Source organism: Mustela nivalis (genome assembly GCF_964662115.1).
Source record: "Mustela nivalis genome assembly, chromosome: 1".
In the NCBI taxonomy this organism is placed as follows: domain Eukaryota; kingdom Metazoa; phylum Chordata; class Mammalia; order Carnivora; family Mustelidae; genus Mustela; species Mustela nivalis.
Window position 1 is genome coordinate 158792568 of NC_139020.1, and position 72089 is coordinate 158864656.

Consider the following 72089-nt stretch of genomic DNA (forward strand, 5'->3'; position numbering starts at 1 on the left):
TCTCCTGCCTGGTCCCCTCCCCCAGTGCCCCCCAAAGCACCATCTAACTCCCAGGCCCCATCTGTACCCCGCCCCACCGAAGTACCCCATATTCTCTGCCTCTCCCTGATATGCACTCCCTCACCAGCCAACTCTCCCTGACCAAGCGGGGTCTCTGAATTTGGACATTGGCCTTGGGAGAACCTGACCCAGAGGGCCAAAGAGAGACATCAGGAGTGCTGTCTGCCTCCCCTTTCTCCCGGGACCTGCAGGGCCGAGACCCCGCTTAGCTTACTGTACTTCAAACCTGGGCTCTGCACCCCTGCCTGCCTGCTGCAGGCAGGTCTGGCCGCCCCCCTGCAGAAGGGGGTGGGCAGAAAAGCTACTTCCCTCCGGGCCCACAGCTTCCACATCAAACCTGTCCTCATTAAGAACCGCCGTGTGTGCCAGGGTGACATCTTTATTCGTGCGCCCGGAGACTTCAAAGCCTTCAGGAGATCTCCTCGGTGGATTAGACATGAAAAATGTCGGAGATGAGATGAAGCAAAGAAGCAGACGGCCGCTCTGGACGTTAATTAGGCAGTGGGTGGGGGCCCACAGGACGGGACATGTAACCAGGGCTCCTCTGCCTCCAGCCCAGGGTTGGGGGTGCCAAGGGCGGGCTCATCTAGGGCAGGGAGTTTCAGCCTGCTGCAGGCTCTCTAAGCCACGATCCCAGCCGCCTCTATGCCAGGGCCCCTTCCCCATGGGAGAATTCACTCTACAATAACCTTGACCAAGCAGGTCCCCTACTGATGCACAAATGTGGATTGAGTCTTGCCCAGGCAGGTCCAGGAGGAAGGGCCCAGGTCACTCCCAAGGAGCTCACAGTCTGGGGGAGCAAGAAGGAGCAGTCCCAAGCCCTGGCATTAAGCTCTCCGGGAGAGGCAGGTACAGGAGGTCACTGGGAGCTGGGATGCCAGGTAGAGGGGACAACAGACGAAAGCTGTTCTCTCACTGGAGTGTCACCAGCGGGATCCAAACTGAGTCGGACCAGGACGAGCAAGCCATGGGTCATCTTCAGTAAGGGGCAGTGTGGGTCCTGAGGATGCTGTGATGGCACGGCAGGGAGCTGGATTTGAAGCAGAGGTCCAAAGGCTGGGGTGCAGTCAGGACGTGGCCGTGGTCCTAGAGGAGGATGCAGACCGGAAACAAGGAGCAGCCATAGGCATACAGAGAGGGCAAACGGGTGGGAACCAGCAGATAAGGGGGCCCTACTGATATCCAGATTCCCAGCCCTGGGACCAGGCAGAAGCTGGGCCATCCCCAGGTGAAGACAGGTGTGGGGAGGACGCCGAGCCTGGTCTGGGGCTGCTGGCTTTGAAGTGTTCCAGAATACCTGCTGAGATGGTCAGAGCTGGGGGAGCTTTGGGACCAGAGCTCAGGGGAGGCACGGGAAAGAGTGGACGGCCCATCAGCTGCACACTAGATGTACACGCTGTGGGGCAATGCAGGCTCTTTAGATGTCCTATGTCCAAGGCGACTGTGTCATCCTTGCTGGGTCGAGGCCACCACTGGTGTGGGGGGTGGGGGGGGCGTGGTATGAGCAGCCAAGCCTGGGGGGCAGAGGGCATGGTCTGACCACAGAAAGGAACAAAGTGAAGGGTCTGAAAAAGGATGGCCATCCAGCCCAGGTGCCACAGGGGACCGGAGTTCTGGCAGATCAAGGGTACAATCTGCTTTAAAGGCCAAGGAGTAGACGGTGCTCCCATGGTCCCATGGACCTTGCCCAACGCCCAGGAAAGGCGGATGCTCAGACCAGGAAGTAGGATTCTGGCTGGCTCCATGGGTGCTTCCCAAAACATTTCCAGATGGGATGGGAAGAGAAAACCTCAAGCTCAGAGGACAATTGAGAAAGAAATTTTTTTTTTGAGCTTTCTTGTCCCTGCTAGAGGAGGGTAGAGAAAAGTTTCATAAATTAGCTTTCTTTCCCCGACTCGGGTGGGAAGGGGAAAATGGAGCTATTGATTGGTGCATTTCGAGTGTCAACTTTGATTTGGTGGGTGTCACCTGGGTGACTAATTGGGAAAAGCTGAGGTCTCTGATCAAGAGGCCGATTCATCGTCTCCTGGCAGAGAACTTGGAATCTGTGCCCGCCATGGAGCTGGGTGCTGCTGCTCCTGGCCAAGTGGCAGCCCCTCAAGGACAGGCTGGCAAAATGTTTGGCTGTGCTACTATGCCCCAGTGCCCCACCTAAAACTCTCCCCTGCTTCCCTCCTCCCACCTCCAAAGGTAAATGACCCTGCTTTTCTTGTCAAGGGCCAGGCAAAGGGCAGCTCTCTCCAACCCTGGGGGAAGCCTGCCCTGCAGACTGACACCTGGTAAAGCCCCACACTGGGGCTTCACTGAGGGTAAAGCTGCTGTCACCCTCAGTCTGAGCTCTCTGAGAGCCGGGCCTGTGCCAGAGCAGCTGTGGTTCTGCACCGGGTCCCTCATTCTATAAGTGGGTGAGCGGGACCTCGACCTGCCCAGGTTAGGTCTGGTCTCAGGTGAGCTAACGGGTGGGAACTCTGGGTTGACCAGATAGCCCAGGCTTGACCAATAAGAGAGCTGTAACTCCCTGGTCGCCGTGATTGGGTCAGGGGGTGATCACGTGACCCGGGAAGAGCCACTCAGAGGCAGAGTGTCCGACTGAGATTTTGCACATTTGGGGGGAAAAGGAGGTCATTCTTTTAGGACATGATAAGAAGATCATCGGTATTTGAAGCAGATTGGGTTCCCCAGGAAGTGGACTTTCAGAGTTCAGTGAAGGGGCGGTCATTAAAGAGGGTCCTGAGGATCAGGCTCTCAGAAGGCTAGTGAAGACAGCAGGGTGAACAGAGGGAGAAAAAACAGGCTCAGCCACTTCGCGGGGATACCTGGAGCTCAGGTGGTCCCTTCAGGGTTGTCTTGAGTTGGGCTGAGAGAGCCAAGCCTTTTTCTTCTTCCCATCCATCAGCCACCGGGTCTGGGCCACCAAAGGAAAGTATATGACCTTAGGCAAGGCAGTTCTTGGTAGGTGGAGCAAGAGTTGACAAGTGTCTGCTTGACAGCCCTTCCAGCAGACAAAGGGGCAATACGTCCTTCATCAAAGGGGGGAAACTGTGTGCAGTGCATACAGGGTCCGCCAGAGCGGCCATCTTTGTTACCACTAGGGAATGGAAGGAAGGAAGGAAAAAATCAATCCAGGGCAAAGCAGAAGTAAGAAACGGAGCCATGTTGAGACTCAAAGACCTTGTTTGAACCCCTAGTTCCTGAACTGCCTGATCCATCTGAACTTTTTACTTAAGCCAGTTTGAGTTGGGATTCTGTCCCTGGCCAATGAGAGGGGTGGGAACTCAAACCAAGCTTGGTCTAACTAATCATTTTAGGGCTTAACATAGGAAGGAATTGAGATGACAAGGACTGGAGAGCAAGGAGGGATCCAGGGGGTCAGGAAGGAGAACACTGGAGCTTAGGTCAAGGCAGCATAGTCATGCCCGGGCCATGTGAAACAGGGCAGAGTGGGGGCGGGAAAGGGTAAGCATGCCAAGAAAGGAAGCAGGGAACACAGTACTGAAGGGATGTCTGCACGTACCCACCACACCCTCCCAATGCCCAGTGATGCAACACTGAGTGACTCAGACCCTGGCCAATGGCAACCCCACCTTTCCCTGGCCACAGCGTTTGCTGGAAGGGTCACTCTAACAGGACCAATCAGAGTCCAGACACATCAGACCCAAAAGTTCTGCTAGAGTTGAGATCTCTAGCCAAGACCCTCTGTCCACTTTTCCCCCCACCCCACTTCCTTCATGTGGTCATAACCCCATCCCACCACCTCCTCTGTGTATCCTCCTCCTTCAACCCAATTACAAGTGGACTTCTCCTTATTGAAGCCCCAGTCTTGTGCACGCTGGGTCAGACCTTTGGGGCTAGAAGGACCTCCTGGGGGCAGAGCTTGGTCTCCAGCCATCTCTGATGGCTCTGTCACCCCCACCTTCTCAGCAGGCTTGGCACGCCTGAATGTGCATTTGCTTAGGAGTTTCAGAGAGAGGTGTGGGCTCAGAAGGAGGGGGGAGAGGAAAGGGGAAGTTCCATGGCAGGGACACATAAAGGAAAACAAAGCTCAGCTCAAACTGACGATCATGTCCTCCGGGCTCTGTGTAGGATGTCCAGTAACATGGATCAGAATTAAGGGAGAGAGCAAAGAGACAGGGAGGGAGGGAGGGCGGGCGTGCGGCTGCGTTAGCCTTTCCAAAGCGCCCCTCTCTATGCCAGGCTTGCCACTGTATTACCTCCAATGCCCATTCAGCCCCCCTCATGGTAGGTTTTGTTCTTTCCTTCTCAGGAAATGGCTTATCAAAGAGCTCATGGCAACTTCACAGGCTGTTTCCTTCACGGTATAGAATTACAGGACAGGGGTGGTATTTGGAGTAAAGTTATAACAGAAGACAGAGAAAGAAATCTGCAAGAACGATTAAGTGATTCCAAGAATGAGTCTCCACAATTACAGATTATCCCAGCTGGAAAGACTGCAGAGTCACAGACTCAACACCCCATTTCACAGAAGGGCAACTGAGCTCCCCGGTCATCCCCAAGTCCTCAAAGAAATGACAGGACCAAGCTTAAAAAGCCAGGTCCTGGCATAGCCCCCTCCTTGAGCTTCAGTTCCTCCTTCCAGAGAGCGGCGTCCCTTGTTGGGTCAGTGAGGGGGGAGAAAGGTCTGCAGAAGGCCCTTCTGACTGAGCTCTGATCTGCTTTCCTTTTGTTCAACCCCATCGTCTTTTGTAATTAGAAAATAAATTACTTTTTCTGAAAGAAACATGCCTGGTTCTAGCTATGTGGATAAAAGGGATAAGAGGGAGGGAGCTGTCCTAGGCCTGACAGGTGGAGAACCAGCGTCCTATCAGCCGGGCCAGCCAGCTGGGGCCTACAGACAGACCAGAGAGAGCAGGCATGGGGCGGGGGGGGGGGGGGGGGGAGCTGGGAGGGGATGCGGAGAGGGGCAGCTTGGTTAATGCAGACCGCAGACCCTTTGTGTTTGCACACCAGTCCAACAGCCAAGAAAACAGAGCCTCAGCAACTTTGAAAGAGGACTGCCAGGATTAGCACTCCAAAGGGAGAATGGGGGTCTCAAAGCAGCCCTCATTGTGCCCCGCCCCTTTATGTGTGTGAATTGACAGCCTCCCTCCAGATGTGGTTATCTGGCTGGAGTCTGCAAGACCAAGGCTTCCACAGAGGCCAAGCTGGCCTGTGGATCCCACCCTGCCCCCCCAACTTCTCACCCTTCATGCATCCCACCCTACCCAACCACTCAGCCCACCTGCACTCCCACCACAAGACCTTACCCCTGCCACTGGCTGCATGGAGATATTATTACTCCCTGTGACCTCCTCCTGGAGATCTCTGCTCATTAGGTCATTGGCAAACACTCCACTCCACTCCACCTGGATTCCCTTTTCCCTCCCCTGCTGTAGTTTCCTCCGGAGCACACATGACCTTCTAATGTACTACCAACCTCTTCTCTCCTGACTCGTCTACCTCCCTGCCTGGGATGCAGACTCTCAACCCTGACTGACGTGGAGAGGGGGTCATGATGCTGTTGTAGCATGAGGAGTCCAGATTCACTGGCATCCTGGCTGTGCAAAGGCCACAGCCAGCCCTGGAGAGGGACTAGCCTTGTGGGTGTTTGCCTGGAGCTTACTTCCCTGTGTCAGGCCCATCGCCCTCCAGCGCTCGTTGAAAGTCCCCAGCACATGGGGCTGTGAAGCAAAGCACAGACAGGACCCAGTTCTCCTTGGAGGGTACTGTGATGGAGACAGTTGAACCCAGGAGAGATGCCCCAGGGAAAGGAATCTTAGAGGTCAAGAGCCAGGCAGTAAGAGCCAGCCTCAGTCCCTACCTACATGGGGAATCTCCTCCAAGCCAGCTGCGGAGACCTGGATTGTGTCTGAATTAAGGAAACTGTCTTCAACGTTGTTGGCATCCTTACCTGCCCAGGTGCTGGTCTACAGATTGTCCCTTGGCTGATGAGCACCACCTAGTGGAGACCCCTGGGAGGTTACACGCGCCACTTAGCCACACCCCCAGGAGGGCGGGCAGCCACACCCCCAAGAGGGCGGACGGAAGCACAGAAGCCCCGCCTCCTCCCCTCAAGGTAGGACATCTCTGGTGAGATTTATTCTTCAGAGTTCTTCCCTGCTCCAAATCCAGGGGAGGAAATAGAGGTTTTCCACCATATTAGAAGATGGTCAATATCACTTATAATAATATATACACACATGCAATAAATGGCCATTTTTACCTATTAGTTCGTGAATACCAAAAAGTTTGATAATACACTAATGAGGATGCAGGCGAACAGACACGCCACCCGCCATACGGGGCACTCCGGTGATATCTGCCCTCATAACAGAGGCACGTGCCCTGTACCCAGCATCAGCTTCTGGGAAGCTCACCTGTGGCGGTAAAAGGACTTGAACTCGGAGATGGGTGTACACAGAGGGCAGGCAGCCGAAGTCAGAGAAACCATCTCAGGGCCCATCCAAAGGGACTGGCCACGTGAGCCGCAATACATCCATAAAGTGGGGTCCTCCACAGCCATTTTAAAAAGAGGGAAGCATATCTGTATGCGTGACTGTGGAATAACCTGGCAAGAAGGCTATTAAAATAAAAAGGCATGAGGCAGAACACCTGGTATTATGTGCCACTGTTGGGGAGGGGGGATAGGTCTGTGCATCTGTGCAAAATACCTCCAGAAAGATGCTCGTAAAACTGATGAGTTCGCTGCCTCTGAGAACGGGAACCAGCCGTCAAGGGTGGAAGATGCACTATATTCTGACTCTTATTTATACGGCCTTTCCAAGAAAAAAGGTGTAACGGTATAAAATAGTAACAGATGTTTGAGACCCAGGGGAGGAGAGCACAGCAGCAGGAAGCAGCAAGGAGGGCCCAGGGCCTGATTCAGAAGGAGGATGGGCAGTGGTACCCAGCTGCCCAGAGGTGCCTGGGAAGAGAGGGGAGGGAGAAAGGCTTCTACCAGCTGGACCCAAGCCCAGTTAGAAGTAGGTATCCTAGGGGAGCAGCCCTCAGGAGGATCCCTACCAGAGGGAAGCAGATGCAGGTGCCAAGGGATGACCTGGAAGGATCCACAGGGGATGAGATAGAGAGGGGAGTCCAGGGAGAGGATTCCACCTCAGGGACCCCAAGCTATGGCCCTTGCCACACATACTGACCTACTTAAAGCACCTCAAGGGCATCCCATCACTCTTAGGGTAAAGATGAAAACACTTCCCATAGTCTGCAGGGCCCTGTGTAAGAGGCTGGCCCCTCCAATGGCCACAGTCCCAACCCCACCCCACCTCCCTGTGAATATGCCCCAGGTTCACCTCCCTGGAACCTACCAAGTCCCTCCCACCACAGGCTCTCACACAGACCTTTGCCTCTCCATGGGAGGCTTTTCCTCACCCACCATCTTCCCTGCACCATCCCACCTGACTACCTTCTGTTCATCCTTCATGGAAGATCCCCTACCCCGCCTCAGGAATTGGCCTCCCTCATGAGCACTCATCTCTTAAACATTCGCTCGTGCCTCTGATGGCTATTTGTGCAAGCCTCAAACCCATGTCTGCCTCCCCACACACGACCATTTGCTCCAGAAGGCAGGGAGCCCCTGCTTTTATTTTATCTTCTATTCTATGCTACTCAATTCTATTCTATTCTACTCCATTCTATTCTATTCTCCTCCATTCTATTCTATTCTACTCTACACAATTTGATTCTATTCTACTCTACTCAATTCTATTCTATTCTACTCTACTCGATTCTATTCTATTCTATTCTATTTTACTCTACTTGATTCTATTATATTCTATTCTACTCAATTCTATCCTATTCTACTTGACTCAATTCTATTCTATTCTACTTGATTTGATTCAATTCTACTCGCTTTTATTCTATTCTACTTGACTCTATTCTATTCTGTTTCACTCAATTCGATTCAATTCTACTCTATTTGATTCTATTTTATTCTATTCTACTCAATTATATTCTATTCTACTATACTCTATTCTACTATATTCTACTCTACTCAATTCGATTTGATTCGATTCTACTCAATTTGATTCTATTTTATTCTATTCTATTCTACTCAGTTCTATTCTATTCAACTCTACTCAATTCTATTCTATTCTACTCTACTCGATTCAATTCCATTCTACTGTACTCGATTCGATTCGATTCTATTCTACTCGATTCTATTCAATTCTACTCCATTCTATTCTATTCTACTCTACTCAATTCTATTCAATTCTACTCGATTCTGTTTGATTGTATTCTACTCAACACTATTCTATTCTACTCTGTTCTATTCTACTCTACCTGATTCTACCCATATCTATTCTACTCTACTTGATTCTATTTGACTCTATTCTACTTGATTCTATTCTACTCTACTCAGTTCTATTCTACTCTATACTACTCTACTTGATTCTACTCAGTTCTATTCTACTCAATTCTATTCTATTCTACTCGGCTCTATTCTATTCTATTTCACTCTACTCAATTCTATTCTACTCTATTTTATTCTATTCTATTCTACTTGGTTCTATTCTATTCTATTTTACTCTACTTCATTCTATTCAATTCTATTCTAGTCTATTCTACTCAATTCTATTCTATTCTACTCAGTCTATTGGATTCTATTCTATTCTACTTCATTGTATTCTATTTTACTTGATTCTATTCTACTCTATTCAATTCTATTCCATTCCACATGACTCAATTCTATTCTACTTGATTCAATTCTTTTCCACTCAATTCTATTCTATTCTATTCTATTCTACTCGATTCTGTTCTATTGGATTCTGTTTGATTCTATTTGATTCTATTCTATTTTATTCAATTTGATTCGATTCTACTCTGTTCTATTCTATTCTACTCGATTCTGTTCTATTCTACTCTACTAAATTCTATTCAATTCTATTCTACTTGATCCTACTCTACGCCACTCAATTCTATTCTACTCTATTAGATTCTCTTCGATTCTATCCTGTCCTATCCTATTCTATCATAACACTCTTAGAAGCACAAGCCATGAGAGTGCAGCTCACTGAAATTCCACAGTGTACACACCTGTGGAAACATGACCACATTCCAGCAAACTCTCTTGTCACCTCCACCCCACCAAAGGTGACCACCATCCTGACTTCAGATTCATGCTCTCCACTTTTAAACTTTCTCCATGTTTAGACACATAGCATGTGCTCTGTGTGACATAGGATCCAGGTGGCCCATTCCCAGCACCGGGCCAGGGTCCACGGTAAGGATATCCTGTGAGCTGCTTCTGGTCTGGGGTGGCTATGGATAACACCACTCTGCATGCTCTTGTTCAAGTCTTTCAACAAACGTGTGCAGACTCAGGCATCCAATCGCCAGGTGGTGAGATAAAGGTGTGCTCCACTCTAGTAAACAGCAACTGCCATATGGTTTCTGGTGTGGGTGCACCGAGCCACACTCCTGCCCACCCCAGGCAAGAGGGATCCACGTCCTCGGCCACACTGTCCCCTGGGGTCTATCTTCTTCACCATAGCTGTTTGCATGGAGCGCATCAGTTTTTACTCAGCCTTTATCTCCATGCCTGACACCATGGGTAGACATTTAATAAGTATTTGCCAAAGAAAGGAGAGAGGGAAGCAAGGAAGGAAGGAGACAGAACAGGAGAGAGGGAAGGCAGGAGAGAGGGAGGGACGGGAAGGAGGGGCTTTCTCTTAAATTGGTTTGCTTTTGCTTCTGAACCATCAAGCCAGCAGGCTCCACGGAGCCAGCAAGAATGTCCTCAGCCCTGGGGACAACTCCTCAAGCAAAGATCAGAAGTCTAGGACAACATAGGCACTTTGATCTGTCTCTTGCTAAGATGGAAGAATTCCTGAAGGATTGGCAGGAGGTGGACACCTCTGGACCGGCACAACCTCCCCAGGAAGGAGCGAAGTCAGGAAGATGAAGAGAAATGGTCCAGGTGGCACCTCTCAGGCTGGGAACAGAAAGCAGAGAGAATCAAAGGCACTTCTAAAACAACCCTAGCCAGGGAGGTGGGGGCAGCGGGACCCACTCCAGGAGGCCAGGCAGGAGGACTCAGGTCTGCCGGCTAAACCTCTCCTTTGTTTAGGGGGGCACACAGCAAAATCGGAGAGAAGCGTGGCAAAAGGGTACACTATAATTCAGGCTTCCACACCAAGTGGAGAAAGGGAAGGGGGAAGGTAAGGTCAGGGAAGACCAGCTCGCTCAGGTCAACTCCTGCATTCATGCATGCTTGGTGGGGGGAGGGGATGGGTGTGCATGCGTGTGTTTAATTTAAATTTAAACAAAAGAAAGCAAAAATGGCCCTAGTAATATCCACGGAAAAAACATACAGAATATTGTTCAGAGGCTCACGTCTAAGGGCATTAATGAGGTCTGAACTCACTCCTGGAGGCCTGACCTTGGGTTGGGTGCTGTCCCAACGGCTTTCCATGGGCTAATTTGCTTCCTCCTCCCAGCTCTGTGCAGTGCATACTACTCCATCCCTCTCCCGAGATGAGAAAACAGAGGCACACCAGGGAGTCTCAGAAGAAGCATGGGGTGGCCCCCGAGTTCGAGCCACCACAGTCCAGCTCCAGAGTCCACACTCCCAGAGAATCATGAGAAGCTGCAATTAATCAGGACGTTCCCTTTTCCTCACACTTTCATACACCAAATAGTTACAAAACACATCTCATGTGTGCAATATCAGAGGAAATAGCAAAATTCAGTTGTGGTGGGACATTTTAACTGATACTCCTTTATGAAATATTAAGGAAACAAAATAATGAGCAAGGAGGATCCGAGCTCTGTAATTAAGAGGGCAGAATTAATACATAAACATCTATTGTTATGCCTCGCAAGCAAGTTCCGTAAAACAGCTCTGAAACATGATCCTTTGGTCAATCACAGCGCAAATGTCAAAAAAGATGTCTGAACAGATCTTTTAGAACTGACAGTCCTAAGCACAGTAAAATAAAGCTGGCAAGAAATTCTTTCTAAATATAGAAAGAAAATTGGAAATTTAAAACTCCTCTCCTAAATAACATGTAGGTCAAGGAGGAAATCAAGCACACATCAGACTACCTGGAAAACAATGAAAACAGAGCCCCACGTATCAAAACCTCTGGGACAGTCCTCAGCGGCCTCAGAGGCTTCTCCGTGACTTTAAATGCTTTTATGGTCAAAAACCCACTTGCACACACAAAGAGAACATGAACACATGAGGCTTTCAACCCCAGATCTTTCAGAAAAGAACAAACCCAAAGGAAAACAGGAGAAAGGAAATAATAAAGATAAAAGCAAATAAATAAATTAGGGAGCATAGAAGCATGAAAATAATAAATAAATAACGGACCTGGTTCTTTTGAAAAGAAACTAATAAAATAGAAAAATCTCTTATAAATCGAATCAAGGAAAACTCTGTAAATGTGAAGGTCTTCCCACTTCAAATTCAGCACTCTTTAATTTTTTAAAGACAGGCAAGCTATTACAACGAGCAAAAAAAAAAAGAAAGGAACAATCTCCAGTAAGGTCTCAGGGAGGGGAAGCTGCAGAGACACACAACAGATGTTCCTCTATGGTAGAACCTGTGGGATTCGGGACACAAAGGTCCCCAGCCATAGTCAAAGAGCATCCCTGGGGTGCCTGGGTGGCTCAGTGGGTTAAAGCCTCTGCCTTCAGCTCAGGTCATGATCTCAAGATCCTGGGCTCAGGGAGCCTGCTTCCCTTCCTCTCTCTCTGCCTGCCTCTCTGCCTACTTATGATCTCTGTCTGTCGAATAAATAAAACTAAAAAAAAAAAAAAAAAAAAAGAGCATTCCTATCTCAAGTGACATATGTGAGGGTTCTGCAGGGGACTGTCCCTCCAGAGGTCCTGAGTGTGTTGAATGAATGAGGTCGAGTGGCCTCCACGCCCATTTCACAGGTGTGAATCCCAAGCTCAGACAGGCCAAGCGACATCCAAAGGCACCTTTCTAGCATTGGCCCCCTCCGGGCCCCCTAAAAGGGTCTCCCACCCCATCCTCTATTTTTCTGTTCTTAATTTTCTTTCCTGATGAATTTCTTTCTTGGGTTCTTTTTGTATTTCCAAGCAAGGAGGCAGAGGTCTCCATAGACCCAAGCGGACCACCGGCAACTAGAATCACCAACAAACTAGTTCAAAGTCCATGGTCTCCTGGAGCCTCTGAGGCCCCTCCCTGATCTGCAGCTACCCTCCCCCAACACACACACACATCCTCAGCCTTCCTCACAAGGAAACCCAATTGCTTGTTTTATCATCGCTTCAATACAAAGATATTAGGTGGGTTCACAGTTTATACCTCCAAAGTGATCACTTAAAGTAACAAAGTGTAGTTTATTTTAATGGCCAAAGTCACTTTAAAATGATCCCACACACCATTTTCAACTAACAGTCCCATTAATGTAACATTTGTACTTAATGGAGGCCATTTTGGCCAGGGCAGGGTGGGCGGGGGTTAATGAGATGCTGGTATAACAGGAGAATATAACTCAATCTGGTTCAAACAAAACGAAATAAAACCAAAAACAAAACCCAACTGGCTCCCTTGGCTCGGAGCCTGGCAGGACCCAGAGGCTGCAGATCAGGGAGACTGTCACAGACTTCTCTAGCTCCCTACATTCTCAGAGTGCAGCCAGCCACTGCCTCCCCCCACCCCAGCTCCAGACTTCCTGCAGAGGCAAGGTGACACTTGGGTTGACCTTGTTCTCCAAAGGAAAACAGGGAGCCAGTGCCATCCGACAACGGGTTGTCTACAAATCTGGAGACTCGTACAGGTGTCTAGTTTCTCCAAACCCAGATGCAGGCTGAAGGGTTCGGGGTGTCATGATGTCTATCTCTTACAATCAGAGAGTTCAGCAAAGAGAGGACACATCGGGGGAGGAGGACAGGTGGAAAAACCAGCCCAAACACAACAACGGGCTATTCAGACTTCTTCCAGTCACTCTTTCAATATTTCCATTGTGTTTTCACAAGGGAGCAGGCAGAGAAGGGGTGCCTGGGTGCCCTTGTTGTTTAAGCATACTACTCTTGGTTTCTGCTCAGGTCATGATCTCAAGGTCATGAGATCGAGCCCCACACTGGGCCCCATGCTCCGTGGGGAGTCTGCTTGGGATTCTCTCTCTCTCCCTCTCCCTCTGCCCTTCCCCATCCCCCCAAAAGATAAAAAAATAAAATAAAACAAGGAAGAAAGGTGGCAGGGGAGTGGCCGGCTCAACTGTTTTCAAATAACAAGGGAATAACACAGATTTTGCCCATGAATGTGGAGTTTCCATGCATGAACCCGAGGGCCCTTTCTCCAGGCATGATGACCAAGCAGCCTGCAAGGGAGCCTCCTGCTCAGTCCCACACAAGGGTCTCAGCAGACAGAGGAGGCCCTGCATGCCCATGGCCCTCGGCTTCCCCCGGGTCCTTAGCTGTTTGCTGGCGTGCTAGTCTGTGGACAAGGGACAATCAGTGCCAGAGTTGCCAGGCTCCAGGCCCTGCCTCTCCCACACTCCACAGCCTGCGGGACAAGAGGGGCCGTTCTCCCCTTGGTGTTTACATCCAACCCAGGAAGCCGGAAGGAAAGGGCTCTTCACAATGAGACAGGCCCTTTCTCCTGGCAGCAGACGGCGGGTGTGGAGGAGACATCTATTGTCCAGGGAGAGACAGATGGGGAGGCGGGAGCAACGTGAACAACAAATGGAGTGATGGGCTTCGAGCTGATCCATAAACACTCAGATTTCTATCAGCGCTTTTTGAAGAACAATGCAAAGGAAGCAGCAGCAGACTGTGGAGGCCGATTACGCAGGCTCCCGCTCCTGAGTCTTTGCTGGCGGATCTTGGACACCGATTCCATTTCCTTACTGCCTCAGCTGGCTCATCAGTGACATGGGGATAGTAGCTCCCAACAGGGTTGTGATGATTAAGCAATTCTCCAAGGGTCCACAAGTTAGGTAATGAATTATAGACCGCAACTTAACTAACCACATCACCGTTGGGAGCAGAGGGTGGACAGCTTCCCATCCTGGCTCTCAGCCCCTCTCCCACCGCACAGTTCCACACTCCCTCAGAGACGGCTCCCACAGCCTCATTGCTGGAAGAACACATGGTGTGTCTCTTGAGCTCTTCGGGGTTCCTGGGAAGAGACGTATCCAGAAGACCTTGAGGGAGAGAGCTCAGTGCAGTGTCCCATGGAGCCCCCTGTGTCCCAGGCTCCCAATTCCAGGTTCCGACCTCACGGAGAACATGACCCAGACTAACACCATTTCAGAGGCAGCCATGGCTTTGGAAGCCCCAGGTAGTGCTGACAAGTGCAAGCTAAGTCTCCCTGTCACGGGAAAGTCCATGCATGCATGTGAGCAGACGTGCATGTACACACACACACACACACACACAGAGGAAGTATACACAAGACTAAACAGAACTTTCAGGAACATGCTAACCACTCACATCCATCAAGTATTAAATTTACCATCTGCGAAGCTCTCTCGTCTCTGCCTCACCTGAGCCTCACATCACCCTGGAGGTTCTACACCCCCCCCCCAATGCTGAGAAGTGGGTCTCAGCATTCCCTCCCCGTGGCCACTAGAAGTCACAGATGACTCCTGATCTACACCCCCCCCCCACCCCGCACCATGCCTTCCCATCAAGGGGCATTTAATCGTTTCGGAAACATCCTCCCCTGTCCCAGCCCCGGGACACATGCCATCACAAATCCTGCAGTGGTTTTAATCAGGCTGCTCTGCGTGTCTGTCCCCGCCAAGCAGCCATGGGCAAGGCATGTGTCTCCGCCTACAGCACTGGAGGCTCCAAAGAGAGGCAAGTGGCCCAAGGGCTGCTGGAGTCCTGCTGCAAGGGTGGGGAGTTGAGGGCCTCCAGACCAAATGCCGCCTGCCACCTATTTTTGTGCAACTCTTGAGTTAAGAATGGTTTTTACACCAGTATCATGCTGTCTTGGTGACCACAGCTTTGTAATAAAGCTTGAAATCAGGTAACCTGATGCCCCCAGTTTTATTTTTGTTTTTCAACATTTCCTTAGCGATTCGGGGTCTCTTCTGATTCCATACAAATTTCTGGATTATTTGCCCCAGCTCTTTGAGGAATACTGGTGGAATTTTGATCGGAATGGCATTGAAAGTATAGATTGGTCTATGGAAAGAACCAAGATGCTCTTCAACGGACGAATGGATAAGGAAGATGTGGTCCATATACACTATGGAGTATTATGCCTCCATCAGAAAGGACGAATCCCCAACTTTTGCAGCAACATGGATGGGACTGGAAGAGATTATGCTGAGTGAAATCAGTCAAGCAGAGAGAGTCAATTATCATATGGTTTCACTTATTTGCGGAGCATAACAAATAGCATGGAGGACATGGGGAGATAGAGAGGAGAAGGGAGTTGGGGGAAATTGGAAGGGGGGGGTGAATCATGAGAGCCTATGGACTCTGAAAAACAATCTGAGGGGTTTGAAGTGGCGGGGGGGTGGGAGGTTGGGGTACCAGGTGGTGGGTATTATAGAGGGCACGGATTGCATGGAGCACTGGGTGTGGTGAAAAAATAATGAATACTGTTATGCTGAAAATAAATAAATTTAATTAAAAAAAAAAAGAATGGTTTTTACATTTATAAGTAGTTCAGCAAAAAAAATTTTTAAGGGGCACCTGTGTGGCTCAGTGGGTTAAGCCTCTGCCTTCGGCTCAGGTCATGATCCCAGGGTCCTGGGATTGAGCCCCACATCGGGCTCTCTGCTCGGTGGGGAGCCTGCTTCTCCCTCTCTTTCTGTTTGCATGTCTGCCTGTTTGTGATCTCTCTCTCTCTCTCTCTCTCTCTGTCAAATAAAAAATAAAATAAAAATTTTAAGAGGGGGGGCGAGACACCAGGGGGGCTCAGTTGACTGAGCATCCGGCTTTTGGTTTCAGCTCGGGCTGCCATCCCAGGGACGTGGGATGGAGTCCCAGGTCAGGCTCCCTGCTTAGTCTGCTTGTCCCTCTCTTTCCCCTTCTGCTCCTCCTATGACATGTTCTCATGCTTTCTCTCAAATAAATAAATAAAATCTCCATAGGAATGTTTTAAGGGGGCATCTGCGTGGCTCCATCGGTTAAGGTCTGCCTTCGGCCTGGATCATGATCCCAGGGTCCTGGGATCAAGCCCCACATCAGGCTTCCTGCTTGCCAGACCAGGAAGCCTGCTTCTCCCTCTCCTACTCCCCCTCCTTGTGTTCCCTCTCTCACTATTTCTCTCTCTGTCAAATAAATAAATAAAATACTTTTAACAAATGTTTTAAGGATAGTATTTTGTGGCATGAGCAAATTTTATGAAGTTCAAATTTCAGTGTCCATAAATAAAGTTCTATCGCCTGCAGCTGCTTTCTCACTGCCCCAGTGGAGCCCAGCAGCAGCAAGAGGGGCCACATGGCCCCCAAAGCCCAAATTATTTCCTACGTGTCAGGTGGCAGAGCAGCCCTGCCTCTCTCCTCCTTATGTCACCTATGCTACGCCCTGTGAGGCAGAGTGTCTTTGTCTGCCCACTCAGGGCTGGGCTTGGCCAAATGCACGTGAGCAGAGGTGAACATGAGCAGAAGCCCTAACCACACGTGTCAGGCGGGGCTTAGCTCTCTTGTGCACAGGGCAATCAAGACTGGGGAAGCCGCTCCTCAGAGGAGGGGGAGTAGCAGAAAGCAGATGCAGCCCCAGCTTCCCCAGCTTCCATCAGCTAAACCCCTACTGACCCCAGAAGTCTGGGTGAAAAATAGGGTTTGCAGTCAGAGGCCACTGAGTTTGGGGTGGTTTGCTAAACAGCATCTTTGTAGCCATAGCTGACTGGGGCAATCTGTAACAAGAATGAATCATAAAAAAGACTGGTTGTGATGCTGGCTAGTTTTTGAAAGACCTTTGCATTCATTTTATCATGAAATCCCCATTTCCTGGGTAGTGATAACACGAAAGAGCCAATGGCATGGCCCAACCCCTGGGCCTTTGCACTGGCAGTTCCCTGTGTCCCTGCTCTTTCCTAGGGACCAGCAAGAGCACTCCCTGTCCTCCTTGGGGTTTTCGCTTAAATGTCAGTTCTCAGGGAGGCCCTTCCTGTCACTCCGCGTAAATGGAAACCCCCACCCCAGCGGCATTTCCTGCTACCATTCTCTACTTCTTTTAGCCTCTCAGGACTTCTCAACTTCTAAAAGGATTTGCTTTCTTATTTATTTCATTTCTTTCCACTCTTCTCCTTCTAGAATGACAGGGCAGAGGTGAGGACAAGGATATTTGTTTTGTTCACTCCAAACCCAAGACCTTGGTTCTGTTTCTCCTCTCCTTGGCCCCCCAATCCTTTCCCAGCACACTCAGGGCACGTGGCCCTCCCCAGTCTGTCCTACCCTCTTCTGTGACTTCTCAGACCTCCTCTTCCCCTCACTCACTCTGCTTCTGCCACCCCATCCTCTTCACTGGTTCTCAAACAAGCGAGGCACACTCTGCCCCAGGGCCTTTGCACTGGCTGCTGCCTCTACCCAGAACACCTTTCCCCTAGAAGGGCACCTGGCCACTTTACCACCTTCTCGGGGAGGCCCTCTTTGAATGCCTTCATTTAAACTGTAACTTTGTAGGTACTCAAAAAAAACTTATTGAATAAATACAAGGGAGGGAAGGAGATCCAAAGCAAAGGATCAGGACCCAGGAATACTGAAGAGCCGTTAGTCTGCCTTGAAGAAAATAAACACTCCGGAGATGGAATTCGGGAAAGATCATGCCTGAGGCATCTCCGTCCTTCTGGTCTAACAATTTACATTCCCAGGTGGCCTTATCTCCCCACCGCAAACATCCTGAGGCCTCCCCTGTCAGGTCCACCACCTGGGGACTTGGTTGCTCAAGAGCCAAAAGTAGGAAGCTCTGTGGCTTTGCCCGTGGGATGAGTGGCTGAGTGACAGGTCTCACACTGTGCTCAGGCCTGTGGTGTGACTGTGCTGGCAGATAACGCGGGCCCAGGCCTGCCCCAGACTCCTGCCCCAGACTCGGCGTTAAGTGGGAGGTCTTGGGAACCAGAGACAGGGAAGGGCCTTCTGGAACAGGCTACTGTGAAGGATGTGGCGGGTGAGCAGAGCCTTCCCCACAGTCTGTGACGTGTGGTCCTCAGCGCCCCGGCACACCCCTGTGAGAAGAGCGAGTGCTAGGAGGAACAAGGGCCCCAGTCTACCTGGGAAGCCTCCATTTTCTCACCTGTAAGATGGGCATAACAGAGGCTGGAGGGGTATGGCCTCACCAACGTTTAGCAAATGCTGGCTTGCAGCCAGGCACGGCTCTACGTGCTCCCTACTGCCTCACCACCCACCCCCAGCAACTGTGATGGAGGCAGTTATCAGTGCCCTCTGCAGATGAGGAAACTGAGGCTTTACCCCTGGCCTCGGGGGTGGGGATCCCGTCTTACCATCCGATCTTCTCCACTCTACTCCAGACAGCCTTGCCTCTGAAAGCTGAGCGTGCAGAGAAAGTGCTCACTACAGACTGTAAAATCCTCTGCCCCGCGATGGGGTGAAGGCAGGAGGAGAAGTGTGGCCCAGTAACAGATGGAAGGCCAGAGCGGACAGCTGCATTTGCTGAGGACTGCTCCTGGGGCAGCGCCTGGCTCAGCCGGCAGCCCTTGGACGTCTGGATCGATCCCCGAGAAGACAAAGCAGGCATGGTCTCCCCCCAGTCATCTGAGAGTCTCACTGGGTGAGTCACGCAGCCCCCCTGAGCCCCAGTAAGAGGGATTGGCTAACCCAATGTAACCAATTGGCTATACCCACGTCTCTCTCCTCCTGCGCCGGCCGGAGTAGCTGGGTGCCGTGTTCCAGCGTCCTCTGCTTATGGCTGCAGCGAGTGAACACGTGTGAGGAGAGGCGACACCCCCCAACTCAGGACCTGAGGCCCCCTGTGCCACCCTCCACACATTTTCTGCCCACATCTGCCCCTCCGATGTTAACCCCCAAGGGTCAATTGAAGATGGTCGCACCTCCATCAGCCTAGGTCCCTGAGGGATTGTAAGGAGCGGGCACATGTCACCCCATCACAGATACCCTTGACCTCGATCGGAGTGAGAGATACACTTGTGTTCAGCCCCTGAGATTTGTTTTTCTCTGCTATGGCAAACTAGGATCACTGTGATATACCTACATTTCTCATGTTTCAAATGGGGGTAAGCTGTGCGTTTAAAAGTTGTTGAATGGGTTACGTTAAATGTGAGAATGAGCCAGCGTGCAGGGAATACTTGGTAAGCATTTGATTAAATGCTTGATGAGTGTCTGAATGAGTCCATGGGGTGCTTGGGCTGCTGCATTCATCAGGAAGGCTTCGGTCTCTCGGTGGCAAGACGCTGGATGAACAGTTGCTGAAACCTTAAGGACGTTGGTTGTTTACTTAGCGAGTCATCTGGAAGTAGCAGTTCTGGAGCTCCTCCCTTGGCCCAGTCATGTCAGGTGCTTCCTGCCCTTCTGCTCCATGGTTCCCAGTGTGATGGCTCTTCCTTCTCGCCCTTGCCACTGCCTGGTCCCTACAGCTCCAGGCATCACATGCCCCTGCCATGTTCCCACAGAGGAAGCCAAAGGCAGGGGCAAAATAATGCTCTATCCTTGAGAGGCTCTAGTTTTTTCTCTGGGAAGCAGACCTTTTCCCAGAAGCCTCCAGGAGGTGTGCTCTTTCCTCCCATTGACCAGGCATGGGTCACGTGGCCAGCTTACCTGCAGGGGAGCCGGGAAGGTGGAGTGGCTACTGGTGAGCCATTGAGGTATCTGGCAGGGACAAGAAGAATGTGAAACATGGGTCAGAAACCAGAGAATAGTCGCACACAGGAGAGACAGACAACTTAGCCGCCGTGATCCAGGAAAAGCAGCAGCTTTGGGGGAAAGAAGGGCGCAGGAAAGACCGGGATAGACCGGGGGCGGGGGGTGGGGGAAGAGCTCAAAGCCCACATGCACAACCAGACCCAGAGCAGCAGTGGCAGACACTGGTGACCGCAGGCGAACACTGGTGACCCAGAGGACCCTCGCCTTGCACCCCCAGCACGGCACTCAACTATCTTTGGATGTTAGTCTGAACTCTTTCTATTGCAAACAACAGATGCCTGCTGGACCTGGTCTGAACCTCCAGGACAACTGGCCATCTCAGTCACTAAGGAGTGCACCAGAAGACCAGACTAAACTGCAGCCCAGATTCCGGACTTCCCCAGGGCTCAGTCAGTATCTCTCTGTCCCTCTTTTCTGTTTTCCTCCAAGTTGCTCCTACTTGGAAAGATTTTCCCCTGGGGAATGTGGCGAAGGTGACTTCTAGCAGCTCCAAGTTATGTTCCTCAGCAGGAAAGGAACACTTCTGCTGCCCCGTGATTTCAGCAGACATCCTGAAGTTCACTCCAAGTGATCCCTGTGGTCACCCAAGCCACTCTGGGGCGTGGGTGTCCTCAGCGCACAGTTGAGTAACAATCGTCCAGCCAGTCGTTGCAGCCTGGAGCCTGATGGGGGCAGGGATGGCAGAGCAGGGGACAGAGGCTGGCCATGGTGAAGGACTGGCTGGTGCCAGTGGTTAATCACCCAGATTCAGGACAGAGGCACAGGCTACAGGCTGGCAGAACCCACTTGGAGGGTAACTCTCATGTCCCGCCCCCAACTTATCTGGGAGTCCCTGCTGCCATGGGTCACCACAGCCAGCCATCCTTGCTGGGTTGCCTGCAGGGAGGGAAGCCCACTGCCTCCTCCCTGCCTACATGCCACCACTGACATGAGTCATTATTTTCATACCCTCTCTGGCACTGCTGGGTCTCCCTCCCAGCTTGGGCTCTCCTCAGAGCTCCAGCCTTACCTACCTGCCTCCCCAGCACCTGCCCTCATATATCCAGGAGAAATCTCAGACAACATGGGGGACACTCAACCCTGACACCTGACCCCAGTAAACTCCTCCAGCTGTCTCCCCATTTCGGTGAACAGCAGTTCCAACCTCTCAGCTGCTGAGCCCAAAAGTCAGAGACATCTCGTTTCCTCTCACTCACACCCACATCTTGACCCTGGGGGGATCTTGTTGGCAGAGCTCTAGAAATCTTTCTAGAACCCAGCCAGAATTTTCATCCTCTACTCCAGCCACCCTAGCTTGAGTCCCCACCAGCTCTTGCCTAGATGGTTAGAGCAGCCCCCTCTCTGCCCACCCTGCCAACCACAGCCAGAGCGAGCCTTTAACATGTGCATCAGATAACCTCTCTGCTCAATCCTCCCCAGTGTCCCCCCGCCTCATCCCTAAACCCCAGAGGACTTTCAGTGGCTGACAGGGCACTATGCTTTGAACCCCCACCATAACCTCATCCTCCACCACTTTCCCCATCACCCCATTTCACCACACTGGCTTCTATACTTTTTCTCAAATATGCCAAGGATACGGCTGCCTCAGGACCTTCGCACCATCTACCTGATTGCTCTCCCACCAACATCTGTCCTCTGCGCATGGCTGGGGCTCTTTTTTTTGGCACTCAGATCTCTTCTCAAATGTAGATCCCCACCCCTACATCTACTGTGTCCCTTCTCTGACCACCAGAGAGCACATAGAACTTGCTTCCACCTTGTAGAGATATTGAGAAAGGGAAGAGTAGGAGTAAATTGGGGGATAGAGCATGTACCCAAAAGTATACCCAACCAGAGCTTGGAACCACAGCTGAGAGGCACCAGATTGCAGCCACTGGCACAGCAGGAAGAAGTCAGGGACAAATGCCCTGACCTCTGTCCCCGTTCACTCCCAGGTCCAGCTGCTACCTCTGACTGGCCACACCCAACCAGAGAAAGCCCAGCATACAGTCCAAAAAGTGACCAAAGACAAAGACAGAGGAGGATATTTGGAAGGTCAAAGGGGGACTCTGCTACTGAGTAGGGACCCTCCTACTCTCCTACTCTCCTACTGAGTTCACATCCCAGGTCCACCACTTACTAGCTGTGTGAATTTGGGCAAGTTTCTTAAACTCTCTGTGCCTCAGTTTCCTCATCTGTACAATAGGGATCGTAAAAATGCCTATCTCACAGAATCACTTCAAATATTAATGAGCTAAGACAAGTAAATCACTTAGAACAGTGCCTAAACATAGTAAGTTCCATGTAAATGTAGTGTTTTTGAGAAGATTTATTTATTTATTTGAGAGAGTGGTGAGGAGGGGCAGAGGGAGAGAATCCTTGAGCCCAAATCCGCTGAGCCGAATGCAGGGCTCAATCTCAGGACCCTGAGATGGTGACCTGAGCCAAAACCAAGAGTCTGATGCTTTATTGACTGAGCCACCCAGAGGCCCCAATAAAGGTAGCATTTCTTATTCTAGAAGGGGAAAAACCAACATTAAAAGAGGCCACAGCAGATTGGACCCAATGATCCAACATTGTGGTCAGCACCCCTGTTGGGCCTCAGCAGCAACTCCTCTTCCCCCTGCTTTGTCAACCTATGCCTGTGAAGGGAGAAGCCTGACGGTTTTCTGAACAGCCAGAAGGCAGGTAGCCGACTTTCTGGTCCTGGCATTGAGTGGGTTACTGCCACTTTGGGGTCTCAGTTTCCCTATCTGTCTAATGGAGGGCAGCGGGCGGGTACTGTGTACACCTGTGGCCCTATCTTCCTCCTGAAGACATCACTTCCACAATCATTCCCAGGAAGCCTATGGCTGGTCTCCAAGGCAACGGGGCAGCTGAACCTCAGAAGAGTATGTGAGGGAACCACATTGGATCAATACCACTTTGTGGCAATGCTTGGAGATGTCATTCCTGCATCCATGACATCCCCTCCCTGCAGCACAGCAGAGCGACCCCCAGCCAGCTTGCCCACCTACCCTTACTGTCAGCATTCTGACAGCTGCCTGGGACCCAGGATCAGAGATGGATACCTCTCTCCCTTCACCACCCATCTTCCTGGAGCCTCATTCCAGAAAGTCCTGGGAGGGAGGTCATGTGCTTTGCTGACGTTCCCTCAGCTTCTTACCTATCTTCCAAAGCCAAGTCCCTGGGCCTTCCTCTTCACCCGGTGGCCAGTGGGACCAGACACAAGTAGGAGAGGAAGGACAGTAGGCTGAGCTCAGAGGAAGGCTTTCAGACCTGTGGATCCCAGAGGTGAAGCAGCTCCAGGTGGGGAAATGGCAGAAGGAAGGCCTTTAGAAAAATCCTGGCACGCGTTCCACTGTGTCCCTCCCGATATGGCTAATCAATTAGAACATCATTTCTGGCTGGGCCAGCCTCAGAATCCTTCTCAACATAGCACTCCAAGCCACTGCCTCCTGTTGGTTGAAGTGGGTGCTCAAAATGAAACCACATGAGTCGCAGATCATCATCTGGAAGACAGTGAAGAGTGAGGGGAGAGCACAGAGTACTCAGGATCAGAGCAGATGACACCCTGGGGACCAGGGACGTGGGCAGAGGCAGACTGTGGCAGTTGGGATGTGTGCTGCCCAGTTCTGACTCTGGGAAGGAAGTGCTACCCAGCTGGGGGTGAGCGTGGCCAGCAGACACCCTCCAGCTGTCGCTCCTTCAGCCACCTGGTGTGAGACAACCCTCTTCCCAGGGCAGCCCACATCTGACAACCCTTCCCTAGAGAGGCCCAGGCACCTTGGCTGGACACAGGACAGCTCCAGTGGGTGGTATCCAGTCCCAAACACTTGGCAGGGTGACCGAGGCTTTGCGGGGTCTGCACGGCAGTTTGACTTCTGCTCAATTTCTCCCCCTTCCTTGTAAACTACACATGGAAATTGTCTCCACATCTGCTTCTCAAAGACCCAAGCTGGAGGAGATAGGGGACAGGAGCCCAGGTACTGAGGTTCAAGGCCACGGAGAGGAGCTAATGGCCTGGGGTACTTGCATTGGAACAGGGAAAGGGAGAAGGAAATGCTGTGACCTTCCCAAAAGGAGAGGTGGCAAGGAAAATAAAAGGAATCTAGCAGCTGGGCTCAGCCCAGTGGTTTGCCACCCAGCCTTGGGCAAGGTGCCATACCATCTGAGCCTCAGTTTTTCCACCTGTGAAATGGAACATTACCAGGATCAAAAAGGATAAGAAATGTGCTCTGTATATGGGACATATCCTCTTCCAATGAGGGCCTGGAGGTGTTGTCAATGTGTCCAGATCTCCCTTTTGCCTCAAACAGTCAACGAGACATGGAAACATTACCTTCCAGCTCCAGCCTCAGAGACCCCAACGGACCACCTAGCCATTCAGTCAGCAAACACATGTCAGATGCACTGGGCCAGACTCCAGGGATTCCAGGCAAGGTCCCTGCCCTTGGGGGGCTTTCACTCAAGGAGACAGGTAAGGTAACAGAATAAGCAGCCAGGATAACTCAGGCCCCGGCACATGCTATGAAGAAAACAAACCAGGGCAAGGACTCGGGAATGATTGGAGAGGTGAGCCCCATTAGAAAAACTGGCCAGGAAAGACCTTTCTGACATAGTGGCCTTTGAGCTGACACCTGACTACAACCAGAGAGTAATGACATCAAGGGAAACTGAGGCTGGCAACCACCATTTCCCCCAGCCTATAACTCCTGGAGTCCTGGGGCATCCCAGGGCCTGTGCTGCAAACTGAAACCAAGGAAATGAAGAGGCCCAGGTCCCAGGGGTACTCTCAGCAAGTGGGGGCATCAGATGAGCAAACAGATTCTAGCAAGTCAGAGGAGAATTGCTGTAATAAGTAGGGACTCAATAAGAGGCCTGGAAGCCAGTGGGAGCCCAGGTGAAGAAGCATCTCCCCAGCGCCAGGGCAGCGGAGGCTGGTGGTCAGGGAGGGCTTCCTGGAGAAGGTGAGGTTGTGTGCTCTGGAGAACAGAAGAAAGGGCATGTGCAAGAACCTACAGATGACTCCTGTAATAGCAAAATCCTTGGGCTCTTGTGTTCCAGAGGGAATAACCCATTAACCTTCCATTATGGATGGAATTTCATCCCCCCAAATTCCTATGTTGGAGCCCCAACCCCTGATGTGACTATATTTGGACATGGGGCCTATAAGGAGACAATGGAGGCTTATATGGGGTCATAGGGTAGGGTCCTGATCCCATAGGGCTCATGTTCTTACAAGAAGAAACATCGGGAAGCTCACATTCTCTCTCCCTATACACACACACACACATGCATGCACACACACTCACACACCAGGGAAGGCCAGGTGAGCACACAACAAGATGAGAGCCCTCTGCAAGACAGGAAGAGAGCCTCACCAGAAACCCACCATGTTAGCACCCCAATCTGGGACTTCTAGCCTCAGAAGACTGTGGGAGTTGCCCAAGACACCCTCAAGCCACCACCAAGAGGAGGCAACTATTTGCATCTTCATTTTACAGGTGGAAAAAATATAAATAAATAGATATAGAGATATAGATATAGATAGTATATATTATATATATATATATATATATATATATATATATATATATATATTCTCCAAGAAATAAAAAGGTATGGCCCATACACCAGTAAAAAAAGCAAACAATACAAATTGCCTGTGAGAGTGACTGGATGTTAGATTCAACACAAAAAGACTTCCAAGTAGCCATTATAAGTATGTTCACAGAACTAAGGGGAAGCATAAATAAAGAAGTAAAGGAAAGTATGCTGACAATGCTACATCAAATAGATAATATCAATAAAGAAATAGAAATTATTTTAAAAGACCAAATGGAAGTGATGGAGATGAAAATTAGAGTAACTGAAACTTAATCTCACTAAAAGGGCTCAACAGTAAATGGGAACTGGCAGAATAAAGAATTAACAAACTTGAAGATACATCAGTAGAGATTATGCAAAAACAGAGACAAAGAATGAAGAAAAATGAACAGTCTCAACGAAATGTGGCACACCATCAACTGAATCAATATAAATATAATGGCATTGCCAGAATACTAGGAGAGAGAGAAAAGGGCAGAAAAAAAAAGTTGAAAGAATAATAGAGGAACTTCTGAATTCATTGAAAACCAGAAAACCTACACATCCAGGAAGCTCAATGAACTACAAATAGGATAACTGCAAAAAGATTCGCAAAACTATATCATAGTAAAAATGCTGAAAGTCAAAGACAAGAAATCTTGAAATCATCAAGAGAAAGATGACTTTGTCACTTACAAAGAAACTTTAACAAAATTAAAAGCTGACTTCTGAACAGAAACAATGGAGGGATAGTCAGGGGAATAACACACCCCAAGGGCTTGAAGAAAAAAGTGGTCACCAAGAAACCTGTCCAGCCAAGCTATCTTTCTAAAATGCGGTGAAATAAAGACTTTTCAAGATGAACAAAAACCATGAGAATTTGTTACTAGACCTGATTGACAAGAAATATAAGGTGAAAGCAAATAACCTCAGATGATAATTCAAATACACATACACATAGCATTAGTAAGAGTAATTACATAATTACAAAAAATAGTACGCATTTTCTCATAACTGATTTTAAAAGCAATTATATAAAATAGTATGTATATAACATAATATTGGGTCTACGGCATAGAGAAATACAATAATATCATGTGTGATATATGTGTCAATAACAACAACCCTAACACCAAGTCTGACCCTAACCCTAACTTCAAATTACTTTAAATGTAGATGGATTAAACACAGAATGGCAGAATGAAATAAAAACAGGATCCAACAATGTACCGCCAATAAGAGATTCACTCTAACTTTTAGGACACACAGAGGCTGAAAGTGAATGAATGCAGAAAGATATCTCATGCCAATGGACAAAAGGAATCAGGGGTGGCTGTACTTACATCAGACAAAATAGACATTCAGCCAAAACAGGATCTCAATTAAAAAAAAAAAAAAAAGAAAGAAAAAAACCCGGATCTCAATAGACGAAGAATGTCACTGAATAATAATAAATGGGTTACTTCATCAAGAAGATATAACAAATGTAATCATACATGCACTCAACATTGAAGCATCAAGATATATAAAACAAATATTAATAGAGCCAAAAAGGGAAATAGACAGCAATAAAATGATACAATAAGGAATTTCAATACCCCACTTATATCTACCCCATTTCATCAGTGAATAGATCATCCAGACAGAATATCAGTAAGAAAACAGCAGGCTTGAATAACACTATAGACCAAATGGATTTAACAGACATATACAGAATATTCCATTCAACAACAACAGAATACACATTCTTCTCAAACGCACATGGAACATTCTCCAAGACAGATCATATACTGGACCACCAAACAACCTTAACAAATTTTAAAAGATTGAAATAATATCAAATATTTTTTCCGACCACAATGCTATGAAACTAGAAATCAATAACAGGAGGAAAATTGGACTATATGGAAATACAACTATACAGAAATTATACAACACACTCTTGAAAAACCAATGAGTCAAATAAGAAGTCAAAAAGGAAATCAGAAAGCATTTTAAGGCTAATGAAAATGGGGGAAGCCTGGGTGGCTTAGTCGGATAAGCATCTGCCATAGGCTCAGGTCATATTCCCAGGGTCCTGGGATGGAGTCTTGCATCAGGCTCCCTGCTCAGCAGGCAGGTAGCCTGCTTCTCCTTCTGACTGCCACTCCCTCTGCTTGTGCTCTCTCTCTCTCTAACAAATAAATAAATAAATAAATAACTTTTTAAAAAAGACTAATGAAGGGACGCCTGGGTGGCTCAGTTGATTGAGCGGCTGCCTTCAGCTCAGGTCATGATCCCAGGGTCCTGGGATCGAGTCCCACATCTGGCTCCTTGCTCGGCAGGGAGCCTGCTTCTCCCTCTGCTTCTGCCTGCCTCTCTGTCTGCCTGTGCTCGCTTGTGCTCTCTCCCTCTGTCTCTGGCAAATAAATAAATAAAATCTTAAAAAAAAAAAAAAGACTAATGAAAATGGAAACACAACTTACTGAAACTTATGGAATGAGGCAAAAGCAGTTCTAGTGGGGATTTTTATAGTGATAAATGCCTACATTAAAAAAAAATAAGAAAGATCTCAGATAAACAATATTTATAGTTCCAGGAACTAAAAAAAGAAGAACAAACTAAACTCAAATTTAGCAGAGGAAGGAAACAGTAAAAATTAGAGCAGAAGCAAATAAAATAGAGACTAGAAAGACAATAAGAAAGAGCAATGAAACTAAGGTCTCTTTTCTTAAAAAGATAAACAAAATTGACAAACCTTTAAACTAATCGAGAAAAAAAGAAAGAGGGCCTAAATGTATAAAACTATTAATAAAAGAGGATACATTACAACTGATACCACAAGAATACAAAGGATTATAACAGACTATCAACAATTATACATCAACAAATTGGATAACCTAGAAGAAATGGATAAATCCCCAAAGACTTAATAATGAAGAAATAGAAAATATGAACAGACCAATAATGAGTAGGGAGAATGGAGTAGTAATCAGAAACTTACCAAGAAAGAAAAGCCAGGCCCAGATGGCTTCATGAATGAATTCTACAAAACACTTAAATAAGAATTAATGCTTATCCTTTGCACATTCTTACAAAAAATTGAAGACTCATTTTACAAGACCAGCATTCGATATCAAAGCTACACAAGGACACTACAAGGAAAAAAAACTACAAACCAATATCCCTGAAAAACACAGAGGCAAAAATACTCAACAAAAGACTACCAAACTGGAGTACCTGGGTGGCTCAGTCATTAAGCATCTACCCTCACCCTCAGGTCATGATCCCATGGTCCTGGGATCAAGTTCCATATCAGGCTCCCTGCTCAGCCTGCTTCTCCCTCTCCCATTCCCACAGCTTGTGCTCCCTCTCTCACTGTGTCTCTCTCTGTCAAATAAATAAATAAAATCTTTTTTTTTTTTTAACTACCGAACTGAACTCAACAACACATTAAAGATCATACACCAGGATCAAGTGGGATTTATCCCTAGAATACAAGTATATTTCAACATACACAAATCAATAAACATGATTAATCACATTAATAGAATGAAGGATAGGGGTGCCTGGGTGGCTCAGTGGGTTAATGCCTCTGCCTTCGGCTCAGGTCATGATCCTGGGGTTGTGGGACCGAGCCCCGAATCAGGCTCTCTGCTCAGCAGGGAGCCTGCTTCCCCCTCTCTCTCTGCCTGCTCTCTGCCTACTTGTGATCTGTGTCTGTCAAATAAATAAATAAATAATCTTTAAAAAAATAGAATGAAGGATAAAACCATATGATAACATAAACAGATGAACAAAAATAAAAGTATTTGACAAAACTCAACATTGTTTCATGATAAAAATTCAACAGATTAAGTATAGAAGGAATATACTTCAATATAATAAAGGTCATATATGACGAACCCACAGTTAACCTCATACTCAATTGTATAAACCTGAAAGCTTTTGCTTTAAGATTAGGAACAAGAAAAGAGTGCCCACGTTTACCGCTTCCATTCAACATAGAACTGGAAGTCCTAGACAGAGAAATTAGGAAAGAAAAAGAAATAAAAACCATCTAAATCAGAAGGAAGACATTAAAATGTCTCTGTTTGCAGATGAGATGAACTTATATATATAGAAAGCTCTGAAGACTCCACCAAAAGGTGCCAGAACTAACAAATGAATTCAGTAAAGTTGTAGGATACAAAATCAATATACAAAAAATAAGTTGCATGTTTATACACTAAAATAAACTATCCAAAAAAAAGAAAGAAAGAAAAAGAAGTTAACAATCCCATTTACAATAGCATCAAAAAAAAGTAAGATAAATTTAACCAAGAAGGAGAAAGATATTTTCATTGAGACTATATGATTTAATTAAAGAAATTAATTTAAGATGAAAACAAGTGGAACAATATCCTGTGTTCAGGGACTGGAAGAATTGCCATTATTTAAATATCCATATTATTCAAAATTATATACAAATACAATGCAATCCCTATCAAAATTCCAATAGCATTTTTCACAGAATTAGAAAAAACATTCTTAAAATTTGTACAGAACCAAAAGGACTCCAAATTGCCAAACCAATCTTGAAGAAGAATAACAAAACTGAAAGCATCACATTTCCTGATTTCAAACATTTTATTATCATAATAATAATAATAATCAAAATAGTATAGTACTGGGATAAAAATAGACACATAGTCCAATGGAACAGAAAGGGAAACCCAAAAATAAACCCTAGTATGTGTATAGAGTCAATTAATCTTTGGCAAGACCACCAAGGAAAACAACAAGGAAAAGGTAGTCTCTTCGATAAATGGTGTTGGGAAAACTGGATATCCACATGCAAAAGAATGAAATTGGACCCTTACCTCACACCATACACAAAAATTAATTTGAGATGTATTACCTTCTTGACTGTAAGGCCTGAAACTGTAAAGTGCCTGGAAGAACACAGGGGAAAAGCTACTTGACATTGGTCTAGACATTTTTTTTTTCAAATATGATACCAAATGCACAGGCAACATAAGCAAAATAAACAAGTAGGACTATATCAAGCTAAGAAGCTTCTGCACAGCAAAGGAAACCATCAGCATGATGAAAAGACAACCTGTCATAGGGAAGAAAATGTTTACATACCATGTATTTGGTAGGAGATTAATACTCAAAGTGTTTAAGAAATGCATACAACTCAATATTAAAAATACTAACTAATCAGGTTAATAAATGGGCAAAAGGTCTGAAAGGACATTTTTCTGAAGAAGGCATATAAATAGCCAACAGGTACATAAAAATGTGCTCAACATCATCAATCATCAGGGAAATGTAAATCAAAACCACATTGAGATATCACCTGTTACGATGGCAATTTTCAAAAAGACAAGGGATAACAAGTGTTGGGGAAGGGGTAGAGAATAGGGAACTCCTTTACACCATTGGTGGGAATGTAAACTGGTGCAGTCATTATGGAAGTTCCTCAAAAATCTAAAAATAAAACTACCATATAATCCAGCAATCCTGGGTATATATCCAAAGGAAATGAAATAATGATGACAGAGTATCTACACTTTCATCTTCATTGCAACACTGTTCCCAATAGCAAGATACAGAAATATGAAAACTACCCGAGTACCATTGACAGGTGAAGGGATAAAATATGATGTAGACACAAATTACACACACACACACACACACACACAGGAATATTACTCAGCCATTTGCTACAACATGGATGAACCTGGTGAACATTATGTTAAATGAAATAAGCCAGATACAGAAAAAATAGTTCTGTATGATCTCATTTATATATGGAATCTAAAAAAGTAGAACCCATAGAACCAGAGAGTAGAACAGTGACTGCCAAGGACTAGAGGATAGGGGAAATGGGGAGATGTTGGTCAAAGGGTACAAACTTTCAGTTATAAGATGAATAAGTTTATGGTGGTTATAGTTAATAATATTGTATTGAACACTGGAAATCTGCTAAGAAAGCAGATTTTAAGTGTTCTCATCACATATACACATACAAATGGTAATTGTGAGGTAACATGATTGTGATAATTATTTTACAATACATGTATATTAAATCATCACATTGTATACTTCTAAAAAATCACATTGTACTACCTAAATATACACAACATTTTTTGTCAAGTATATCTCAAAAAAGTTCAGGGGGAAAGAAGAAAAATACAAAATATTAAATGTTCTATTAAACTATTAGAGAAATTGAAAGTATAATTAAAAATCTTTCACAAAGTACATTTTAGACCAGATGGCTTTGCCAACAATTTCTCTGAGAAATTTAGATCCAGAGGTGAGAGGAAAGAAAGGTGAGAGGAAAGAAAGGAACACTTCACCACCTGTTTTATGAGCCCATAATACAATCAGTACCAAAACCCAAAAAGACATTATGAGAAAGAAAATATCACTTAAGAAAATAAACGGAAGGGCACCTGGGTGGCTCAGTCAGTTAAGCATCTCCCTTCGGCTCAGGTCATGATCCCAGACTCCTGGGATCAAGTCCCATTCAGGTCCCTCCTGGGATAGAGTCAAGGGATCAAGTCTAGCTCAGGACTGCTGAGCGCGCTCAGCACTCCCTGCTCAGCAGGAAGCCTGCTTCTCCCTCTGCCCCGATGCCCCATCCCACCCTACTCATGTGCTCGCTAGCTCTGTCTCTCTCTCTCTCTCTCTCTCTCAAAAATAAATAAATAAACCTTAAAAAAAAAAGAAATGGAAAAATCCTGAATCAAACACTAGCCAATCAAATCCAGTGACATAACAATTACAGAAACTCAAATTTATTCCAAAATTTGTAGGTTAACATCCAGAAGTCACCATATTAACAGAGTAGAGTAGAAAAGCATATATTTATTTCCAAAGATGGAGAAAAATTGATCACATTTAATATACATTCATTAATTTTTAAATCTTATCAAGGTAAGAACAGAATGTAACTTCCATAATCTGAAAAAGAAAATATATAGAAACATACAGCAAGCATCATATTTAATGATGAAATATTGAACTCTTTCCCCTTTGAGATCAGGAGTCAGTCAAAGGGACTCACTATCATCACTTCTATTCTGGCATTATATCAGTCTAACCAGTGCAGCAAGGCAAGGAAAAGAAAAGATAAGGAATAGAAAAGAACTAAAACTGATATTGAATTAATACAAGGTTAATACATAAAAATCTATTGAATTTCTATAGATGGTAGCAAACAAAATAATTTTTGAAGAGTCACTATGCTAGCATCAATATCAAATATTTACAAATAAAATTAAAGAAAACCTAAATAAAAGAAGGTATATATCACATTCATGGTTGTAAAATATAAATTCTTTCTAATTCCTATATAGCTTCAGTGCAGTCCTAACTATAATCCCAGCAGGTCTTTTGTGGAAATAAGCAAGCTGACTCAAATATTTACACTGAAGAGCAAAAGGCCAGGAATAACCAACACAATCTTGAAAAAGAAGAACAAAATAGAAGAACTTGTTCTATCAGTTATTAGGATGTTATAAAGCTACATTGCTTAAGACAACACAGTTTTGTGCAAGGTTATGTAATCAAATAGACCAACGAAGGAGAAGAGACTCCAGCAACATATAATCAAATGCTCAATTTATTGTTTTAACACAGTAACAGCTCAGAATGGGGTATGGGGGATTATTTTTAATAAATGTGAATAAAATCATTGGTTATCCAAGGTTTTCTATGAGGAAAATATTAAAATGATCCCTGCCTCCTACCATATATAAGAAAACCAGGTCCAAGTGGAATTGTAGATCTAAATGGGAAAGGTAAAACAATAAAGCTTCTGGAAGATCATATAAAGAGAATATGCAATCTCAGAGCCAAAAATATCTTTTTCTAATAAAATACAAGAAAACCTAAACTTAAAGGGAAACACTGACATATCAGAATGCATGGAATACATGTTATATATGTGAATATATATTTTTATATATTATACATGTTATATGAATGTTATTTATATTTTATATAAAAATACACAGGTGGAATACATATTGGGCTATATTAAATTAAAATTAAGAAATTCTAGACATCAAAGACACCCTTTAAAACATTCAAAGGCAAGGGACACCTGGGTGGCTAAGTGGGTTAAGCCTCTGTCTTTGGCTCAGGTCATGATCTCAGGGTCCTGGGATCGAGCCCTGCATTGGGCTCTCTGCTCAGCGGGGAGTCTGTTTCCCCATCTCTTTCTGTTTGCTGCTCTGCCTACTTGTGATCTCTCTCTCTCTGTCAAATAAATAAATAAAATCTTAAAGAAAAAAAGTTCAAAGGCAAGCTACGGAATGGGAGAAGGTATTAGTGACATCTAATAGACAAAGGCTCACATCCAGAGTATGCGAAGAACTCCCATATTTCAATAAGAAAAAGAGAAAACTCAAAAGGAAAATGGGCAAGAGACTTGAACAGGTGCTTCATGAAAGAGAATATCCAAAAGATCAACAAACACATGAAGAGATGCTCAGTGCTTTGGTAATTATGGAAATGCAAATTCAAACCACAATGAGATAGATACATTTACACATCCATGAGGATAGGTTAGAATGTAAAGTTCTGGCAATACTAGTTGTTGGCGCGATGTGAAATAACAGTAATTCTCACATTCTGCTGGCAAATGTGTAAATGGGCACAATTGTTTTGGAATCTGGTTTAGCACTATCTACTGAAGTCAAAGACAAGCATACCGGGTGAGCCAGCAATGCCACTCCAAATTTGCTCCCAAATAGAAATGCATGCGCATGTACAAAAGAGCTCATGGCAGCCCGTGCAAAGTGTCAAGACAGGTGGGAAAATGTTCATAGCCCTGTTATTCATAATAGCTCCAAACTAGAAATGAGCCACATGTCCATGACCAAGAAAAGGGTAATGGAAGCTATAGGGCATTTACAAAGAAATACCACACAGCAAGGAAAATGAACAAACAGCTACACAGCAGGACCGATGAATGTCACAAAGGATGCTAAACGGAAGACGCCAGACAACCTGCATGATTCCATCTGCAGTTTTTAAAAACCAGCAAAATGATGCAAGCATGTTCTAAGGATGTATGCTTCATACAGTGATAAAACTACTTTAGAAAGAGAGAGAGAGAAGAAGTAATTACCATGAAGTCAGGATAGTAGTCATTTGGCAGGAGGACAGAGAATGTAAGGATTAAGAAGGGCATGAAGAGATTTCTGGATCCTTGGAGTGTTCGGTTTTCTGCCCTGACTGGTGGCTCTCTGGGTATTTGCCTTGTGATAACTCACTCCACATGCACATTTCTGTTTGGCACAATTTTTTGTATGTGTTCACAATTCATGATGAAAAAATTATTTTAACTACTCCTGTTGCTTTGGCCCTGATATATTCATATTGACATGGACTCTTAACTCTGGCGCTCTTTAAAGTGCAATGCTAGTGGGTGGCTGTTATTCCTTTTCCAGATAAGGAAACTGAGTCTGAGGCAGGGCAGCAGGGGAGGGCCATGACCATGCCCAGTGGCGGAACAGCAACAGAACATCTAGTCGCATCTGATTTTTTACACAATTAATTTGTTGGGGGGAGAAGGGAGGTGCAAATCACGTTTTCGTAAATTGATTTTATTTCATTTAAAATGCACAGGAGAGCCTTCCACTTCAGGAAACCCCAGAGTGTATTCATTTATTAATTGATTCAGCAAATATTTATCAAGTTCCTATCTTATTCACAGAACTGTGAATCCCATTGAAACTTAAAAGGCTTGCCTTTTAATTTTCTTAATGGTGTCTTTTGATGTATAGAATTTCTTCATTTTTTTTAGAGATTTTATTTATTTATTTGAGAGAGAGAGTGTGTGAGTAAGCATGAGCAGGGGTGAAGGGGCCCAGAGACAGAAGCAGACTCCCTGTTGAGCAGGGAGCCTAACGCGGGACTTAATCCCACATGACCTGAGACAGAGGCAGCCACTTAACTGACTGAGCCACACAGGTGCTCCTAGAATTTCATTTTAATTTCATATATTCCAAAATGTATGCCACATTAATGTATTCTTTACACATGTAAAATGTATTCCATATGTATTTAATGACTTCCAGTATGTCAGTGTTTTCTTTTAAGGTTACATTTACTTTATTATTTAAATTTTCTCATAAAAATATTTTTTTCAGGGGCACCTGGGTGGCTCGGTCATTTGAGCGTCCAAATAACGGTTTTGGCTCAGGTCATGACCTTAGGGTCATGAGATGGAAGATGTAGCCCTGTGTCAGGCTCAGTGCTCATCAGGCAATCTTCTTGAGATTCTCTCCCCCTCTCCCTCTCACTCTGCCCCTGCCCCCTCTCACATTCTCTCTCTCTCTCTCAAATAAATAAATAAATCTTGAAAAAATTTGTTTTTATAGTCTCTTAATTTACTAGTTATACAAGTCTATATTTTCAGATGTTGATACATTTTAACTTTCTATTATTTATTTTTCCTTATTCCAATAGTAGCACATGTTCTGCAAAACCGTAGAGCATCTAGAATAGGGGAAAACAAAAAGAAGAAAGGAAGACCACCTGTATCCCACCCACCAGAGAGAACCATTGTGAACATTTTGCTGTCTCTCTGATAGTTCTTTTCTGTGCATGCATATGTTTTTCTAGCCAAAATGCAATCATTTTAAGTTTCTTTTTAAGTAATTTTTATTTTATTTTAAATACCTAGTTGAAATCATTCCAGGAAAACAGAGAGAAGTATCTCAAATACATGAGCCATCTCTTTCCTGGTTTGGGTGGGAGCACTACAGATGTCAGACACAGATTAGAAACACATCACATTCATATGCCAGGGTGACTGGGTATCCCTTTCCTGGGACACTGTGACCCAGGAGTGACCTTATTGTGTGCCCACCCCCAGATGACCTCCATCATCACTGTCAGCTGAGCACAGCACCGGATCTGTGCAGAGACTCAGGTCCCCATTACTGGAGAGATCCAAGGAACTACATAGAATTACAAGACAACTTGTCTTGTAAGTTGACAGCTCTCTCTGAATCACCTTTGAGATTTCACCAAAATTCTCCTCCAGCCTTTGGATAACATGGTTCTTTGTTGATCCACATTTCATTACCAGAATTTCAGCACATTCTGCTTATAATCCTATGGATATATTCTCCTGTATGAAAGCCTACACTACCAACCCAGGTTACTGGCAGGACCTCAGTACTTTTCAAAGAATAGAAAATTTGGTAAGTTGCACCTACCAGACAGAGATGATGTCTGGCCAGAACATTGTTGTCAGAGTAGTGCTGTTCTTGTCCTCTCCAAAGGCAAGGCACTGGTGGGGGAAAGCAAATACAGGGCATGAGGGAGAGAAGGGGACTGATGACAGATGGCTCCCTGGGACAGTGAGGTCTGTGGATCAGTGATCAATATCAATGATCCAGAACCAAACCAGCACCATCAGAGAGCAAGTTTCAACTATCTGGACAAGAAGGAGGAGGTAGGAGACAGTCAGGTTTCAAGAATTTGATCTAACATCTGGAATCCAGCAATTAAAACTGGGGGTGAGACATAGCCATCAAAGAGATCTTCATAACCCTTTTCAGGAGAAATAGGGCATGTTAAGAACCAAGAATAAGTGACCCGATAACCTTGGGATTAGGTGATCATATCCCACAGTGAATTACATATTAATACCTCCTTTGCCATAATACAAGCTATTTTTATCTTTTCTTAGAGTACCAAGAACAACCTAGGAAAAGTTGGTTATTATGGAACACAATTCCAAAGACACAGTCACTGACTTGGTCAGATGCTAAATGAATTGCATGCAAGGATTAAAATCATCTTATCGAGCAAACAATTTACTTCTTCACTGATTTGTTTATAGTTTACCAACCTTTTTTAAAGAAAGCATCTCAAAAATGTACTGGAAATAGTCAGAGGGACCCAACTGAAGTCCTACTTTTAGGTTGGTAATTAGACCCAGTTTGATGGCTCTTTTATTCTTTTTGGATACCCAGCATCTGAATGTTTTGTTTGTTTGTTTGTTTAGTGTTAGGAGAAATTTCACCAGAAAGAGAATGGGCATCTCCTCAAGACCCTGGGCTTTGAAACCTTGGGAGACCCTCTTTTTAAAGGATGAATGCTTTTGGTAATAAGATCGTTGTATTTTGTCAGCAGCAAATACACATTTAAATATAGGGAAATATGGAAAGTTAGGTACAGCCTGATATTGGATCGTCAAAGAATGGGATAGTGAAGGAAACCTGTTTGTTGGCTTGTTTTGCTGCTTAGCAAGTGAATCATCCTCAGCAATGGACTGAATGTTTTTGTCTCCCACAAATTCATATATCAAAGCCCTAACTCCCCAGTGTGATGGTGTTTGGAAGTGGGGTCTTTGGAGATAATTAGTTCATGAAGGTAGAGGCCCATGCATGGAATTAGCTTTCTTACAAGAAGAGACACAAGAGAGATAATCTCTCACTCCACCATGTGTACACATAGCAAGAAGGTGGACATCTGCAAACCAGGAATAGAGTCCTCACCAGGAACTGAGTCTGCCAGCATCTTGATCTCAAATTCCCAGCCTCCAGTACTGTGAGAAAATAAATGTCTGTTGTTTAAGCCACTCAGTGTATGGTATGTTTGTTACAGCAAACTGGACTGACTAAGACACCCTCTTGAGAGTGACAAATCACTGCCTTATGAGTTTTAGCAAGGACAGAGCCCATCCACTACTTAAAAGCAGTTAAGAACCCAGGATCCTGCTTTCCAACCTCACTCATAGTTAGCAAGTGCACATGACCCAGCATCTGACAGATCAAGATGTACAGATAGGGGCTGGAGGAACAGTCCCAATTTCTTCAGCAGGACTCTGGAAGTGGTATCCAAAGACTTAGCCATGTAAACAATCCTGTGATACTTTTATACTTCTGTGAGATAACCAGTATCCTGTAACAAGCTCTCTTTCTGAGTAAATTAGTTGGAGTTGTTTCCTGAGCTTTCCAACCAAGAAGCCAGATTGCTAGACTATGAAAATAGTAACATGCTATGCAGTAATGAGAACGACACTGTCTTCTAAGATGCTTCATTTAACCTCAATGAACAACCAAGAATTTCTCCGTGAAATCTGTACTTTCTAAAGACCTAGGTATGAATTTGTTTTATCACCTATACAAAATATGATATATAAATCAGATGACATTTATTGGCAGCAAAATTCTCACAAAATTTAAAAATACAAACAAGACTTTTGAAAATAGCCCCATTGAGTTGGCATTCTCCTCTTCTCACTGAAATCTCTCAGAAACAGCAAGAAAATCAAACTGTACCTTGATTAGAACTAGGATTTAGCTAAAACAACAAATCAAAACATGGTGCCTGAGTGGGTCAGTCAGGTGAACATCCTACTCTTGATTTTGGCTAAGGTCATGGTCTCGGGGTCTTGGGATCAAGCAGCAGCAGCCTCCACACTCAGTGCAGAGTCTGCTTGTCCCTCTTCCTCTGCTCCTCCCCCTGCTCACTCTCTCTCTCTCTCCTCTCTTCTCTCTATCTCTTAAATAAATACATGCATACATATGGACATAAAATCTTCAGAAATTAGGTGAAGTAAAAAAAAAAAAAAAGGCAATAAAATTTGAGCAGGGATGTAGGGGAAAACAGTGTTAGAGAAAGTGCCCATGGCTGTAGATACCAGAAAGAGTTGATAAGGTACATGTACCCAAGTAAGAACCAAAATCCTTTAACATAAAACCAAAATCTTTTCTGATGAAGAAAAAAAATGTATTACCTTATGTATTACCTTCTCTGTAATCAGTTTGGCTCCAAAAAACAGTGGGCTGAGCTCCATAAGCAATCCCAGACAGAGGGAGAAGATAGTTGCAACAAGACACCAGTCCATGTGGCCAGGTTAAAAAGAGAGACTTCACCCTATGAACAGACCTACAGGTACTGCACCATCAGGTGGGAATAAGTGGACACTGAAAGCTGCACACACATTAACTACAGCCAGCCTTGGGCACAACCCTGGCTCTCCTCCACTGAACCTGCAATAAACAACTCATCCATAAAAGATTTTCTTATGCAGAAATAAGTAATCAGAAATAATTGAATAACAGATGTGTATAGAGATATAAAATAAATGAAAAGTGAGGAATCTAACAGAAAAATTAATAACAGATGAACATCACTCACCAGAAAACACATCACTTCTGAGCAGGAAACAAATACTGAATTTTACATCACAAAGTACAAAGATTTAATGAAGTCACTACCAACATAAAACAAGACAACAAAGTAGATATAAGAGCTCAACAAAGATACAGCTAGAGAAACAAGACAAATGATGAATGAGCTGGCAGAAGCCAGAAAAGATCAGAAACAGGACAAAAGACTTTAGATGGAGTCCATCTATCATTTATCTGGACCCTCTTCCACACAAATTCTGAAATGTCCACTAAAACCATAGTTCCAAACTTGCCCATAGACTTTATATTTAATATTTTCTTTCCTGAGAACTGTTTCTGTATACATGTACCATGGCTACCAAACTGACTTAATTCCACAGAATTTGTCTTCTACTCAAGTTCTTTTATGTTGAAAGGTTTTTCACCCTCATTATTTCTACATGGCTTCTCACAATTTTCACTACTCTGGTAAATTGTTATGCAATCTTTGAATACACTAGGTATGTGAGTAGGAAGAACAAAACTCTTTTCATTCTCATGGTCTTCCCAGGCTCTCTCATGAGTTGGAGCTTTCTTGGATTGTCATTTCCTTCACACATGTGTGTGAATGTTTTGTGTTTCTTCAACTGATGCCTACAATGCTGGACCTCTCCACACAGGGAATAAAACTAATCCTGATCACTCTTTGTAGCTTTACTCCATGGGATGGCTCTTCATCAAAGTGTCTTGTGTTGGGTCTCAAAGAGGTATCTGCACACTCATGTTCACAGCAGCATTATTCACAATAGCCAAAAAAAGCAAAACAACACAAGACCCACCAAAGGATGAATGAATAAGCCACATGTGGTCTCTTAAAGACAATGCAATGTTTCTCAGCCTTCAAAAGGAAAGAAATTCTGACACATGCTGCACCATGGATGACCCTGAAGGACAAAGGACAAATGCTGTATGATTCCACTTATATAAGGTATCTAGAAGGGTCAGTTTCATGGGAACAGAAAGAATGGTGGTTGTCAGGAGCTGGGGGAGGGGATAGGGAGTTCGTATTTAATCAGGAAAAAGTTTCAGTTAGGAAGATGAGAAAGTTCTGGAGGTGGATGGTGGTGATGGTTCCACAACAGTGCAAATGTACTTAACACTTCTGAGCTGTACCCTTAAAAATGGTTAAAATGATAAAATTTATGTTACATGTATTTTACCACAAATATATTTTTTTAATTTTTTAAATGCCCCAGGGAGAAGCTAATTTTTCTCATGCAAGCAAGGTTCCCAAATATGGATGGTTACCTTGAAAAAAACTTCTTTTGACCCTTGATGATTTATCTCTTTGACCCAACTGGGACTTCTTCCTCAACCTGGTGACAAGATCTCAATAGAGGAAGCCTGTCCCAGAGACAAATGGTGGCAGTGGCTAGATCCAAGCTAGGTTCCAGAGTGCCCACAACCCCTCCCATGATGTACATTCAAATAGGCTCTCTCATATGCTCAGAAACTTCTGGAAGCTCTGTCTAGGAACAGCAGGTGGTTTTTTCCTGAGCTTTGATGTCTCTTCTCTGGGCACAAAGGGTGCAAAGACTTGCCCACTACATTCCCTTAGCACTGTTTCTCCATAAATTGCCGTCTCTTTTTTTCTTTTTTCCAGACTGTGGATGCTTCTAACTTTTTCTATTATAATTGTCCCTACAGGGAGCACACTTGTAGCTACATCTTTACTCACTTAATTATTACTTTGGAATAAATCACTAGAACTGGAATTCTTGGTTCAAAAGGTATGCACATTTTAAAGGTTTTTGATACATATGTCCAAATTGCTCTCCCAGAAATGTTCTGCAAATTTGTATTCAAACCAGCAAGGAATGCAAGTCCCGATTTCCCTACACACCCCCCCAATACCAGGTCTTCTCTTTCTGTTTTCCTCATCTCTTGCCAATTGCTCTGGTTTAAAAAAGAAAAAAAAGTATTTTATTGTGTTTGCATTTGCATTTCTATGATCGCTGGTAATGTTGAGCACTTGTCATATATTTATTAGCCACTTGTGGTTTCATCTTTTGTCCGCGTCCTTTGTCCGTTTTCCCGTCAAGGCGCCCATCTTCTCCTTAATGATTTATAAAAGCTCTAAGTGTACCTGCTTTCCTGAAGCGGAGCCCAGCTGCGCTCGGCACCCTCTCTGGTTGCTATGCAGATGTGCTGGTGGCCCGACCAGTCTCCATGGCCACAGATGCCTGGGTCTCAGTGAGGAGCGGAGTGGGGAGAGCGTTGCCATGGCGATGCTACCCAAGCGGTGCCTGGCTCCCCTCCCACTCGCTGAGCAGCTTTCCGAGGGGCCACCAGCCCAAGCAAAGGCTTTTCAGGCTGCAGGGAAGGAGGCATAAGAAGACTCATGCCCAGAGAGAGGCAGGGACAAGTTTCCTGTCTGTATGGTAAGGCACAGCCATGTGCCTGGCAGGCCTGGTCGCAGAGAGCGGGCCACACAGACTCCAGGAATCAGAAGTTTAGACTATTTCATCCCCAAATATAGAGATGAGTGATAAGATTCAGAAAACAAGGGGTGCCTGGGTGGCTCAATGTGTTGGTTAAACCTCAGGGTCCTGGGATCAAGCCCCGCATCCCGGTCTGTGCTCAGCAGGGAGCCTGCTTCCCCTTCTCGCTCTGCCTCTCTGCCTACTTGTGATCTCTCTTTCTGTCAAATAAATAAATATAATCTTTTATTTAAAAAAAAAGATTCATAGAATAAGCTGCTCATTGCAAAACTTACAAATCGTGTCCCATGGCCAGACTAGACCATCTGTAATGCACTAAATGAATATTTTATATAAACTATTGGAATTATCTTGTTAGGAGCACAATGGTGGCACATTCTGTGTGCAAAGTGTGCTTAAAGTACTGATTTGTTAAAACAACCGTTTAAAATATAGACTAATTTTTTAAACCATTGAGGCATGCCATCATGTTTTGATATGCTAAGATCCTTAAGAAAATAAAGACAAAAACAAACCAAAATCTGGAAGTGCCTCTCTCAACCCTGGAGAGTGCCTGTTCTCCCATTTTATGAGCTGAATCGTGTTCCCCCATGAAATTCATATGTTGAAGTCCTAACACTTAGTACCTCAGAATTTAACTGTACTTGGAGCTAGGTTATTCAGTTGAAATGAGGTCATTAGTGTGGGTTCTATCCAAGGTAACTGGAGTCCTTATAAGAAGAAATTTGAACATAGACATGCTCAGAGGAAAGACCACGTGGAGATAGAGGAAGACGGCCATCTACAAGCCAAAAGGAAAGGTCTCACACAAACCAATCCTCTGACACGTTGATCTTGAACTTCTGGCCTCCAGAACCATGAGCCAATACAGCCTGTAGCCTTTTGTTTTGGTAGCCAACAGAAACTAATACAGCCCATATCATCCATTTCACTTCATCAGTACCACAGGGAGCTGGCATTATGATCAAACCTATTTACAGATGCAGACACAGGGATTCCAGGAATTCAGGGGGGGTGTGGAGAGAGAGACTGGAGTCAGGATTCGAACCTGGGTCAGTTCTCCTTGGACAGCTGTGTTCTCCCCACTGCATACAGGTTCTGAAAAAGACTCTGACACTTTTCCTAGGAGGTGCACCACCCCCTTGCTTATAGTTGGGGAAAGTGAGACAGAGGTTGACATCCTCTGTAAGTTCAGCACTGCTCCATCTCTTTAGAGCAGCTGGAAGGAAAGACTCCCCTCTCCTCAAACACCCCCAGCTCTGGGAAATCCCTTACATGCCTAGAGGAGGGTTACTTGTACCTTTTGCATTCATGGACTCATTCATTCCGTTAACTGAGTCATATTTATTGAGCACATACTATGTCCTGGCACTGGTCTAGGGAGTGAATGAGAAAGACAAATCTTTGCCTTCACATAGCTCACATTCTTGGGGAAACAGATTATCCCCATGTAACATAGTAAAAGAAGATCATTTTAGGGAGTTGTAATGTTAGCATAACACAAGTGATAGGATAGAGAGGGGCTGTGGCAGTGGGTGACTTGAAATAAGGTGGTCGAAGAAGGTGCCATTCGAGCTGGGACCTTAATGATCTGGAGCAGCTAACCATGTGAAAGGTTGGAGGAGGCACAGTCCAGGTGGAAGGGACAGAAGTGACATCCCCAAGGCTGGAGTGGGCTTGGGAGGTCCAAGGCACAGTAAGGAGGGCAGTGTGGCTGGGGCATACTGACAGCCTAGGGGAAAATGGGAGAGGAGGGTGGATCCATCTCAGGTCTCAGGAGCAGTGAGGACCTCCATCTAACCCTACCCTCAAGAGAACATGCTGGGAAGAATCCAGCTACCAGGTCCTTCCCCAACCAGTGCTGTCCACCTCTGGGTTGCCCCGTGGGAGGCAGCAAGAGACATGGAGAAGGACATGAATTTTGGAGACAGAACTAGATTGGAATCTCAGCTTTGAACCACCAAGTTATGTTACCTGGAATATGTCAGTCTGTAGGGGACACTGTCCTGTGCAGCCTAGATCCCAACTTCTGGGCCAAGGTACTCATTTCCCCAGAGGCTAGAGGTGTTGAAGGTGGATGCCTGGTCCCTGGGAATAGTCCTTGGATGGTGACAGCGGCTTTGCTCAAGATCATGCCCCTCCCAGAAAGGAGGGGCAATGGGGGTGGGCATCCCACATCCAGGAACTAGCTCATGAGGGGTCAAAAGTCCTGGCCCCTAATTAGGAGAGAAGGACCACTCTACAGGGTTATCTCCAGCTGGGCCTGGCTGAGACTGCATGGAAGCCACGTCAGCCCTTCTTGCTTCACTCCCCATGATGCTGATCCCGGACCCACTCCCTGATAAATCTCCCGTATCTCATAGTTCATTTCCCAGGAAACCTGACCTTAGACACACTCCATCAATGAGATACAGTTCTTCAGATGTACAGCGGCCATACAGAGTCATAAAGATGAAGAGACAAGGTATGCAAAGCTTCTTTGTATGGTAAGAACATGGTAAGTCTTCAATAAAGATTATTCTGCCTCCCTTCCTGACCCTTACATGTATTTCTATTTCCCATGGGGCTCAAGTCAAAGTCTCACATGCAAAATGTGCTCATTGTGCTCTGGATTGAGTCAATACTCAACACATGACCAATGTGGCATTCATCATGCTTACCAGAAGGCGTAGGAGAAACTGTTCATTGTGCCCAAATATCCACTCTCACCTCTGTCCCATGGAAATAGAACTCTAGACTACTAGGTGGGTACTGGGTTTCCCAGAATAAATATTACATTTCCCAGCATTCCCTGCAGCTAGCTGTGGTCATATACCTAAATGTTAGCTACTGAAGCATAAGCAGAAATGATGTGTGCAACTCTGTGTGTGTTCTTAAAATGAAGGGGCATGCTTTCCTCTTCCTACTGGCTGGAAAGCGGATGTGATGGCTGGAGCTAGAGCAGCCATGTTGAACCACAGAATAACAAAGCAACAATAAAGCTATCACATGTACCCTGAGCTGAATGCTCATTGGCTATGTGCCTCATGGCTTACTGCAGCAAGTATTTACCTCAAAGAGCCTCAATATCTGCTTATGTAAAATGAAAATGAAATTCTAAGTGAAACCATATGTGATGAGTTTTACCCAATTTTACCCAGGGAGAAAAAAAAAGCCCTTAAACTGTAGGGTCTGGGACTGTTAGAAATTCTAAATAAATTATTTCTTAATTAACTAATTGTGTGTCTATTTGCTTTGGGGGTATGGTCTTCCTTTCCTTGGAGTGTTAGAGACCTAGTAGGACCTAGTAGGACCAAAGCCCAACAGGCAAAGAAACAGATCTCCCCTTCTCAAAGGGAACATTGAATTTATGTAAATTAACTGTTAGCCTGGCAGGACTCCAGCAAAGCAAGTCAGAGACCCCATGGCAGTCACCATGTTTATTACTCTGTGATAGTTTGGAATGCCCTCAGAACTTCAGGCTCAGTGGGAAGGAGGTCTGGTCCAGTGCAGGTGATGCAGAAGTTGTATAGCCTCTGGTCATTGAAGAAGAAGAAGTGCTCTCCTGGAGACCTGTATATTTCTATACCTCGTTAGTGGTATAGAAATGAGCATGAGAATGGCAGGGTGGGATAAGATGGACACGGGCCTGGATGGAGGAAAGGGTCTTTGGGAAATGTGGGAAGAGGACAAATCCATAGGTTTAAGAGGACAAACAGTGAATGCATGGAGTTAGCCTGAACTAAATGTGTGTACCAGTGAATCTAAGGACTGGCTTGCCTGTGGCCTGGACACCAGCCTGTCCAGGCCAACCACCTCCCAGCTGCCCCCCTGCCTCCACCCAGACTTTGGGAGTCAAGGGACCTTTCACAAGAGCTCATATCTGCTCTATGTTCCCCAGGGATAGTATACAAAGTAGGCCATGTTCAAATTTTTCACAAGAGTATTTTGGCATAAGAATTAAACAAAAAGAACAGAAACCCAGTATGAATACCAATCATGCATATGTCAGAATCTTGAGGGAAACCAATGTAAAGGATATCCAGGGCAGTTTCAAAAAGTTCTGACCTTTGGGACTTCCACATATGGAACGAGGATAGAAGTACTTTCCCTGATCCTCCCAGTAAGGACTGCTCAAAGTCACAGACATATATGAACTCTGAAAAGTGGAGAGAAGAAAGACCCATTGGAGACCTCAGGGTCCAAGGAATGAAATGGTGGTGAGTTCTCTGAGTCTTATTTACACCTCACATATCCCAGCCTGGATGCTGAGGTAGCTGGTTACTAGAAATACCAATAGTGTCATTTAAAAAAAAATCCCCGAGAGAAGCCTGCTCCCTCCAGTTCAACAATCAGCAAAGAAGAAACCCAGAAAACTTATAGACAATAGCTGGACTGTACCACCGAACAACACAGAAAAGAAAAATGAGGTTACACCTCCACTTTGGCCAGCAGAAGCCAGATATCCACCCAAATGTTCAGGCTGCAATCACAAGTCACTCTTCATACCAAGAACCAGGAAAATCTCAACCTGGATGAGAAAAAACAACCAAAAGAAACCAATCAGAAGATAAAGATGTTAAAATGATCTGATGAAGATTTTAAAACAGCAATATGAAAATTCTTCAACAATGAACACAATTGGAACAAGTGAGAAAACAAAAAGCCTCAGCAAAGGAATAAAAGCTATAAAGAAGACTTATTTCATAACTGGGTGATGGGCCTTAATTAAGGAGGGCACTTGATGTAATGAGCACTGGGTGTTATATGCAACTGATGAATCACTAAATTCTACCTCTGAAACTAATCATTTTAAAAAATCTGTAAAGAAGAACCAAGTGGAAATTTTGGAACTGAAAAATACAATAACCATATTTAAAATTCAATAGATGTGCTCAGCCGGACAGAGGGAAAGAATCAGTAAACTTGAAGATAAAATAATAGAAATTACTCAATCTGAACAACACAGCAAAAAATAGACTTAAAAAATGAACAGAAACTCAAGGACCTAAGAAAGGGACTGTAACAGAAGATCTAGCATTTGTGTGATCAGAATCCCAGGAGGAAAAAAAAGAAAAATCAAGGCAAGACTGAAAAAGCTATCAAAGAAACAATGGTTTAAAATTTTCTAAATTTAGAAAAAACATAAACTTATAGATTCAAGAAGCTGAGAAAACCCCAAACAGGATAAACCAAAAGAAATCTATGCCAAGACATAGCATATTAAAACTTCTGAGAACTAAAGACAAAGAGAAAAGTCTTGAAAGCGGTGAAAGAGAAATGACATCTTCGTATAAGGGGAAAACAGTTTGAATGTCAGCAGATTTCTCATCAGAAACCATGGAGACACGCAGAATATGGCACAACATTTTTCAAGTGCTGAAAGAAATGTCAACCCGGAATCTTATATCCAGTGAAAATATCCTTCAGGAATGAAGAAAAAAATCAAACATTCTCAGAAGAAAGAAAACTAAGAGAATTTGACCCCATCAGACTTATCCTGAAGGAATGATTAAAGGAAGTTCTCTAAACAAAAAGGGGAAAACGAAAAAGAAGGACTCTTGGAATGTCATTTAGGAAGAAAGAGCATAGTAAACAAAAATATAAATAAATACAATAGACTTTGTCTCCTCTTCAGTTCTCTAAAGTGTGTTTGGCAATTGCAACAAAAATCATAACACTATCTGATGTAATTCTCAATATATGCCAAGAAAAAATATAAGAAAATTATATTAGGAATTGGAAGACTAAAGGGATGTAATGAGATTTAAGTCACTATACTGAACTCTGGCTGATAAAATGTCCACATCAGTGAACTGATAAATTATATACACTTCATGTAATACCTGGAATATGCTAAAATGTCTATATAAACAGATACACTGAAAAGCACTATATGTAAGTAAAAGTGGAATTTTTTTAAAGTTTCAGGTAACCCATGGGAAGACATAAAAAGGAAAACAGGGAAATTAAAAACAGGAATAAACAAAATACAAAAATATAAAATGACAGACTTAAACTCTAACTTATAAATAATAATATTAAATGTAAATGTTCTAACACACCAATTAAAAGACAGAGATTGGCACACTGGACAAAACAACAGCAACAACAACAGTAAAAACTGCATGCTGTCTCCAAGAAATTCACTTCTGTTTTAATGATATAGGTAGGTTGAAAGTTAAAAGGTAGCAAAAGATAGTGAAAATGCCAAATGCTGGAGAAGATGTGGAACAATAAGAACTCTCACCAGTTGCTTGCTGGAATGTGAAACAGTACAGCCACTCTGGAAAACATTTTAGCAGTTTTTTATAAATCTAAATGTACATTTACTGTATGACCCAGCAATCATACTCCTAGGTATTTATCCCAGAGAAAGACCTCTTATGCACACACAAAAAGTTGTACATAATAGTCCATAGGAGCTTTATTTATAATTGCCGAAAACTAGAAAGAAGCCACACATCCTACGGCAGGTGAATGTTTAAGCAAACTGTGCCCATACCTATACCAGCAATGAAAAGGAACAAACTAGATTGCAAAAGCATTATGCTGTGTGGGAAAAGCCAATCTCAAAAGTCCACATATGGGGCACCTGCATGGCTCAGTGGGTTAAAGCCTCTACCTTCGACTCAGGTCATGATCCCAATGTCCTGGGATGGAGCCCCATATAGGGCTCTCTGCTCAGCAGGGAGCCTGCTTCCCTCTCTCTCTCTCTCTGCCTGCCTCTCTGCCTACTTGTGATCTCTGTCAAATAAATAAATAAATAATTTTTTCAAAAGTCCACATATGATGTAATCCCTTTTATATAAAATTTGTGAGATGACAGACTATAGAAATGGTGATTAAATTAGCAGTTGCCCAGGTTAGAAATGATAGAGGGGTGGTTATGACAGTTAAGGGGCAGCACAAGGGGGAACTCTGTGGCCAGAGATGGTTATGTATCTCAATCACAGTGAGAGTTACATGAGTCTATATATGATAAAGGACATGGAACTAGACATACATGTCATAGCAGTGTAAATTTCTGGGTTTAGTATTATGTTATAGTCACATAAGATGTTGCCTTGGCGAAGATGGGGTACAAGGGTACAAGGGATGTCTTTATATTATAGTTGCAAATTCTTTTAACTTTATGTTTCTTTTGAAATAAAAAGTTAAGAAAAAAATTGGAAGGCAAATTTACTTTCTTTACTTTGACTGCATCCATATGTATTCATAAAGATAATCAGAGACCCCCAAGATTTGTATTTCAGTTTTAAAAAAAGTTAACAGTGAAGATGCTGTTTTCATGGTTTATTATTTTGTCAATCTCATAATGAAACACTATTAAATTGGAAAAAATTGGTTCCATTTGGTACACAAGTAAATGAAAGCATGTGTGTATTCAGTTATTCATTCCATAAATACTGAGTACCAAAAGAGAAAAAAGTATCTGATATCTTTAGTAATTTTCAGCAATTTCCAACCTAAGATACAACAGCAATGCCCTAATTCTAAGAAAGCTGTCAGTACACAACTGATTCCTAACTGTTGATCCTCCAACCCTTCCATTGATTTTATAAGCCCCTCACTCCCCATATTAAATACTTTTCTGCTTAGGCAGGAAAGGGGTACCTTGCCCAAATAATCCTGACATGAAGAATGTGCTCACAGCCTGCGCTAGGGTGGGAACCACTGGAAAGCACAAATCTGATGGTACACTCCCCTTGCATGGGACCATGAAGGCTCCTGCTTGCCCTTGATCCTTCTCCTGGGAACTCGGGGACATCCTTCCCTGTCCAGTTTCATCTCCTGCACTCCCTGTGCCCCTCCAGCAGAGTTCTACATTCTTTCCTCTTCCTGCCTTGCTTCTGCTTCTCCTTCTGCTCAGAATGTTGTCCCCTGTGCCCTTTCCATGGTGAACTCATCTGTCTCTGGTCAGATTCTGAAAAAGCATTTAAGTGCATGAGATATATTAGGTGTTCCCAGGGGAGCACAGTAAGGGCACAGGGAACAACAGAGCAGGTGAAACAGAGCAGGTGAGGAAGCAAGCAAATTACAGGGCCAGGACTGGAGATGCTGGAGTATCTGCTAGGCCAGAGGCAAAGAAGCTGGGTTTTCCTTCTACTGCACCCATCACTATTGGCCAAGGGCCTCCTCTGCACTCTCTGCACTCTCTGCACATAGTGGCAGAGCAACTCCAGGAGCTCAAAAGAGCCTTTCATAAGAAGGTCATATGTGCAACTTCTGGAAGCAAAAGCAGAAGGGAGCCAGGGAAGGGGTACTCAAAGGTGAGCCAGGGATCCATGGGGATCTGAGCTATGTCCAAGATATGAACCCTACTCGTTCAGAGAAAATATCACCTCCTCTGCAAGCTTTCCCCAGGCAGGACGCAAAATTCCCCACAGTACAGGCGTTCCTCTCTATTCTACCCCATAACCCACACCAGCCTTCATAAGGCTGCATTGGACAGCAGACCCCAGGCCAGGCTTTCCCAAACATGGATGGAGATGGGCAGCCCGGTGGTTTATTTAGAATCCTGGGAAAACCCTCCCTTGAAGGGAAAAGTCCAAAGAAGTGCCATGTTAACTTTTATTCCAAAGCTATCCATGAACATTGTACCTTCAGGCATCACCAACTTGACACAAACATTTCCATGTATCTCTGCTGCATGTTACAGTTTTGATTACCAGGCAGAGATGGGCTGCCTGTGACAGACCCAAACACATCCTAGAAGCTGGTTCTATCTATGTCCCACTCAGGACATTGCTAACTGGGAATAAAAGACAGGTCCCTGGGAGATGCCACCACAATCTTTCTGTCTTCCCTTGAGACTGTGAGCCCTTTGAAGATGGGGGCATAGTCCCATTTCTCTGCCCCACGGGAAACCAGCACTGAAACTGGCCAAAGAGGTAGAAGTCAGAGACATTTTCTCTTAAATGCATGAGTGAGTGCTAGCTCAAGGATCTGACTGTTTTCAGAGGAGCAAGATAAAGAGGCTTCTGTGTGCAGGTCTCATTTCCAAAGCCAGAGGCTTGGCAGACTCAAAAGCCTGATCAGATCCATGAAACAGCCTGAGACCCCCTCATCAGTGATGCTACAGCAAGAGCTATAGGCAGAGAGCCACCGGGCCCCTTTCCTGGGTGCTCAGAGATCCTGTGTTCCTCTGCCAACATCCTTTCTTTCTAGAATATTCCCCGGGACCCCTTCCATGTGCCAGGTTTCAGGGACACACAACAAACAAAATGGACAGTCCCTCAGTGGCCATGGCATGATGCTGAGCTGCTCCCTCTGCTTCAGTGTTCTCAAGTGTAAAAAGGAGATTATAATAGCTCCTACATCACAAGGATGCTCCAAGGGTAAATAGTCAAAATGCATCAAGGGCTTGAAAAGTGCTTAGCACATAGTATGTGCTAAATAAAACTGCCTTGGGTTTTTATGATTATTATTTATTAATACTTCTATTTTTATTTTATCAATAATGTATTCAATAGGGTCATCTTAGGGAGAAAAGCTCTGCAGGTGGGACAAAACAGGGATAGGATGCAGGTGGCTGGGAGGCGAGTCGCCTTAGCAAGACTAACCAAAGCCACTGCAGCTAGGTGATACCCTAAATGGTGAAGTAACTTTCATGGAGCCCTGGAGGAAGCATGTGCCAGGCAAAGGGAAGCACTGTGCAAAGGCCCTGAGGAAGAATCGTTCTGCCCCATTGGCCAGTGTGGCTGGAACATGGGGAAGGAGTGCACTGGGGAGGAGATTGGAATTCCCAGAAGAAGCCAGGTCTAATGGGGCATTGAGAACCACGGGGAGGCATTGAAAGCTGTTCCTTCTTCTGCTCCCCCAAGGATCGCAGCCCTTTGCTCCAAAGCTGCAGATAAGCGCCCTTCACCTCTGGTTTCTGGAGAAGGAAACTGCATCCCTGGAGGAGCAGATGGGTCCCCACAGGATGGGTTTCTCCTCACCAGATGTGCTCAGTGCCAGGCCTCGGGGTGTGAAGTCCAGGTCCACTGGATGAAGCACTCAGCGTTCACTCAGCCGATCATATCCTCACATGCTACGTGGCAGAGGCCCACACGAGGCTCCCTAGGGGGGTGGGGAAGATGTTGGGGGAGCACAGCAAGTGCCAGCCCCAAGAGGAAAGTGAGGGTGGAGGGGTTGACCTACAGAAAGTTCTACAGTGATGAGGCGGCCCTTCGGGGAGCCTGAGGTGCGCCAGGAACAAGGCTACTCTCTGAGCTGAGTCTAGAGACCCTCCCCATCCACGCACCGCTCCTCCTTCACAGAGACACCGTCTTTGTCTTGGAGACCACTGGCTGATGGGAATCTCTCGGTTGCTAGGTGATGGGAACTGTGGGGAGGGGAAGATGGGGAGCAGGGCAGGGTCTGGCGGGCCCCATAGTAGGGGGTGCCGACTCCAGACCCTGGTGGAATGCACAGACTACCTCCACGCAGCCCCGCAGGCACTTGGGGACACACCCACCGCACGACAGACGAAGTCAGATGATCGCAGACACACCCCCACAGATGCACCCGGCAGCCCCCCTGCAGAATCACACCCACACCCATCAAACCAAACCAAAACAATCACACGCTTGTACACAAATACACACACCCCCGCACAGCTCCAGACAGTCGCGGAGCGCACCGCGCCAGACAGGGCTGATTCACATGAACACGCAGGCAACAGCTGCCCACTCCTGGACACATGTGAGCTGAAGGGAGGGAAGGGGCCTCACCATGCTTCCCTGGCCAGGGGCTGGACCTACAAAAGAGACCACTTCTAGGGGAGGGAAAACTGGGACACCCAAGAAAACTCACTTCTAGCACTGCCCACACTGTCATGCCCTCCAGGTACACTTCCCAACCCACCCCAGCCCAACCTGGGTTTCCGATGCATGCCTCACCTGCACGGTCCCCCTTCAGCCCAAACCCAGAGCCTCAACTCGGTGTCATCAGCCAGCTCCTCACCACAGCCCATTTGTTCCTTTACGTGTGCTTTAAATGAATATTCACTGAGTGCTCAGGGACACAGCTGTGAGGAAAGCAGCTTTGCCCTGCCCTTGTGCCCTTCACTATTTAGTAGAAAATGAACACATCGTGCTTACAACAGGAAGCCTTGACCTGGTTTGGGAGACAGTGCCCTGAGGAGATGACATTTGAGCTAGGGCAGATGTGGGGAGGTTCCAAGTATGTGCAAAGGTCCTGAGGACATAGAGGATGTGGGAGTGTAAGGGAGAGAGCAGAGACCAGGGCACATGGAGCAAGTGAGGGGAGACTCACGGTGCTGAGGTAAGACTGCACTCACCACATGAGCCTGGCACCTGGTCAGGATTTCGCTTTATTCTAAAGGCAGTGGGAGCCTCAGAGGAATCCAGGCAGGCAAATGGTGTGAGCTCTGGGTGAAAGTCTAGAGGGGACACTGTGGGGAGGGGGTGGGGAAAGGGGCAGATTTGAGCCCCATGGCTACATGGCTGGCAGCGAATCACTCACCTGGGCAGATGTGGGGGGTGGGGGAAATCCAGCACTCCTAGGGGCTCCAGGTTTCCAGTTCAGGCACCAGGATAAATGGTTGGCAGGAGGAGGGGGCTCGCTGACATGGAAATATTGCAGGGGCTGGGATCTGGGGCCAGGCCAATCCCGGACTCCTCCCTGCCTGACCTGTATCACGACTCTCCCCACCGGAACCACCACCTCTGTGTTCCCAGTAAATCCAAACTCTTCCTCTGTTCCTTCAGCACAAGCCCCGTGCCTGGCAACATAAGCATAGGGACCAGGGTCCTGCCCTTACGGCCCTTGCACCTGCTGACCTGTATTCTGGTCAGTGCCTTGTCCTGAGGGAGGCTGGCGGCTGCAGGACCAGGTTGGGAGGGGCGGGGGCCTGACCCGGTTTGGGAAACCAGGCAAGGCTTCCTGGGGAGCAGGCACTTTACCTAGAGTCTAAAGGACACTCTAGCCTGGTAAATGTTGGGGTCTGGCATCCCCAAGATGGAACCCCAACCCTCAGAGCAGGCCGAGCCATTGCAAATTCTTCTGTGTGAACCAACAGGGTGTGACAAGAGAATGTTGGACCTTCTATTTTGAATGTGTATTTCTAAAAATAATAATAATAATAATAATAATATAACCTGCTTATCAGTACATCCGCTAAAGATAACATGTCACCCTCTCACCTTCCTGTGGCCCTGCAAAGCCCAGGTGTTGCAGGGCAGGGGAGAGGCGGGAGGGGTGGCCAGAAAGGTAGAGGGCATGTGCACAAAGCTTCATCCTCCTTCCACGCACTGCAGGAGTAAGTGGATTTGTGGATTACAGGATCTGGTTTTAATTAAACTAACCCTAACAAAATGGCCAAGTAGCTTAAGAAGTTTCCTGCAAAGGAAATGCGGACTGAATTTAATGCAAACATGAGCTCAAGACAAAAAAAAAAAAAAAAAAAAAAAATTGTACCGTGGGCACTTTCCTTCACTCCTGGAGGGAATTCAGTGAGCACATTACTCGGTCAGCTCAGCGTCCACCTAATCAGCTCTAACAAGAAGCCGAACACAAAAATCACAGGCTCCCAGAGAAGTCTATGTGCAACATGGGTTCAACCCCATCTGCAACCGTGAAGGCCGGCCTGACCTGGGAGACGTCCTGGGGGAATAACAGGTGAAAACACAGGTGGCAGGACAGTGTACTTTAAGTCCCATTTGTGATAAAAGACAAAATAATGAGAATAATATATGTTAACATATGCACAGAACTCAGAGGGAGGGACACCAGCCCAGGCTCCCCTCTGCAGGGGAGGGTAGCTGCTGTCAGCATCGTGCCTCTCCACTGATTGGAATCATTACAACAGGCACGTATGACAACTTTAATAAGAAACACAATAAAGAACTGTTAAGCACCTGATTTTTTTAATGCTTCGTTTTCAAATAATTTCAGATTTACCCAAGAATCATAAAGATGAACTAGAGTTCCCGAACACCCTCCCCTAGTCTCTCCCACGTGAGCGTGCTACATAACCATGGTGTATCAGGGCTAGGACACAAATGTCGGCCAACAGTATTCACTGAAGCTCAGACTTTCCCGGCTTACTCACTATCGTCCAGTCCAGGCTCCATATTGCCCTTGGTCATCTGTCTTCCCATGTCCCCCAGCCTGGGACAGCTCTTCTGGTGTGCCCCATCTTTCACAACCTTGACCCTTTTGAAGAGCACGGCCAGACCCTCTGCAGGATGTCCATGGCTTCCTCGTGATGACACCGGAGCTGTGGGTTTGGAGGGAGAAGACCGCAGAAGTGGACACCCCTCCCATCACATCACATCAGGAGGTGCCTGCTACTTTATGGCTGACAGTTGCAGGCAGGGTCTGCTGACCTTGAGCATAGATTCAGGTAGTCTTTGCCAGGATCCTCCGCTGTCCAGCTGTAGCTGGTTTTCCGGCAGCCGTGAAGTTTCTCAGGGGTGGAGGGATCCGGAGCAGGAATGGGGCGGGGTGGGCCAGGTCACAGGTGACCTTGACTGTGCGCTTGGACCTTCTCTCAGAGGGAAGGGGAGTCTGAGCCGTGCTAGGCAGAGACACAGCAGGGTCCCGCGTGAGCTGCTAACATCAGGATGGCTCCTGTGCGCAGAAAGGGGCAAGGGAAGATGCAGGGAGCAGCGGGGAGCCCAGAGCAGTGATGTCCATGTGACAGGGGTGGAGCTGGAGAGAAGAGGGAAATTCAAGAGCGGCAGAGAGGTAAGACAGAGAAGCCTCTGGGAGTGGTGCTTCTCTTGCTGGAAGGAGCAGAAAGTCTTAAAAGTTGCTCTCCCGGGGACCTCATCTACCCTCCCCACCATCCCCATCTCTGTGCAGAGGGGGAGGCACCTCTGGCCACCAGGGTACAAGCAAACCTTTTTTTACCAGCTGCCGCAGGTGCCCGTGTTCTGGGCCTGGTGATCTACCTGTGGGGGCTCAGGGAGGTAAGGACACAGGTCCAAGTGACACAGACAGTAGGGGTCCTTGTGGAGTTCAAAGCCCAGATCCTGCAGGCGTTTTCCTCTGCCCCAGCCACGTGAGGCAGACAGGCTATGTTCCTCCCCAGGGCTCCTCCCCAGTCCACCCCAGGGCTTCTAGGCCTCCAGACCTTCTGGACTCCCCACCCCTTCCAAACCAGCAAGGAAAGGTCTTCTGGCCCAGGGGTGGAGTGTGTGTGAGAAGCGGGTTCTGAGTTATCTTTTGTTAACAAACCACTCCAAACTTTGTAGCATAAAACAGCAATCATTGGGTTCTGCTCTCAGAGTCTATGGGTCAGGAAGTTTGCCAGAGGCCGGCCGTGGGGTGGGAGCTGGTGGGGTGCGGGGGTGGTCCCTGCCTCTGCTGCACAAGTCTGAGACCTCAGCTGGGAAGATTGAAAGCTAGTGGTAATGCAGACCACTGGAGGGCTCGAATCATCTCGAGAGCCTGGCACCCAGGCTGGGGCGACTTGAAGGCTGGGCTATGGATTGGGACAGACACCTGTGGCCCTGCCATGGGGCTGGGGCTTCCCCACACCATGGTGGCGGCGTTCCCAGAGGAGCATCCCAAGAAGCAGTATTCCAGGAATCCAAGTGGCATCTTTGGACCTGCTCTCCCACAACATTCTACAGATGGTAAGGGAGTCACTAAGGCCAGCCCGGATTCAAGGTCAGAGGCATGAGGGCAGTGGTGGGCCAAGGTCACACTGCAGAAGAGCCTGTGGGATGGGGTGATTGTTACGGGACGACCTGTGGAAAGCAGACCAGCCCCATGTCCTTCAGCCCCCATGTCTGCGTGAGCCCGGGCTCCTGCTCCCAGGGTGTCTTCCCCACTCCCACTGCCACTGCAGTGTTGGCCCAATCCATTCCACCCTCAGCTTCCCCATTGGATACCCCCTTCCCCAAAGCGATTTGAAGATCAGAGCTTGCCCCAGGCTGGGGCTCTGAGTTCCAACTAGAGCCACACAAATTCCCCCACCCTGAGTGGGTGAACTTGGAGTCAGACAGTTCTACATTCAGGTTTCAGTCCTGCCCCTGACCGGCCTCACCACCTTGAATAAATGGGTTCTTCTCTCTGGGTCTCAGATCCTCTGGTCACAGGCCCAGGGGAATAGTGAGTGCCTCCTTGCACTTTGCACACCCACCCTAGTCTGGGTGCAGTCTGGTTCCCTCCCTCCGTGTACCTCCTTGAGCTTCCCCCTCCTGCAGCTGGAACTGGGAAGCTACCCGGCAGACCCAGCCCTGCAGAAAGCTTACAGCCCACCGCACTCTGGAACCCAAGCCTGCTGGTGACTGAGGTCTGGCCTTAGTGGTGTGCCTCACAGTCCAGCTTCCCCAGGGCCACCCAGAGGCATCCATCCTGACCAGAGCCTGGAGTGGATACCCCTCACTGCTCATCCACCCGTTGTGAGGCAAATACTCCCACGGCTAGGGTCAGGGGTGCTGGTGGCACAGCCCTGGCCCACATCCCAGGGCAGAAGACCGACCACATACAACAACCAAACCAGCAGATGAACGCCAGCAAACGTCCACACAGAAGGAAAGACGAGGAGGAGGCAGAACTGGGGGGGGGGGGGGAGGCACTCTGTGATACAGTTGCTCAGAAGCCCAGCCAACCCCATAGAAGCCTCTGCACTCAGATGGTCCTTTAGAGCTGCCCGTGTTGGGAGGAGCCCCCACATCAATCAGTCACAAGGAGGGGGGCAGCCCCTGGGAGGCAGGTCTCTTCACCTGAGGGCAAAAGACCCCCATGCCCAAAGCTGCAGTCTGAGCAGCCTGCCAGAGCTTGGCTTCTGGACGCTATGTTCGTTGAGAAGGCTTCTGTGATGGTTAATTTCATGTGTCAGCTTGACTCAGGCATGCTAGCTGGCTTTTAGTCGAATACCAGTGCAGATGTTGCTGTGAAGGTATTTTTTTAGAGGGGGCTAATACTGAGGCCAATAGGGGCACCTGAGTGGCTCAATGGGTTAAGGCCTCTGCCTTCGGCTCAGGTCATGATCCCAGGGTTCTGGGGTCGAGCCCCACATTGAGCCCCACATTGGGCTCTCTGCTCAGCAGGGAGCCTGCTTCCTCCTCTCTCTCTGCCTGCTTCTCTGCCTACTTGTGATCCCTGTCTGTCAAATAAATAAATAAAATCTTTAAAAAAAAAAATACTGAAGCCAATAGACTGGGTAGAGTAGATTCGCCTCCCAAGTTGGGGTGGGCCTCGTCCAATCAGTCGAAGGCCTGAATTCTGTCAGCAGGCTGCCTTCAGCCCTAGGCAACATCAACTCTTCCTGGAGTCTGCCCAAAAGATTCCAGACTTTGCCAGCTCCCACAATCACGCAAGCCAATCGCCCGAACGAAGTCTGTCTGTCTGTCTCTCTCTCTCTCTATATATATATCTGCGTGCGCACACACACACACACACACACACACACTCATATACACAGGTGGCAGGACAGCAAGAAGGGCCTGAGTGGTGAGGAAAGTCCGAACGGTCAGCGGGGCACAGACAGGCACTTGGCTCCGTGTGGAGCTGGGGTTGGAAGGGAAGGGATGCTTCCTCTGGCCACCTGGTAAAGGACAGACTGTTGGTGACAAGGGTCACCAGGGAGATGGTGGTGGCAGGTAAGTCTGGAGGCAGAATCAACGGTCCCCCAGTGGCTTGGCTGTGTGTTTGGAGGGGCTGAGAGGACTCGGGAGGGAATGAAGATGTGGCCAGGGCCCTGTTCCAGACCCCGCATGTATCCATGAAGACTGGTTTCAGCCTGTGTCTCGCAACAGGCTGCAGGAGGCAGGGGATGGGGCACTTTCCAACCCTGTGTGTTGCTGTGCCCAAAGGGCTGGATAGATATTTGCGAGGTGAGTGGATGAGTCGCCTCCATCCCCTGCCTGCCCACAAGTGCCAACATGGGGGGCTCTGAGCTCCAGGCATGGCCACCTGCCCCAGCCCAGGCAGCAGGGAGCCCTGCCTGCACGGAAGGCTGTGCCGGGCCCCAAGAGCACAGCTCTGCCTCGCAGAGCTCACACAAGTTGAGGAGATAAGGCACAAAATAATTAGTGAGCAGAGTGTATAATTAAGTGCTAAATTGTGTGTTTCAGACTTGCTGAACTGCGGGAGCGCTAGGTGGAGGGAGTCGTGCCAGGCTGGAGTGGCTGGGGAGGCAGCTTGTGCAACTGGGGCAGAGGGGGGGTCATACAGGAGCTGGGGACGTGGTGGCAGCCCCCCAACCCCACAGGAGCAGTGCAGAGTGGGGGGAACAGGATCACAGGAATATGCTGGGTGAACACAGTGTGATACACAGGCGGAGAAACAAGCAAGACATATCCAAATAGACCTCAGTGGTCTCATCTGTAAAATGGGCTGCCCACCTACCAAACAAGTCAGTCTGTGTACAGATGCCAGCCTGGGTCTGGGACACTGGGGATGTCCAGGCAGACAAACAGTCAGGCTCCCCCACAGCCAGAGGGGTGTGCAGTCAGGCAGACGGGGGATCAGGCATATGGACAGTGAGACAGAGACACGGGCAGACAGACAAGCAAGACACACCCAAAGAGACAAACAGCTGGATCTGAGTCTCCCAGCTCCCAGCCCTGCAGAAGCCCGTCCGGAGCAGGTCCTACCACCCTCATCCTGTTTTGAGAGGCAGGAAGTCTGAGCTGCCAGGTGGCACAGGATCTGCCTGAGTCTCAAGGGACCCTGCATGGCAGGATGTCCTTGCTGAAGCCTTCAGAAGCTGGGAGCTCTGAAAAAGCACCCCAGCCCTGGCTGTAGGTCTTAGGGAAGCAGGAGCCAGGATTCAAGAGTGTTTCAAAGGGACCCAAGCAAGCAGGAGTCACAACTGGGGCAGAGACGGGCCTGGGCTAGAAGGAAGATGGAGAGGCCAGGACAGTGAGGGTCATTCGCACCACAGCCAGGCTATCAGGCCAGACACTGGAATAGGGGCAGCGTGTCCCTAGCACCGCGAGGGAGCCCAGCGGCAGCAGGAGGCTGCCTCTTGGCAGTGCTGTGTTTGCAGCCTGGCTTAGCGTGCCGCCGCCTGTTAAACAAATATTGTGACAGGCCCACTCCATGCACTCGGGGACAGCGGCAACACTTGGCTGTCACCAGAGGCGTCCTGTAAGGGGGGCACTGTATCCCATAGCAGAACATCTCCTTCCAACACAGAGGCAAAGCGCTCTGCCTGAACAAACACTGGGCTCTGCCAAGTAAGAACCACCAACCCCCTCCACCCACCCATCCAGAAAAAGCGCACCCTCAGGACCATGGCCACACTCAGGTGCTCAGGTTTCACAAGCACAGGCAGGAAGGAGGCAGCATATGTGTGTCTCCACACCCCACCCCACTTCTATATCCATACACTTCTATGTATCCATCCAACAAATATTTATTGAGCACCTATTATGTGCCAGGCAGAGTCCTGGGGCCTGGGATACAGTAAGGAAACAAAGCAATCAAAAGCCCTCTTCCTTCATGGAATTTACATCCTAATTGGTGATGGTGACAACAAACAAAAAAAACAAAATGCCTGGGGGCAATAATGAGCTAAAAAGAAAAACCACAAGGTAAGGAGCGGGATGAGTGTGACAGAGAGCAGTCAGGAAAGATGCCTGTAAGACTCAGAGGCAGGGACTCAAAGGAAGTGATGGAGCCAAGTGGGAATCCCGGGGAATAGCATCCAACCATCTGGAAATAGCGTGTGCAAAGGCCCTGGGGCAAGGCTGTGCTGTGCACTTTCTGGGACTGACCTGTAAGAGATGAGTGAGGCCTGAGAGGTCCTAGGGCAGGGTGTGTGGACTTTTCCTCTGAGGAAGGCGGAGTCATGGAGGGCATGGATCTGGGTTCAGTCTTAACACATCCCCCTGGGTGCTGTAGGGAGCCAGGACAGAGGCAGGGAGGCTCTGACAATCCAGGATTCTGACAATCCAGGAGGGAGGGAGTGGGGCAGTTCAGGGTGGTAATTCTGGGAGTGGGGAAAGAGGTCAGAATCTGCATGTTTGCAAGCTAGAGGTGGTAGGATTTCTTTAGAAACCCTTTATAGGGATGAGGGAACCCCACGGGTCACATGCTGTACATCCCCATTCATTCACCTATTCGTACATGTGTTTTTCTTTTATTTTTGGCAGGGCGGGGGCCAGGGAGAAACAAAGATGTTCATTGCAGCATTAATCAGAAGAGTAACATTGGATATAAGACACTGGCCTTAAGGATGGGGTAAGAAGGAAGCTGTGGCTCAGCCATACAACAGAGGAGGGAGTGGCTCTAAGTTCAGGTCTTTCTCCGGCCAGAAACCCTGCTGAGCCCTGTGGTACTGAGGCAGCCCTGAGACAGAACAGCCCAGCCCAGCCCACGGTGACAGGGGTGGAGCTGGAGCAGCCCCTGACCAGACTGGAGGGCGCCCGCTGAGGCAGTGACAGCAAGCCCAGTCCTGGAGGATGAGGGAACCAAGAGAAGGCTGCAGCAAGGATAGGGAGGTGCAACTAGGCTGTGGCAGGCTCGCCAGAGGAGAGGAACAGGGGCTTGGGCATGAGGCTACAGACCTGGGAGTTCGGATCTGGCTGATGTGGACTTGGTACTGAGGCCTCCAGCAACCTCTGAAGGATGGAGACACCGCCCCCTGGTGGCCGCAGGCAAGGAGCCTGGAGGGACCCCACTGTGGTTGGGGAAGGGGGACCTTGGCCTGAGCTAGGGCAGGAGAAAGTCTCCTCTGCCATACACTCCCCCAAGAGGACAGAGCTCCCCATGCCATGCCACTTAGACCCCCACCAGACCCCTATCCCACCCTTTCCTGATGAACCTGTCCTTGCCCTCTCTACACTCAGCCCCAGGCCCAGTCTCACTGTGTGACCATGGGCAAGTCCCCTACCCTCTCAGAGCCTCCAGGAAAAGGCTGTATGCCAGGGTCTGTCGGCCCAAGGACTCCTGATCTTGGGCCAGCCACTCCTAAATCCACACTTCTTACAGAGCCCAGCAACACTGGGCCAGGACCGGCCTGCGGTCCTTGGGAGAGCCCTGTCTGTGATGACGATGTAGCTGAGCGGCCGATTTCAGTATCTTTAGACAAAACCTCCAGATGAACCCCAGTGGCTGGGGAGGGCTGGACAGGCTGCCACGCTAAGCCAGCCGGCTGCCACGGGGCCACTCAGGGGTCTTTCCGCTAATTGGCTCCCTGGAGAAGAACAGCCACCATCCTATCCATCCAGAACAGAACAGTCAACCCATCCATCCATCCATCCATCCATCCATCCATCCATTGAGAACCTACAGTGCAGATGAGGCACTGAGCTCGGCTCTGGAAGACACTGGGAGGAGCGAGATAAGGCACCGCAAAGATGGGGTTCACACCCTGCTGGGGGAGGCCCACAGGGGAGAATAGGAAGAGCCCCAGTACAATGTGCGGCAAGAAGAGAGTTAAGCCGGCGCAGTAGAGTGTTGGATGGGGGAGGGCATTGCCTCTCTAAGCTGGGACCTGAATGGCCAGATGGAGCTCCGGTGTCAGTGTTGGTATTGGGGGACAGGGCTCTGGGCAGAGGGGATGCCAGGTATAAAAACCAAAGGACACGCTCCAAGTGAGGGGCCTTCCCAGGACCAACAAGGAGACCATGTGGCTGAACGAGTGGGCATGGGTGGGAGCAGAAGGAGAGGAGGTGGGAGATGTCAGCAGGTACGCAGCAGGTAGGAAGAATCTGGACTTCTGGCAGAATACCCTGGGAGTGGTGAAGGGTCGGTGAGGGCAAAACCTCCCCAGCAGCTGTGAGCCGCTCCTTCTGCTGCAGGATCATCCATGCACAGCCCATACCCTCAAGCCCTTCCACCAGCCCACAATTCCTCCTCCAGGGAGGTGTGGTCGTGCCCATTTAACAGATCAGGAAACTGAGGCTCAGGAAGCGGAAGTTACTGAACCAAAGCGATAAGTATCAGAAGCTGAGGTTAGCAGGGACTCTGGGTCCTGCCATTCCCGCTGAAGCCAGCCCAGAGAGATACTTCGCTTTCTTTGCCGTTCTTAAAATGTGGATCAGTTGGGCGCCTGGGTGGCTCAGTGGGTTAAGCCGCTGCCTTCGGCTCAGGTCATGATCTCAGGGTTCTGGGATCGAGTCCCGCATGGGGCTCTCTGCTCAGCAGGGAGCCTGCTTCCTCCTCTCTCTCTCTCTGCCTGCCTCTCTGCCTACTTGTGATCTCTCTCTGTCAAATAAATAAATAAAATCTTTAAAAAAAAAAAAATGTGGATCAGTTGATAACATTGAAAAATTAGAAAACCTCACATAAACTATTTCTTGGCTTTTCCAGTGTTCCTTGAATAGTCAGTCTATGGCAGCATTAAGCCCCAGCCTTAACCAGGGTCAACTGTGGCTGTCTCTTCAGGCAAGGGGAGGGAAAACATTCTGGTTTGGCACAGAACCCCTTTCCCATCTGTATCACAGTTGGTCTTGTCCCTCGAGGTGTCCTCCCTGGTCTGCAGCATCCAAGGTTGACCCTGTAGGGGCCTCTGGTTGGGCCCACTGGCTGCTCTAAGCCCTTCCCTTGCTCAGCTGATGGGGGGTAAACATACCAGAAATCTTCTAAGGGAATTACCACCAGCCCCGCCCCACACCCCCTGATATTCCACAACTAGATCAAATCACTTTCCTGCCCCAGGAGCAGAAACACCCAACCCCAGCGTTCAAGAAATGGATTCAGAAGCCATCAGAGCCAGAGACCATGGATGAAACCATCCCTCCAGGGGAAACTGAGGTCCAGCAGTGCTCAGGGTCACTCAGTCTTCCCAGGAATCCCTCTGTAGATACGCTGAAAGAAGGGCATTCTACCTAGATTCCTTGGCTCAGAGGCCCAGCCCTGCCTCTGTTCAACCATGAGAATTGGGCAACAAGCCTCAGTTTCCCCATCTGTTCACTGAGGGGTTCATTGGGATGTTCTCCGAGGCCTCTCCTATCTCAAGCACCCATTATCTGAGGAGAGAAGCAGCTTGCCTCTCTGGAATCAAACTCAGCCTCTTCCCCTTCTGCCTGTGTGACCTTGGGTCAGTGGCTTAACCTCTTTGAGGCTCGGTTTCTTCATCCATAAAATGAAGATGTAATTTATGGATTTATGGTGAGATCCCAACAGATGATTAAAAAAAAAAAAAAAAAAAAAAAAAAAAAAAAACAAAACTTTGACACACAGTAAGTGCTCAGTAAATGTGAGCTTCCCTGTGTCCCTCCTTGCAAAGGTTTCGGTCAAGGTCATGGCCAACGCAGCAGAATCCCAAACTGGCACGGAGGCCATTTTCCAGAGAAGGCCAGGCTCCAGGTTACCTCAGCAGGTGTCTGAACAGCTGAGCAGTGGAGTCTCAGACTGAGGTCACCCTTCACTTTAATGTTACAGAGTTCCTCCCCTGTGCCAGGCACCCTGGTCAACTTCGGAGAGAGGTCCAGCGGAGAACAAGATGCTCTTGGGCTTTGGAGGGGGCTGACATCCTGTGGGCTGCGGGGGAGGAGCATACAAGGGAGGAGTGGAGCAGAAACCCCCCGGGGTAGGAATTGGGGCTCCTTCAGAGCCAGTGGTCAGGGGAGAGCTTATTAAGGAAGACAAGGTAGGAACAACGGAGGGGGCTGCAGGATAGGCATCCCAGCTGGAGGGTCCTGCAAGCACGTGGGCCTGGAGGCAGTCACACCGCCGAGGTTCGGCTGGAAGGGAAAGAAGATGGATGCGCGTGCTGTCAGGAGAGGACAGTGCTGGAAGGATGTCAGCCAGGCGACAGGGCGTTCACGCAGGCCTGGAAGCTGCGGTAAAGCAAAGCGCCAGGATTCTATTTTAAGGAGACAGGAGCCCCTGAGGATTGAAGTCTAGCTCAGTGGTGGGCTTTCCATCCCACACGGAGGCCAGCGGCAGGCTCAACTCCTACCCTAGGAGTCTGGCTCCAAGCCCACAGCTCCCGGCCAGGAAATGAAGCCTGAGGGAGGTCCTCTGCGCCCCGGGGCGTAGGGTGCAGGGGCTGGGGGAGGGGCACGGGCTGGGGACCCACGGTGGGAGACACGAGGTGAGGTCTGGGGCTGGGGCGTGTCTGGGAGGTGCTGGAGGGCCCGGAGCTAGGGTCCAGAGGAGGAGTGGGGGTTATAAGCCGGGGCGTGCAGGCGCAGATCTGAGACAGCGCTCCCCCACGTCCCGAGTCAGGCAGCAGAGCCCACGCCGCCCCAGCCACCGTGTGCGCCACCGAAAGGGGCCTGCCACAGCCCGGGAGCCCCCCACGCCCCGCCCCCCGCAGGCTGAGCGCCCGGTGCTCGGTGCGGCACCGCCCCCTGCTGCCCGCGCCGGGTATCGCACCAAGGCTGCGCCGCGCCCGGACTGCGCGCGGGCTGCGCGGGTAGGACCGGAGCTGGAGTCCCCGCAGCCAGGGGCTACCGAGGTGGGGGCGCAGAACGCACGGGCGGCAGTACCGAGAGCCGAGCAGGGGAAGGAGGCTCACCTTCAACCCCAGCCCTGGCTGCCCTCCTGTGACCTTGATAGTCCCTCAACCCTGGATCTCACTTCTCAGTGGGACATGGCCAAGGTCATGCATTTAGATTGCCGGGCCTGCCAGCGGGGCTGTCCAGCAGCGCTGTCCCTGCAAGCCAGCATGCTACACGATTTTCTGAGCCTCAGTGTCCTCATCTGTAAAACAAGGGTCATCATTCCCCCACCTGGCTTAAAAGCTCACCTCTCAAACCATTAAATTTCAGCAGTTAGAATCCAAACTAAATTCTCCAACAATTTCTATATCATTTTAGTTTAAATCTGCCTTACTGCGGCACCTGGGTAGCTTAGTCCGTTAAGGGTCTGCCTTTAGCTCAGGTCATGATCCCAGGACCCGGGGATAGAGTCCCGCATTGGGTTCTCTGCTCTGAGGGGAGCCTGTTTCTCCCTCTCCCCTCTGCTCATGCTCTCTCTCAAATAATTTTTTTTTAAATCTTTTGTAAAAAATATGCCTTATTCATGCATTTCCTTTCAGCTCTGGAATGAAGCAGAAGTAACTGTTGAACTTGAGGCTCTTCTAACCAAAGATGATGGTTTTCAAGAAACAAGACCCTCCAAAAGTCAAGTTTGTAGGTGGGTTAAAGATGTGCAAACACCTACCTTGGGAGTCAAAAGATAAATGACAGACCAAGAAAAATCTTTGCAATTCCTATAACAAAATTCTAATACAAGAGTCAGCAAACATTTTTCGTAAAGGGCCACATGGTAAACATTTTCATCTTCCAGGCTGTAAGATCAAAACTATTCAATGAGCATAGTTTGGCTCCAGTAGAATTGCATTTACAAAAAATAAGGCCTGATGTAGCCCATGGATGGGCCCTAGTTTGTTCTCATTTAGCCAATATATAAAAAGCTCCTAGAAATCAAGAAAAGACAACCCAATAAGAAACACACAAAGAACATGAATAGACAGTTTAAAGAAAACTTGTGAGTCCCCTTCACATACAACAAATGCCCAACTTCACACATAGAAAAGAAATAGAAATTTCATTTCTCCCTCATCCAAATGGCACTTCTATCAGGTGCCAAGACAGTCTGTCCGTGATACCATGGGACACAGGTCCATTCCGGCCCCTGGTGGGAGCTCACAGTGGACACCCTCCCCAGGGGAGGCTCCTCGTATATGTGCATCGTGGTTAACCTCTGACCCAGCAACCCCTCTGGAGGGCATGATCCAACAGGCATCCTTGGGTCCCCTGCAATGCAGTGAGCCGCTGTTGCTGTGTTTGGAAACAACCCCCCCCCCCAGGAGCCAGTTACAGAAACCCCACTTTGGGTGCACAGAGGAATATCACACAGCTGTTAACGGCAAGGAGGAGGTTCCGAAGCTAATACGGAAAAATCTGCATGTGCGCAGACATCAAGGGGGAAAAAAGCAAAGTGCAGAACTGTGTATTTAGAGTAAGGCTTTTGTGTAGAACAGGGTATGGCAATAAGAGCCTATTTGTATGTGTTTGTATTTGTGTGAAGAAGCACTGAAAGGGTCCATAAGAAACCAGGATGAGTGCTTACCCGTCTGGGGAAATGTGTGGTCAGGGGCAGGGAGGAGAAAGAGAATTCTCAGGATAGATCGTTGAAGTTTTTAAACCCTGTAAGCATGTATTTTCTCTTCAGAAACTTAAAATTCTTAAATCAACGACTATGGCTTTGATGAGGAGTGAGGGAAAGAAGCCAGAAGCGTAAATATAGATTTCTCAAGTGTGTATGGGAAAATGTATGTTTCCTTGTGTGTAAGTATCTGGAAGGAGGACCCCCTCCCCCTCGAAAAATGCCCACAAAGGTGACCTCTGGGAGGAGCATGGGGCCAAGGTTTGGAGGGAGACTCACCTTTCATTGTCGTTCCTTTTGGAGGATTGGATTTTCTTTAATTTATTTTTTGTTGTTGCCATATACATGATTTGAAGTTTTCAAATCAAAAGAAAAAAAGATGAAAAGTAGGCAGATGAGAGCCTACGGGCCATTCAAACAATACAGCAGCTCCCCGGGTATGGTGTTCGCCATGAGCCACCTTCTGTTGCAAGTGTTTGCGTGCATTCGCTCCTTTCATGTACCTAGCAATTGCAGAGGAAACGGAGGCCAGAGAAAGGAGCTCCATGCCCTACATCACGCATGGATGGGCACGTGACCCATCAAGCCCATTCCCACCCAGGAAACAGCAAACACCCACTGCGTAACACTGGAATTCCCTCTGTAAAGTCCTCCCAACTTGTTGCCCAGCCTTTGTTTGAATACCTCCCCACACAGGAAGCTCACCACTTTACACACAGGGCATTCCATGGCCAAGTGGCTCTGTTAAAAACTCCTCCTCACTCAGCAGGAGTGCCTCCCTGCCCCTGGCTCTGCCCTCTGAGCCACCTGCTTCCTCTGCCAGGGCAAGCCACATGGGCACACACACATCAGGGCAGCTACAGCTGGTTCTGTCCCCTCTGTGGAGCAACGTGCATAACACCTCCCCTTCCACATAGTTGCAGTGAACTTCACAGGACCAGGGCCCACATGCAGGAAGCCCCAACCACTCTCTCCTGGGTCCTCTTTATTCTGTGCTTTGGCCATACAGCCTTTGGTCTTGCGCATATTAGCCAAGACTGGGCTTACCTCAGGGCCTTCGCACTTACTCTTGGCTCTATCTGGAAAGCTCTTATCATGACTGTGTCTTCCCATCCTTAGCTTTGAAGCAGGAGTGTGCCTCCTTGGACAGGCCTTCACTGCATACTCTAGTTAACACAGCTCTCACCCATTCTCTTTCCCACCTTTCCACTTCACTCTGGAATCATCTTGCTTATGTTTATGTTATGTTATGCTTTGTTTGTAATAGAACATGGAGCCCCAGCAGACGAGGCCCTGGTCTACTTCATTCGCTGCTGGGTCCCAGCGCCTAGAACAGTGCCTGATATGTGTTTGACACACAAATGGATGGATGAATGCAGAGGTCTCACTGGCCTGCAGGGACAAGCCAGGAGGGGCTGCATGCCCTCGGGGCTGTAGGTCTCAGGGCCCATCTCTGGAGCCTGCCCTGAGCAGCCCCACCCAGGCACCGTCATCAGTCTCGGCCCTTTCGCCCCTCCCTTCTCTCATCCACAGCACAGGGCAGAGGTGAGGCCAAGAGGCCACCCTCCCAGAGAAATATCAGGGCTCTAAATTCAATTTAAAACAGTTTAATTGCCTAATTGCTCTGCTCTTCGGTGCAGTTTGTTAACAGAAGCGGTTCTGCAGCAGCCGGGCCAACCTAGCAGAAAATTGGCATTTCAGCCAGAGGGAATTAAAGAGGCAGAGCCCTGAACCACCACAGATCCTGGCCAGCCCACTGCCCCTGCACCGCCACCCCTGGCCCCACATGAGGCGGTAGGGACGGGCGTGCCAGAGCTGAGCCTCTGTCCATGCAGACGCACATGCGGGTCTGAGTAGTGTCTGTGTTTAGGAAGAGCAGGTGTTTCTGCCGGCGTGTTTGGATCTCTCTGCTGTGTGCTTACCTAAGCATGGCTGCGCTTTCTCTTTCTTTATGTTTAAGCCATGCTTTCAAATAGGGAACACAAGCAAATGGTGTTTTAATTCAAAGTGTAAGTGCGTTTGCAGCAACAAAACTCCCTTTTCCCCCCACTTTGATCCCGGACCACCAGTTCCTTTCCCCAGACCCATACTGTTACATTTCATGTGGGTCCTTCTAGAAGTATCTTGTGCTTGTATATGCATAAGACCGTTTTAATACGGACGATCACATACCATAAATATAATTCTGCCTTTCTCCCCCGCTCACTGTATCTCCGAGACTGTTTTATCAGAGCCTATCACGAGCTTCCTCATCTTTGCCATATTGAATGACCGCCTTGATGCCTTTCATAACTCCCCCTGTTGCTGGACATCATGGTTGTTTCCAGCCCTGCGCTTTAGAAGAAACAGTGCCCTCTCAGTGTGTCCACAGGCCTCATTTCTGCACATAGGGGGGTACGTGGGCTTAGAGCTCATATTCCTGTTCCAAATCCAGTTGGCTTTTCCCACCCACAAAACAACACTGGCATTCTACAGGACTAGGAAAAGTGCACTAATCCCATGGACTCAGAAACAACTTCAATTATGCTCAGACCCTAGTACATCCCGATTCTGACTTCAATTTCACCCAGACGGGTTCGTAGCATTCAACTATTTTGCAAGCTCTCCTTTTTTTCCTTCACTCGACAATCAATGATACTCATCTTCCAGTATAAGTAAACAGCTCTGCTTTGGTTTTGAGGGCTGAACACTGCCATTGTGTGCTCTCCTACTACAGCAGGATTTAACCACTCCCTTATTGGAATCCAGATTGTTGCCAACTTTGTGTTATTACAAGCTGCGCTGCAGGGAAATTCCTTGAAGCTAAGTCCTGGCACACACCCTCTATTCTGCCTTAGGGCAGCTTCCCAGAAACGGAATTTCTAGGTCAGAGGGTGTGTACTTTTGGGGGGGGAACTGCACATTTTTTAAAATCACTTGAAACGTATTTGTGTGTGTGTATCCCGTACGGTTGTGTGTCTTTGGGCTTGTGCCTGTAGTTTCTTGCAGGTACCCAAGCAAATCTGTTGCATTGATTTGCATAAAGAGGGGGTGTGTGCTTTCTCTCCACCCTTAGTCTCTAGGAGTACTCCGTGCTTCCGCCTCCTCTGCCTAATATCTGGAGAAGTACGGGACTGTCTCCCATGCCTGTACAGGGTCATGCTTGCCCTCTAAACATGGCTGTCAGAGGGTCTGTAGACTGCATTCTGATTCCCAAGCTCCCCCGAGGGTGCCCCCAGTAGCCAGGGTCAGGAGCCCAACCCAGCCTGGCTTTCCATGACAGGAGAGACATCAGACTCATTGGCAGTCCAGGACCTCCAGCCCAGGTATGCTGGTGTTAAAAGATATCCATTCAGAATTGATTCTGGTTGGCTCTGTGCCGGCAGCACTTGGGTCCGCTGTCACGCGTAGAGGAGAGACAGCTCGCCCCCAGCTCCAGGCATCAGCTCCTGGCTTGTGACCCCGATTCCTTCTCTTTTCCCTACAGTTCCAGGCACAGCTTGGGATTTCCTCATATGGACCAGCTAAGAGTGCACATCCGCTTGAACCATCACAGCATCCAAGGAACCGTGGGGTCACAGGCCAACTCTGGATCCAGAGGTCGGAGCCAGCTCTCCTGTCCCACCCTGCCCAGCCCGGCTCCTGCAATCCTGCCCCTGTTCGATCACCCAGCAGCCAACAATGAAGGGTTCAGAACCGATAACTCTCGCCAGTTGCCTCGCCACTGAGATAGCTGCAGTCTCAAGGAAGGACTCCAGAAATCCAAAAGGCTTCCAGCCACAGAGAAGGAGAGCAGCTGCGGACCAGAAACAGCTATTCGACATCACAGAAGTCAGTGGAAACAAGGCTTGACTTGCTTGTCTTTGAAAAGCACTAAATGATTTAGCAGAAGGGATGACTGGAAAACAGTGGGCTGTTTCACTGGTCCCCACTGCTGCTCCTGTTTTCCTGCACTGGCCCTCCCAACTTGAATGAAGGGCTGCGGTTTGAAGCTGAGGCTGAAACTTCACCACAGGTGATGTTTCCAACTGCAGGTCCTATCAGGCTGGACTTCTGTGATTCAGCAAACTCCTACTCATCCTGCAAAACCCCTCCCAAAGTTACTTCCTCAGGGAAGCCTTCCCTTGTTCGCTCTGGCAAAGTTGGCCCAGAGTGATCTATCTTTGCCCTCTGAGTATCCACCATCCATCAGTCCCCTGGGCTCTGGTCTGATCTAGGGCTTCTGACTTCCCCAGACTCATATCCCTTTGTTCCATGAAAGAGGAGCTCAGGGTAAGGTGGATATTTCGATCACTTAAAGGAACAAAAATTGTTTTCACTCATTCATGCATTCATTCATTCAGCCAATATATACTGAATACCTACCAAAGACCAGGCCTGTGCCAGGTGCCCTGACAGATGTCTCAATAACTGAACAATATCATAAATAAATGCAGCATTACAAAGGTTAGTGTGTGAAGGAGAGACAGCATCATACAAGGGCTGAGAACATGGGCCTAGAGCCAGACTGCCTGGGTCTGAATCACACAGCTCTACCACTTACCAGCAGGATGAGCGTGGCCAAGTCACTGAACTTCCCTGAGCCTCAGTTTTGACATCTGTAAAATAGGGATACCCACAGTGCCCGCCCTATTCTTCCACCGGAAGGATTAAACGGGTCACTGGAGAAAAAAGGCCTGAGATCTGTGTGTGGACCGCAGCAGGAGCTAATACACACCTGTATAGCAAGCCCCTGAGCCTATGTACCAGGCACGCCTACCTTCTTTGGAAGGTCAAGGAAAGCTAGCATTTGAGCAGGAGACTGGAGGATAGATAGGAATTAACCATGGAGGGAGACCAGAAACATTCCAAGCAGAAGGAGCCTGTGTGTGCAAAGATGCTGACCGGCTGGTGTCCCACAGTGGACATCCCACCTCTAGCACATCACAGTTCCATCGGAACAAGAAGAAATGGGGGGACACGGGAGGCATGAGGCAACCTCCATGAGGTGTGTGCTGGAAAGTGGATGGCCCTTCTTTTCTATCCTAAAGTGTGACAAGAGGAATAAGATACAAAGCATTTAAGGAAGATATTCAATATTGGATGTGCACTAAATTTCCGAATAAAACATTTCCAAATATGCA